At 36.6% G+C, this 72,089-nt stretch overlaps 1 long non-coding RNA gene and 1 pseudogene across 1 annotated transcript; one reads left to right on the forward strand and one right to left on the reverse strand.

Moving 5' to 3' along the window:
• Positions 1–1,257: 1,257 nt before the first annotated feature.
• Positions 1,258–21,410, reverse strand: LOC127094315 (uncharacterized; annotated as a pseudogene).
• Positions 21,411–31,813: 10,403 nt separating this feature from the next.
• LOC127096824 (uncharacterized) lies at positions 31,814–32,805 on the forward strand. The gene is made up of 2 exons (XR_007792840.1): positions 31,814–32,206; positions 32,563–32,805. It is a non-coding gene; the product is annotated as an uncharacterized LOC127096824 (long non-coding RNA).
• The last annotated feature ends 39,284 nt before the right edge of the window (positions 32,806–72,089 follow it).

A 72,089-nucleotide genomic window follows, 5' to 3' on the forward strand; every position in this document is an offset into this window, starting at 1 on the left:
AAGACTGGCCCAATCATGGAAACAAACAGAAGAGACCAACATGTAAACCCTAGCCGCATGGCTGTCGGGCACAGATGACGAGGGTCGGCCAATTATTAATGCTAGCTGATAGCATTTAATGAAAAGCTGCTGCAGAGGAAGGCCAACAAACACTTTGAAGTGGCACGGTAACCTTTACAATTGAGTTTAAAATGCATTAAAACTGGTTAAAGTGAAATATCTGAAGGAGAAATAAACGAACAAATCATATCCGTCTCTTTCCCTCAAAGAACCTATTCTCAGGGAACAATAAAAACTTTCTAGCTTGAGAATGAAAAACAGTAAACCCCAAAAGCACACGCAAAAAGAATGATGCCGACAGAGGTCGTACGAGAAAGGACTTACTTGTCACAACGAGATCAACGGCGATTGGAAATGTCACGCTTGGATCCTTCTCGCAAATGCTCCTTCGTCCGTCGACTCACCTCCGGTTGACTCTGGATCGTCTGCTTGGGTATCACTAGGATTCTTCAGAGCGGCGTCAAAATGAAGCCCTGGTATTCTCTACGAAAATGCAGTTTCTAAGGTTTTTACTCTGTTTCGCTTCAATTTTCTTTTAGGGTTTTTCGGCCGATGCTCTCTGATTCCTCTTTCCCTCTATTTATCTTCCACGCATTTTAGGGTTTTTGAGATCAAAAGAGGTCTCTGCCAAATCCCTTTTGATGTGCTCAGTCAGGATTGGCCTTACTTGATGCTAAATCAGAACCGGTAAACTGCACTCATGCCTTCTCTTCGTTTTTTGTCTGGATGCCAAATTGGGAACTCTTGAATTTTCAACTGACTTACAATTGCTTTTGTGTTTTTTTTTACTGCAGTAAAAACGACGAAGACATGAGGAGATTTGGTTTTCACCTTGTCCCATTCCAAAACCTGTTATTTCTTGAGCCAACTAAATTAGAGGCAGGAACAATGATCTTGTATTGCTGTTAATTTCTGATCAGTCAATTGGACTTGATTTTGGTGTGTTGTTGTATTACTGCAGGACTACTTTGATGCTTTTGAAGTGTGTTACGGTAGCAGGTTGTAAGCATGGTTGTTTGTTGGCTGATGATTGTAAGTTTTCAACTGTATGAACCATACTAGATTGTTGTGGATTGTTGAATAGGGTGTTGGTTTTGACATGGTTTTGGCATTGCTTGACACATTGCAGGTTAGGCTTATGAGTTGATGTTGTGAATGGTAAATTCATCTAACACGGCTAGAAGAGGAACACCATCACATATGAATGACATATCATGAGTCTTCCCATGCACGTGTTTTAGCAACCAATGTCTCAACCAAAGCAGGAATTTTATTTACCAATATCCGAGCTTTCTCTGCTCGTTTGAGGTTTAAGTGTGCACCTCTGCTCGCATTATACCTGTTCTCGTCCCGATTATAGTCCTCAAGCCAGCTCTCTTCTTCACATGCTGACATCCATTTCTCAACCTTGTCCAATATATCTTTTTGGCTTAAAGCTTCTTCGTTCGCTTTTGCTATTTGATTGTCCATGTCAGCCAGTAATTCAGTTGGTTCAATGTCTCCAGAATCAATCAATGCCAAGATCTTCTCTCTTGCAACATCTGAGTCTATTTCTATATGAGCATGGGCAAATATCTCTTCGAGTTCTGATTGTTTCTTGAAAGCAATTTCCTTCATCCTGCTTGCTTTAAGCTGGTCGAGTCTCTCAACTTCCACTTCAGCCTGCTCAATCAGATCCAGGGCAAGGGAACCAGGAATAGTAACTTCATCAACAGAAGCTGAGATATTACAGGTAACATGGTCAAACAGTTTCCTTTCCTCTTGAGGAGTATCCATTAGATTCCAAAGATCAATTAACTGAGAAGCTAATTCTTGGAGCTTGTGCAGCCTCTCCTTTTTATCTTCTTTCAGCGTTAAGACTGTGTTAGCGAGCCTAGCTAGAGTGTCATTGCTTATACTTTGGATTGAACGCCAGTCGAATCATTCAGGCTAGGATGAACCTTAGTTACAGTACTGAAGAAGTCCATACCAAGGACAGCACAAAGATCATGCACAGTACTCACCAATTCAAAAACCTTTTGCAATCTGTCACTCTTTTCCTTTTGCAGTTCATGAAGCTCAGATTGATATTCCTCAAACTTCTTCAAGGACAGGTCAGACTCATCAACTGCAGGTACGTCATTATGGTTCAGGCTCCCGGTTATCTCTCCACATATTCTTTGGATCTGTGATTGTACATCTGAGAAATCCTTTATTCTTTCTTCCTTTTGTTCCCATGGTTATAAATTAAACTGTGAAGTGGTTGCATGTGTTTTTGCAGGTTTGGGTTGGTTAATTTGTTTGGCATGTGGAGTTAAGCTAATGATGGTTGGTTCTTTTTTGAATACTTGTTTGTCTTGCAGGTCACAGGTTGTAACTTTGGTGAAATTCGTTGGATGGTTGGAAGTTTGGTTTCACGAGCAAGGCATTCAGTAGCATCCAATGCATTGTCGGTTTGAGTTGCAGAAAAGGGATGATAAGCCACTACTAACATACTGTCAAGATTGGAACTGAAGGTTAATTTAATGAGCTTCCATGCTATTGGTTCCAAATTGAAGTCAGCTTGTGAACATTGTGTCTGCTGCTAACTTTGTTGTTTGTTGCAGGTTCTACTTGTTTTCTTGATTTCTTCATCTTTTGTCACACTCTGAATCTTCGCCAAACTAGTATCGGCATTTTTTCTGAAACCTGGCAGTATCTGCGCCGAATTTCTTTCTGTCAAAACGAAAGTCGGCGAACAAAAAGTCGTTGGACATGGTGACGGTAGGGTTTATATCAGAGCTTGCAGTGTTGTATGTAGCAGCCCCACAACGGCAACAAAACCTGCAGAACTTGTATGCAACAAACCCTTTTGTCAACAGAGGCACATGCTCAAGATTTGACGAAACTTTCTCACATGCTTTCTCAACATTAACTCCTGCGCTACTACAAACTTCCGGTTGACCCTGTCATGGAAGTAGAAGAACTTATGATATTTGTGGCAACACTTTACTCAACTGAGTTGTAGCAGTACTCTTTACTGTTTTTGATCTTTCTTGACTGTAGAATCAAACAACTTTGAATTACTAACAGTTGAATTAGATGGCTTGATAATTGAATGTTGAATAAATTCTTGTTTGACAGCAACACCGTCCAATGAATCTAACAGGAACAGCATTAACTACTTTCCAATTCTTTTTTAGTTATCAACGATTGGCTCTGGCTTTACCAACCTAAAACTAGCAGTATTTGCATCATTATTTCCAAAATTTGTATCACTTAATCCTAGGTATCTAACAGATACAAGCAGACATCATTATCAATGTAGCGTACAGAAAATGACATGATTAAAGTACACACATACATATTGAACCTCAATGGATAGAGATTGACTTGTATTGTTTGACTGCATTTGTGATAGCCTGTTCCACTGGTAGTCTTTCCATGCTTGAAGCCCCATAAAAACCATGGACTCCTTTGGTTCTCGTCATTATAAATTCTGCCTCTTCTGGACCAGAAATTGGGCCCCCATGGCATAGCACAATAATATTAGGATTGCTCCTATGTGCAGCATCTGCAATAGCTTGTACAAGAACTACACTTTCATCAAGGGAAACAAGCAGTTTTCAGGAACCAACTCAAACAACTTTCTAGCCTTTTCAGGCTTCCCTTGGTGCATATAACAAGTACTTATCGAAGCCCACGAACAAATTGCCTTTTTAAAACATTAATTCAAACAACTTATTGGCTTGTTCAACCGTGTTGTTGTGAAGATGCCCACCAATCATGTTGTTCCATGAAATAATGTTTTTGTGAGACGTTCTATCAAACAACTGTTGTGCCTCAATGACTCTACCATTTTTGCAAACACGGTTATCATGGAAATATATGTGGCATGGTTTTTGTGAATGACATTTGAGAATACCCTTCTGGCTTCTTCAACTTTTTCCATGTTTTTTTCTAGATGAATGACTTCGTAGAAATCATTAAACGTGAAGTGGTCATGAAGAGAAAATGCAAATGACTCATTTGATGGGAAAAAATTTAGAGTCAAAATCGGGGTATGACAGTTGCCCCTATTTAAGCGTCTTCAACTAGAGAGTAATGAAGCAGGACGTTCTTCATATGATCATAGTGGGAGATGGTTAAATACTAAGAAGACCCGGATTTTGATCCTGAATCCCTAGGAAATAATTAACCATGCCTGTCAAAAACGGCGAAGAAGCAATCCTAAAAGAAGAGTCCGTCTGGTACGGTGAAAATCGGCCTGAGTACCGAAACAGAAAGTTGACCTGGATACCAAAATAAATGGTAACACAGGAATACCCATGGCCTGAAAGCCACACATTAGTCTGAACACTAAGCATCGGAATATGAGAGTATCAATGTTGGTCTGATCACCGGAAATCTGGTCTGAACACCACTTTGATCTGAATATCGGAAAAAACTGGCCTGAATGCCACTTCGGTCTGGATACCGGGAACTGGCCTGGACGCCACTTCGGTCTGGATACCGGGAACTGGCCTGGAATGCCACTTCGGTCTGGATACCGGGAACTGGCCTGGAATGCCACTTCGGTCTGGACACCGGGAACTGGCCTGGAATGCCACTTCGGTCTGGATACCGGGAAAACTGGCCTGGACGCCACAAGTTCTTCGTCCTGATTGTTGAGAACTTCTTCGATTTGGAAATCGGAAACTGGCCTGAATGCCACTTCGGTCTGGATACCGGGAAAACTGGCCTGAATGCCACTTCGGTCTGGATACCGGGAACTGGCCTGGACGCCACTTCGGTCTGGATACCGGGAAAGACTTCATGTCTATCATCATCGGCGAAGATAACAAAACAGTGATACGTGAGCCGGCACGCATGCCAAAGACCTATGTTGGGGATAACAATCGAAAGATTGACCAAAGAGTGCATGAGATATATTATCTATAGCCGTCAAAACGTAGATAATACACTCGCATGGAAGATTATCCATAACCGGGTTGCAGGTTGTTAAATGAATAATCGACCGAAAAGAAAGGCATCAGGGTACCAGGACTAGGCATGCAAAAGATGACCAATCAAAAGAGGATAACGTTGCTAACTCGGAGCAAATACCCAAAAGAAAGGGGAAGACCCACTGGGGACAATACCGCTTGATCAGGGCAAGTATCCAAAGGGGACAAGACTATCAATACCACAAAGAGGGGATTACATCTACCGGTTAGTAGGCAGAAAACCACGAAAAAGTAACCAGTCATCGATAGGATGAGCACACAGGATTAACTCCACCAAGGGGATGAAAGTGGGATTTTACAGCTACCAGTTAGTAGGTAGAAAACCACAAAGATAGGACTTACAACTACCGGTTTGTAGGTAGAAGCCACCAAACGAATCTACTGTGAGACAGAGTGAGAAAAAAGGATTTACAACTACCGGGTAGTGGGTAGAAGACCGCGAAATCCGCCAACAATCAGAATGAACCACAATGGTTACCTCTGCTAGGGGTTGAAAATGGGATTTTACAACTACCAGTTAGTAGGTAGAAAACCACAGAAATAGGACTTACAACTACCGGTTTGTAGGTAGAAGCCCAAAAATTCCGCTGAGGATAAGATGAATGAGTGCCGATTAGTGAGCGACTATTCATTTATGCCCCAGGGAAGCACGGGAGACAGCCAACAGGAAGCCAATTTAGGATCGATCCAAAAAGGCAGACTGAAACAGGACTCATCCTAATGAGGAAAGAACTCAATAGGGAAAACCCATCCCGTGTAGGGAGGGAACGGAAACAACCGTCATCCACGAGGATGTATCTCAGTGGGGAAATGGCAGTAAAGGATAGACACTTTCTGCTTAAGGGGTTGGATCTACATGGAGAGATCAGACACACCCACATCTGCTAGAGGAGGATCTACTGGAGAGATCTGTATCAACAAATAGCAGGAGACAACCATCAACAGATACACGGCAACAACTGCATCGTGAGTATCCGAATGCTATGATTATGCACGTATGCATTATATCTAAAAAAATGTATGATGAATGCTGACAAACAGACATGCTCAACACACAGGTCCGGGAATCAACCATCCGGCACCACTCTTTCAGAGGGAAAACCAAAGTCACCAGAGAGCCAAGAAAATCCACTGGAGACTGGGATATCAGGGAGCAACACCATCCTGCTGGGGAGGAAGGCCACCAGAGGTTTCCGGAGGGATTGTCAGTCATAACCGGAGAAAAGAGTTCAACATACTGGCGGACGCGCCACAACAACTCGTGCTGGAAATCAGAGATACTCAGAAGCAACCAGATCTCTGATGAAGATAGATAGGCCTTAATAAAGCTCCTCATGCTAACAACTCCGCTGGGGATCTATCTGAGGACATGATGGAGTACTGGATGTCAATCCACCAAATACTGAATCTTCCAAGAATAGCACCCATGCTGGGGGAGGGAGAAAGACTGCTCTGCTGGAGAGAGGAAAGTTGAAGTCTTCAATAAATGCTCTGCCTAGGACTGCCCCACAAAAAGCGTCCAAACAGCAAACTTGCTAGGGATGCCCCACAATAGGGCTCAAACAGCACTCTACTGGGGATGCCCCACTATAGGTGCTAATAGGGACTTGGAAGAAAAAAACTGCACTGCCGGGGACATGAAGATGAACAACTTCAACCAACACTACACTGGGCAATCTCGCTGAGGAGAAACCATGAGAGGTTCTACAGGGAAAAGATACAGTCATGCTCGAGATACGAACAATTGTCTTACCTGTTGGTAATCATACCGCCCTTGGGAGAGCACTGTGGGTCTCCTAAGTATCCTTCCATCATTGTGAATATTCACTTAGTTTGAGAACAATTTTGAAAAATTTATTTATTTTGAAAAACAATGATACTTTATCAATTAAAACATGCAAAATGTTTGTTGAGTTGAAACAAATAAGAGTGCAAATAATTGGATAAAAGCTCAAATTGATGTGATGGAATGGTAGTCTGCAAAGGGCGAGACTCCATAGATCTGTACAAGTTTGAAATCGGTGATATATATTGGAGAGGGCTACATTGAACATAATGACCCTTACTCTACCATTCTGAATTTCGATATATTCAGAGCTTCAGTCGACGACGCATCGAGGATTCCTGACGGATGACAGATATAGAACACAGTCTTGTCAAGATGCAGTTACTTGCCAAATCCCTAATTTTTGCCTAGATTGCCCCAGTGTGAGGTGCTCAATCTAGCGGGATGCGAATTCTTTTTTTTTTTTTAATGTCTCTAACTTTTGCCTGGATCGCCCTTTCGGGTTTTCAATCCACCGAGACGCTCCTTTTTTGCCTAAGTTGCCCTTTGAGGTGTTCGACTTAGCGAGCTTTTTGTTCTTTTTTTTTGTTTTTTGCGAAGTATTTCTTGACTGCATCGGGAATTCACAGGACGAGTGAACTTCTTCATCCATTGCTGTAAGTCTCAGAGCACCGCCTGAAAAGACTCTCTTGACAACCTATGGGCGTTCATAGCTTAGGGTTCACTTGCCCCTGGAATCGGGTACGAAAGACAAGACTTTCTTGAGCACAGGGTCCCTCGGAACACACGAGGCTTGACCTTCTTATAGCGTGCTTTCGTCACTCTCCGCTGATATAACTGACCCTGACACATGGCAGTTAATCTCTTCTTTTCGATCGAATTCAGCATCAGTCAACTTGGGACTTTGAGGGTGCTATTTTTCTTTTGTTTCTTTCTTTCTTTCTTTTGATTCTGATTTCTTTTGATTTTGCACCCTCTTCTTTCTTTGTATTTTCTTTTTTCTTTTTCTTTTATGCCCCAGTTGGCTGTTCTGCTGATTCTCGAGATACAGCTGAGTGATCTTCTTTTCTTGCTCAAGAAGTCGGGAAATCTCGTCAGGAATCCCTTCAACATCATCTTCTTCCGCTTCGAATACAGGGAATTCACAATTGGGAGATGACGTCAGATCATTGTGTTCAATGGGTTTAAGAAACAACCTGCATAATGATTTTGATATGAAAAGCTTTTTGGAAATCAAACAAAACAATCGTTATGCAGATGAAAAGATTGTTTTTATTCCTGTTTTTAGGGTTTTTTGTGATCACCAATTTCATGTAAAAAGCGAAAAAGGAAAACAATTGGAAAAAACAAATGTTTAACATGCATTTATTTGAATGAAAATATCATTGCACAAAATGTTGCCAACAATGTCATCCCTTCTCCTTTTGGCATGGGAGAAGGGTTTTTAAACAAAGTGATTATTACTCTGACTTCTGAACAACTGTAGGAACACCCACAGTGACCCATTTGTGATAGATCCCACCAGGGATAACAACTGTCAGTATCCTTTGCATCAACAACTTCTGCTTTTGAACAAACCTCTTCGTTGAAGACCTCAGAAGAACAACCATCGCCAACCCGGGACTTGCCGTCTTCAAGCTTGATTAACACGGGGACCTAAGTCTTCAAAGCTCGGAATCCCTGACCTCACAAGGTCTTGAACCTTCATCTTTAGCTGGAAACAACTATCCACATCATGACCAGGAGCACCCGAATGATACACACAATGTTGTTCAGACCTATACCACCACCGAGGGTTGACGGGTATAGCCGGCGGGTCTCTGGGAGTAATCAAGTTCCGCTCTATCAAAGAGGGATACAACTCTGCATAGGACATAGGGATCGGATCAAAAATGATCTTCTTCCTCTCATTACTCGTACTGGCTTGATTACCATTGGGAGGCTGGTAAGTCTGCTGCTGAGGACGATGTTGTTGATGCTGATATTGCTGAGTTGGTCTTCTCTGTTGTTGTTGAGTTTGAGTGGCTGGAATAGTCACAGCAGCAACTTGCCGATACTGTCCTTTGTTCACACTCCTCCGACGGTGCACAACGTTTGTTTCACCCTCTCCCCCTTCTGGGTGCCCCAGAGGATGACTTTTTAGAACTTGAAGGATTTGAAGAGCCAGGATGGCGAACCGGAGCAAGATTTGCTCTGACATTAACAGTCTCTGTAGCAAAGGGCTGTCCACTGATTATAATACCCCTCAAATCTTCACCCACGGCATAGTTGTTGATGGGAATAGTGACAGCAGTAATTTGATCATTGACAAGGACCCCCTCTGGTGAAGCACGACTGGGTGGCAGAGTCACAGCTTCCTGTCTCTGGGCTAAGGCACGCAGCTCCTCTTGCCCCTGAACAACTCCTTGCATCATGGTCATGAATTGGGCCATGTTTGCCCTCATCTCAGCCAACTCAGCTTGGACTTGATCCATACTCCTCTGATGATCAACAATCCAGTCTTAGTCAAAACCCAGAGTGAGAAGTCTCTCCCAAGCATGTCTGCAATGCAAGGATGATATGTGCATGATATGCATATGATGCGGATGCTATTTTATCATGAATGATCCTGAAAAGGATATGCACATGCGAGTTAACTTTTTTCATGCATTATTATTTTTTTGGAAAATAAACATGCTATGATGCAAATGATGGAGCCAAGACTGGCAGGTTGTGCATCTCGGCACACAGGATCCGAAGCTTCGGCTTGAACTCGGATCACAACCATCTGAAACCCAAAGTCAATCTGATCAACTGGCATCTGAACCCATGTCTGGAGAACTGAGTCACCATCTGAGTGAGCACCCACAGATTCAGCCCAGGGATCCGAAATAAACGGAACCCGCTGATAAACCACGGACAGAACTCCGGCGTCCTAGAAATAAACGTCCATAAATTTGGCTGAACCAAAGTCACCATCACAGCACCACTGGCAGAAACCGTATCTATAGAGATCAAACCCTCCCCTCACAGGTAGGTTCTAAGAACAGAAGTTTGTCAGCTTCAGCCCTTCAGTCGAGAATAATACGTTTACCACTGAAGGTTTGGCATTATTACAGGATAAAAGACCTCTGCTGACTCCCCTCAACAGGATATCCTAAAGCAAGTTCCCAGTCTCGGGGTCCTCGGATTGATCAGCGAGAATGCGCCCACCAGGGCTAACATAATCACGTCTCGGAGGAGAGGCCTCGACTGAGTTCTCGGAAAAAGGTCACCAGAGTCGACAATTTCTAGAGGAACATCATGTCGTTACGGAACATCCGTAGGACAAGATATATCCAACAGAAACCTCATCTGGAATGTGGGTCTCATGAACGACTTAACGTAGCAACATACCACGCAAGCCTCATGACTATCCACTCTAACACCTATGTGTACACTCAAGCCTGGGTAGTGGGCTTATCTCTCATAGAACAGTCCCAACCCAACAAACAAACAACCCACAGATACAGCAAGCATATGTACATGAACGCGATAAGGTAAAGCAGGTAAATGCTGAAAATAAATAATTGTACAAAAGAATAAACACCCAACAAACAAGAAACCTACAAAAGCTAGGAGGGACTCGCTTAGGGAAACCAGAGATTCTGGGTTCGTTCCCCAGCAGAGTCGCCAGCTGTCGCAGCCCGAAAAAAATACAGAGGTGCGAAAAAACAATCGGCGAGAAAGAAATGACAGAAGAGTCGCCACCGTGCGTTATTTATCCCAAAGGAGGGAAAGGAAACGCTCGAAGTAAACCTGAAGAGAGGAAAGGAAAAGACAAGGTCTCGCAACCAAATCTTGGGTTCGGGAGTCGATTATGCGAAGGGAAGGTATTAGCACCCCTACGCATCCGTAGTACTCTACGGGATCCACTCTTGTTGTTTCTTGTCTAAAGGGTGTGTGTTATATCTAATGTACTATTTACTAAAAGGGTCAAGAGAAAAATGACTCGCACAGATATCGCATCCATTGCATACGTATCTCATCTGAAATGAGAATCAGAGTCTTCGTAGCTCGGCTACCTAGGGGTGAAAGAGATGTGCGCTCGCTAAGACATCGCGTCTTATGCCTACATATCTCATCGGGAATGAGAATCAGAGCAAAACGTAGTTCAAACTAACTACGGGAATAAGGGTCTCGATTGCAACTAGGGCAAGAGAAAGGGAATGTCTCGATCGCAACGAGGGCGAGAGAAAGGATCGCAACGAGGGCGAAAGCAAACAAGGATTAGTTGTTAGTCGTTAGTCAAACTCGGCAAGACATCGCATCTTGTGCCTACGTATCTCATCTGAACATGAGAATCAGAGTTACCGTAGTTCGGCTCACGCACGCCGAAACAAAACACACGCACAAAAAGGCAAACATGGAACCCGAACGCCAATCGCTGGGCTTACATCAGCTTCCGAACCAAACAAACCCACACTGGAAACCAGATGCCACTTGATGGACTTATACCGGACTCCAAGCACTCAACAATAGGATACGGAATGCCAATCGCTGGGCTTACATCCATATCCTAACACACACAAGAAGAAACAAGCAATAAGTTACTAAGGAGTCGGGAACTCGAGCCTAGCAACTGTCAAGCAAACACACAAAAAAAAAGGAAAAGGGTGAAAAAGAAAAAAAGGTGCCCGGAGAGATCTCGCATGATCTCCTGCCTACGTACCTCATCTGGTATGAGAATCAGGGCGACGTAGTTCCCCTTCATAGGGGTTGCCATCTGAACATGGACTTACAAAAGAAGGACACCAGTTGTGTCAAAGGAGAGTGGGCAATGTGTTCACGTCCTAGCAGTAGGTGTCGCAGCTCGCTGAATCGAGTCTTAGGCAGTTACCTCTTTGCAATAGAATGGACTACATGCCACAAGATCGGAGACGCTCGGAAAGGTCTAAAAGAAATGGGGAAGCTCTGCCCTAGAGTTGTCATGCAATGTGTACTTAAGTGTTAGGATTTACAAATGGGAATATCTACCTAATGTTAGCATGCAAAGAATATGGGAATTCTACCTATGTTATCATACAAAAGGATATGGGAAACCTACCTATGTTAGCATGCAAAGAATATGGGAAACCTACCTATGTTATCATACAAAGGGTTCTATCTAATGGGTGCTACCTAATCGGAACAAGAATCGACGAATGGAGCGAGGAGAAGTGTTAGGTATAAGGGTAGATGGCGATGCATGAAGCAATCGACTTACAAGGTTGATGGCGATGCATAAAGCAATCGACTTACAAGGTTGATGGCGATGCATAAAGCAATCGACTTACAAAAGGGTGGATGAACACGTGCTGGTTCTGTTAGGTTTTGAAAAAAAATGATTACTCGACGTTGGATCGAGGTTTTGATCTTGTTTTGAAATGGTTATCGAATGTTCATTTTAATTCTTGTATTAACAGGTGAATAAAGAATGAAAGAGTAAATTTTATACATTTCATGGGAGAGGGGTACATTTGTTATGAATGGGGGTTGTTCATGGCAAACAAACAATAATAATACATGCCTCATACACCATACAAGTAGGCCACAGTTAATCAAACAATTAAGATATAAACAAGTATATAATCAAATCAAATGATCGAAGAATGAAATAATGAAGCATTAAACAATGTATGAGTGTAAGTGCAAGGGACATGTCTCATTGTAAGGAAGCCCAAGAGTAAGCTATGTGAAAATAACACAACAAGTTATATTTACAAGACACTTAAAAAGATAAATCGGGATTTGCACGGATGGAAATTGAGGGACACACAAAACCTAAATAATGTGCTCAAAGCCGGTTTGCACATATTGACAACAATTGAAATGTCATATGCGATTAATCGAAACGCGGCGAAATACTATTAATATATCGATAAAAATAATCATGGATAAATAACAAGAAAATTGTCAAATCCATAAATTAAAAAAAATCGATATTTAACATTAAAATAAATAATGAAATTAACAAATGTCGGAAAAATGAGGATAAAGTATAAAAGGAGATTTAAAGAAATAAAATAAAAATAGTAAATGAGTTACACTAGGGTCGAACCCAAGACCTAGTGATAAGCCAGCAAATAAAGAAATGAAAAATAAATTAAAACCAAACTTGCCACGTGCAGGTATCAAACCCGCAACAAGGGAAGGAGCAAACAGGCTTCACTTCCCATCTGGCCAAGAGCCACAAGCTGTTAAGCTACAGCCAAATAAAGTATAAAAAGGAAATGAAAATCAAACAATGAGAGAAAAAAAAAAGGCTTCATCATGGGCCGTTCGGGATCGGGTCAACGAACACCCACTTCCAAGACTGGCCCAATCATGGAAACAAACAGAAGAGACCAACATGTAAACCCTAGCCGCATGGCTGTCGGGCACAGATGACGAGGGTCGGCCAATTATTAATGCTAGCTGATAGCATTTAATGAAAAGCTGCTGCAGAGGAAGGCCAACAAACACTTTGAAGTGGCACGGTAACCTTTACAATTGAGTTTAAAATGCATTAAAACTGGTTAAAGTGAAATATCTGAAGGAGAAATAAACGAACAAATCATATCCGTCTCTTTCCCTCAAAGAACCTATTCTCAGGGAACAATAAAAACTTTCTAGCTTGAGAATGAAAAACAGTAAACCCCAAAAGCACACGCAAAAAGAATGATGCCGACAGAGGTCGTACGAGAAAGGACTTACTTGTCACAACGAGATCAACGGCGATTGGAAATGTCACGCTTGGATCCTTCTCGCAAATGCTCCTTCGTCCGTCGACTCACCTCCGGCGCACTCTGGATCGTCTGCTTGGGTATCACTAGGATTCTTCAGAGCGGCGTCAAAATGAAGCCCTGGTATTCTCTACGAAAATGCAGTTTCTAAGGTTTTTACTCTGTTTCGCTTCAATTTTCTTTTAGGGTTTTTCGGCCGATGCTCTCTGATTCCTCTTTCCCTCTATTTATCTTCCACGCATTTTAGGGTTTTTGAGACCAAAAGAGGTCTCTGCCAAATCCCTTTTGATGTGCTCAGTCAGGATTGGCCTTAGTTGATGCTAAATCAGAACCGGTAAACTGCACTCATGCCTTCTCTTCGTTTTTTGTCTGGATGCCAAATTGGGAACTCTTGAATTTTCAACTGACTTGCAATTGCTTTTGTGTTTTTTTTTTACTGCAGTAAAAACGACGAAGACATGAGGAGATTTGGTTTTCACCTTGTCCCATTCCAAAACCTGTTATTTCTTGAGCCAACTAAATTAGAGGCAGGAACAATGATCTTGTATTGCTGTTAATTTCTGATCAGTCAATTGGACTTGATTTTGGTGTGTTGTTGTATTACTGCAGGACTACTTTGATGCTTTTGAAGTGTGTTACGGTAGCAGGTTGTAAGCATGGTTGTTTGTTGGCTGATGATTGTAAGTTTTCAACTGTATGAACCATACTAGATTGTTGTGGATTGTTGAATAGGGTGTTGGTTTTGACATGGTTTTGGCATTGCTTGACACATTGCAGGTTAGGCTTATGAGTTGATGTTGTGAATGGTAAATTCATCTAACACGGCTAGAAGAGGAACACCATCACATATGAATGACATATCATGAGTCTTCCCATGCACGTGTTTTAGCAACCAATGTCTCAACCAAAGCAGGAATTTTATTTACCAATATCCGAGCTTTCTCTGCTCGTTTGAGGTTTAAGTGTGCACCTCTGCTCGCATTATACCTGTTCTCGTCCCGATTATAGTCCTCAAGCCAGCTCTCTTCTTCACATGCTGACATCCATTTCTCAACCTTGTCCAATATATCTTTTTGGCTTAAAGCTTCTTCTTTCGCTTTTGCTATTTGATTGTCCATGTCAGCCAGTAATTCAGTTGGTTCAATGTCTCCAGAATCAATCAATGCCAAGATCTTCTCTCTTGCAACATCTGAGTCTATTTCTATATGAGCATGGGCAAATATCTCTTCGAGTTCTGATTGTTTCTTGAAAGCAATTTCCTTCATCCTGCTTGCTTTAAGCTGGTCGAGTCTCTCAACTTCCACTTCAGCCTGCTCAATCAGATCCAGGGCAAGGGAACCAGGAATAGTAACTTCATCAACAGAAGCTGAGATATTACAGGTAACATGGTCAAACAGTTTCCTTTCCTCTTGAGGAGTATCCATTAGATTCCAAAGATCAATTAACTGAGAAGCTAATTCTTGGAGCTTGTGCAGCCCCTCCTTTTTATCTTCTTTCAGCGTTAAGACTGTGTTAGCGAGCCTAGCTAGAGTGTCATTGCTTATACTTTGGATTGAACGCCAGTCGAATCATTCAGGCTAGGATGAACCTCAGTTACAGTACTGAAGAAGTCCATACCAAGGACAGCACAAAGATCATGCACAGTACTCACCAATTCAAAAACCTTTTGCAATCTGTCACTCTTTTCCTTTTGCAGTTCATGAAGCTCAGATTGATATTCCTCAAACTTCTTCAAGGACAGGTCAGACTCATCAACTGCAGGTACGTCATTATGGTTCAGGCTCCCGGTTATCTCTCCACATATTCTTTGGATCTGTGATTGTACATCTGAGAAATCCTTTATTCTTTCTTCCTTTTGTTCCCATGGTTATAAATTAAACTGTGAAGTGGTTGCATGTGTTTTTGCAGGTTTGGGTTGGTTAATTTGTTTGGCATGTGGAGTTAAGCTAATGATGGTTGGTTCTTTTTTGAATACTTGTTTGTCTTGCAGGTCACAGGTTGTAACTTTGGTGAAATTCGTTGGATGGTTGGAAGTTTGGTTTCACGAGCAAGGCATTCAGTAGCATCCAATGCATTGTCGGTTTGAGTTGCAGAAAAGGGATGATAAGCCACTACTAACATACTGTCAAGATTGGAACTGAAGGTTAATTTAATGAGCTTCCATGCTATTGGTTCCAAATTGAAGTCAGCTTGTGAACATTGTGTCTGCTGCTAACTTTGTTGTTTGTTGCAGGTTCTACTTGTTTTCTTGATTTCTTCATCTTTTGTCACACTCTGAATCTTCGCCAAACTAGTATCGGCATTTTTTCTGAAACCTGGCAGTATCTACGCCGAATTTCTTTCTGTCAAAACGAAAGCCGGCGAACAAAAAGTCGTTGGACATGGTGACGGTAGGGTTTATATCAGAGCTTGCAGTGTTGTATGTAGCAGCCCCACAACGGCAACAAAACCTGCAGAACTTGTATGCAACAAACCCTTTTGTCAACAGAGGCACATGCTCAAGATTTGACGAAACTTTCTCACATGCTTTCTCAACATTAACTCCTGTGCTACTACAAACTTCCGGTTGACCCTGTCATGGAAGTAGAAGAACTTATGATATTTGTGGCAACACTTTACTCAACTGAGTTGTAGCAGTACTCTTTACTGTTTTTGATCTTTCTTGACTGTAGAATCAAACAACTTTGAATTACTAACAGTTGAATTAGATGGCTTGATAATTGAATGTTGAATAAATTCTTGTTTGACAGCAACACCGTCCAATGAATCTAACAGGAACAGCATTAACTACTTTCCAATTCTTTTTTAGTTATCAACGATTGGCTCTAGCTTTACCAACCTAAAACTAGCAGTATTTGCATCATTATTTCCAAAATTTGTATCACTTAATCCTAGGTATCTAACAGATACAAGCAGACATCATTATCAATGTAGCGTACAGAAAATGACATGATTAAAGTACACACATACATATTGAACCTCAATGGATAGAGATTGACTTGTATTGTTTGACTGCATTTGTGATAGCCTGTTCCACTGGTAGTCTTTCCATGCTTGAAGCCCCATAAAAACCATGGACTCCTTTGGTTCTCTTCATTATAAATTCTGCCTCTTCTGGACCAGAAATTGGGCCCCCATGGCATAGCACAATAGTATTAGGATTGCTCCTATGTGCAGCATCTGCAATAGCTTGTACAAGAACTACACTTTCATCAAGGGAAACAAGCAGTTTTCAGGAACCAACTCAAACAACTTTCTAGCCTTTTCAGGCTTCCCTTGGTGCATATAACAAGTACTTATCGAAGCCCACGAACAAATTGCCTTTTTAAAACATTAATTCAAACAACTTATTGGCTTGTTCAACCGTGTTGTTGTGAAGATGCCCACCAATCATGTTGTTCCATGAAATAATGTTTTTGTGAGACGTTCTATCAAACAACTGTTGTGCCTCAATGACTCTACCATTTTTGCAAACACGGTTATCATGGAAATATATGTGGCATGGTTTTTGTGAATGACATTTGAGAATACCCTTCTGGCTTCTTCAACTTTTTCCATGTTTTTTTCTAGATGAATGACTTCGTAGAAATCATTAAACGTGAAGTGGTCATGAAGAGAAAATGCAAATGACTCATTTGATGGGAAAAAATTTAGAGTCAAAATCGGGGTATGACACCTAGTCCAGGATGTTTTCAGGAGAGTTAATCCTGATACTCTTTTGTCCTCGGATAGTAGGCAAACGGTCTATACGAAGATCTATTCCCTAGTCCAGGATATTTTCAGAAGATTTAATCCTGATATTCTTTTGTTCTTGGATAGTAGGCAAACGGTCTATACGAAGATCTATTCCCTAATCCAGGATATTTCCAGAAGAGATAATCATCACGAAGATTTATTTCTACTGGTCTATTCAACAATTCACAACAGTTCAGAGACGATCTATACGAAGGTCTAGTGCTGATACTTAATTCAGAAAGAAATCGCCACGAAGATTTGGTTCTGACACTTAAATTAAAAGTATGTTCTCAGATACGATTCAGAGACGGCCTATACGAAGACCTAGTACTGATATCCAGTATCAACATCAAGATATTATCACCTCCTGATATTATGGATGACATCTATAAGCCCATCTCCAGTTCTTCCAAGTGGCATCTTCAAGCCCACTTAAGCATATACAACTAGTCATTAGTGTTACTTTACGCACCGGCGAGTGCAAATTTTTGGGCTTTTGTGTTCAATCCCCTTCGACCTTCCAAGTCACGAATGGCACACAGGCCAATCTAACTCCTCAGGTTTCAGAAAACTGAACAGGGGCAGCTGTTGCACCCCAAAATTTGCCCTCTATTTTTAACTCTAACCAATTTTTTGTTTCACATTCATTTGCATCATCTTCATAGCATAACATTTTTTTTTGTCTTAATATTAGCCGGAATAATTTCTCGGAATTTTCAAACAGACTGGTCAAAGTAACTTTTTAACTGTGCCTAAAATTAGTCAACGAAAAAATGTCAAGTTTAAGTTTGCAAATGTCGGTAACATTAATCTGCGGTTCACGTGGTTTAATTTGACATGCTAAAAATATTTTTACGACTATTTTTGGTCATATGTTGATCAGTCTGAGCAGTTTAAACGGTCATAATTTTTATTTCAAAATCCGACCAAACGCTGTATTTTTCCGAGTCATTTATTTCGCACTGATTATTTTGACGTGTTCATTTTATTTTTTTGAGCATTTTGGTGCCCGACTTTTTTTTTTTGAGTCTATTTATTTTTATATTGGGTCTAGAATAAATAAATAGGTTAATTAGTTTTTATTTTAATTTTAACTATTTTAATTATTTAACTTTATTCAGTTTTTAATTTAATATTGGGTCTAGAATAAATAAATAGGTTAATTAGTTTTTATTTTAATTTTAACTATTTTAATTATTTAACTTTATTCAAGTTTTAATTTAATATTGGGTTTCAAAATAAACTTAGGCCCATTATCATTAACCTAATTTGTTCCTATATATATTTACTAGCATGACTGATAGAGGGAGGCCAAAAGACAGAACAAAAAAAGAGAAACTGAGAGTGGCTGATCTATACTATCGTACACTGGTAATAGTTTATATATGATATATACTTTATCTATTTTGTTGATATATTTGTTACTGTGTTTCAAATACATGTTCATATGTGTGACTGTGTTATGTATTCCAGATACATGCGGTTTGGTTAAATATATATATATTTCTATTTTATGTTATAATTTGATTATGTTTTCGGATCGGATCGTGTCAATACGCCGTTTTCACATATACGTGTATGAAGCGTGACATTTGTGTTATCCGATCCGGTTGCGATGATCGCAATTTTGCGCTAGCAACGCTGTTTTTTTTTTTAGTTCATATTTTTTTCTTTTTTATATACATATATTTAGATCTGCACATTTTTTTCATAACTAACTACCCTGATTTTTCCTAAACCCTGACAATTTCGCCACAAACTCTAAATTTCAAACCTAAAACTTTAACCGTGTTGTTTCCTCTAAACCATAAACTTTTTCTTAAACCTTAACAAACCTTATTATTATTTCCTATTTTCACTCTTATTTATGTTATTCATACACTGTATGTAACTGCTTCGCCCTTGTAATATTTTAAGTTTTAACTTGTAATATTTTCAGTTTTACTTTTCGCCATCTTTATTATGTAACTGCACCAAAGCGTTGTAATAATTAGGATTTTATTTTCTGCCATTTATTTTCTGCCATTTTATTTTTCTGCCATTCATTTTTCTGCCATTTAAATTCCTGCCATTGATCCTATATTAACTGCGTGGTTTAGTAATGTAGGGCGTGAAAACCTACTAAATTAATTATTCAATATTTTTCTATAACCTTTATATTTTTGTAAATAAATAATAAATACTAACTATTTTAATAACTTTTTTTATTACTTACTTATAATAATAAATCCTTATATATTTTGTAAATAAAATCTAATTGACCATCTTTCTAATTGAATAATAATAATAAACCTATTAATCTAATAATTTGATATTTTCTATAATCTTTATTTATTTTGTAAATGACTAACTTAATATTTTCCATATAACTCTTTTATTTTATAATTTGTACATTAATTTATTTTAAATTCTTTTATTATTACTAATTTATTTTAAACTCATATTTTTCTAATAACTTCTAAAAAAATCTAACTTGTTTAACCTAAAATAATTTCTTTTAAAATTCTAACCTTTTTATTATCACTTTATTATTATTGTTATTTTATTATTGCTTTATTACCATTGTTTATTTATTATTTTATTATTATTTGCTTTTTATCTATTCTATTTTTGCTTCATTATTTTCCTTATTTTAATTTTGTTTTATTTATAATATTAGGAACAAATGTATAGGTTGTAAATTTATTCTTTCTCGCCTGATTATTATGTATCTGTCTCATAGCCATGTAATAGTTTAGGAATTTATTTTTCTTGCTTTTATTTTGTAAATATTTATTGCGTGGTTAGTAATTTAGGGAGTGCAAAAAACTAACTGTAAATAATTGAACTTAGAAAATTAAATTCAAGACAAATATCTGAAAAATAACACTCACACACGTAAGTCGATCTTTGATCGCCATCTGTACTTCCTAGGGTATTCCTCTTGGTTGCCTTCTTTAAATGGTCAAGTCCCTCGAAAATAGGGGTGTCTTAAGCAAAGTTCCTTCAAACAGAAAAATTATCAAGTCCCTATAAACTTAAAAGATCAAGTCCCTACGAGGTTGCCTACGATATAATGATCTTGTCCCTTCGGTAAATATGATGATAGTCCCTACGAGTTGCTAAAGACACCCCTTATGTTGTCTTCATTGACCATACGATGACCCTACGCCCGTTCCTTAAACACATCCAAGGTAATGACTACCTATTCCTTAATAATAGGGACAGTCTTACCATTGAAAGAATATACGAGAACACAAAAGACTTAATCTAGGGTAGGTATCTCATAGTTACTTGCTCACACTTTTCAAAATTACTTTTACACCTCACAATTTCTAAACTAGGCTTTGGTATACACTCATACGAGGGTCATTACAAAGTACTTAAAGAAATTTTTCTAATCACACACTACACTCTTGCAAACAAACAAAGTGAGCTAAGTAACTAAGAGCCCATGGATAACCATGGATATAAAGGGTGCTAATACCTTCCCTTTGTATAACCTATCCCCCGAACTCAAAATCTTTTTAAGGTCTTTCCTGTTCTTTTATGTCCTTTCCTTTTGGATAAAATAAAAGTCGGTGGCGACTCTTGCTATCCGCAACATTTAACTAAAGTCAGTTCTCCCACCGTGTTACAGTAACATTACTCAAACATCTACACAACATTTTTTATTAGATAACATTTTGGATCTTCCTTTGATGCAAGATGCATATGATTTAACATTTGACAAAGGATTACATAACTTAGACACACGATTACATAACTTAAGAAAACGATAATAAATAAGAAAACTTAAACACTACCAGATGATTTTGGACATTTCATCATCTTAATTATGTTATCAAAAAATCTTGAAATCTTCGCATCTAACTTGATAGGCCCCTTTGTTAGCATACGACGAAATGATCTCCACATAACCGTCACATATTCATCGGTCTTCAACTTAATAAGGTTGTATTTCACCCTTCCATTAGTAGTAATCCAATCTTCACGAAACTCGATCTTTCTCACCATTCTGTTCTCGGTATCATGCAACAATTTATTCAACTTGGATGTCAAAGTAGCGAGAGATGTGGTACCATACGAATGTCGAAACTCTACGGGAGGTGCAGCTCCGTTGAAGTACTTTTCCGCCTTAATCAAAAATTGAGGAAGAGACATTTTGAGATGTTTTTCTCAAACAACGTGTGACCCTTATTTATATAACTTTGAATCCAGTGTGCACCACATAAAATAGTCGGTGCAATCACAACTGTCCAAAATTGTCAGCAAAATCCTAACCGTTTAAAATATCATAAAATTAAACTACCAGAAGTTTCACTTTGGTTGAAATTTCTGGTAAAACATAGTACTTTTTAAAGTTACTGGTAAAATTGCAAACTCTCGAAGTTTTTAGAAATTCTGAATACACTACCGGAAATTTGGGTGGTACCAGAATTTTTTAATTGCCTATTGAAAAATTTGTACGCAAATTTGATTCAAATTTTTAGCAGGGGCACTTTTAGAATTATAAAATTATATGGGGATGTCAGGTACAGCTGGGGGTGATAGGTTAGATGTTCAAAGTTTACTCAAGGAAGAAGGGAAAATGAGTAAATAATAATGACATGACTATTTGGTGCATGGAAGGAATGTATATGTAAGTAGTATCAAAGAGAGAGTATAACTTAGCTAAGAATTATGGTAAAATTTTGAGGCCATTTTTGGTGATTTGGGAGCACTCTGTGCTTTGGGGAATTGATAGTTCCACTATTAGTTTGTTATTGTATTAATTTCTTCATTATCATAATTGTTCTTCCTTTCCAATACAATTACAATTATTATTCAATATTCTGCACATATTTTCATCTTTTATTCACACACACACACACACACACACACACACACACACACACATATAATATATATAATATATATATATATATATATATATATATATATATATATATATATATATATATATATATATATATAAGAACCCATCAATTTGTCTGACCTGCCTGATCAATAACCACCACTCTATGACGAAAAGTGATGTGGCGGAGTTCTCAAATGGGAGACCGAATCGATACTTTGGAAGTTTAGATGGGTGACGTGAAATTTAAGTTGCAATCGTTAGCTAAACAAATGAAACAACCGAGTTTGGTTCTGAGTGAATTTAGAAAACAAATCGGTCAGATGGAAGTGACTCAGGTGAGTGAGCACTCTGTTGGGGAATCGTTGCAAGATGAATCTCATCTTTCTGGGATGAAGTTGAAGTTGATACTGTTTGAATGTGATGATCATGTGGCTTGGATCACACAAGTTGTGATTTATTTTGATGTGAAAAACACAACAGATGCAATGTGTGTGAAGTTATCTCGACTAAGCATGAAAGGTTCAACCATACACTGGTTCAACCTTTTGATGGAGACGGAGGAAAACTTGTCATGGGAGAAGTTGAAGAACGTGTTGATCGCACATTACGGAGGACGATGACTAGAGAAATCATTTGAAGAATTATCAACTCTGTGTTAAAAAGGGAGTGTATAGGAGTTATGGAGGCATTTAAATTGATATCTTCACAAGTGGGTAGGCTTCTAAAGAAGCAATATCTTGGATACTTCATGAGTGGTTTAAAACCTCGTATACCACAGAGGGTTCACACTCTAAATCCTCAAAAGAGAATGCAAATTATGTGAATCTCGAGGATGTGGAAGGGGAATTGAAAGAAAAAGATGCAAATGGATAGAGAATCAGTAGTAAAAAAATGGGTGCAGGATCGTATGGGTCGAGATGATTGTGCCGAGAGATCTAATTCTTTCACCTAACTCGAGTTGGTCTAACCCCACATAGAAAATGGGTTCTAATGGATCTAATACGATTTCAACGACATCCTTAGCCTCAACGAGAAGGAAAGGAGAGAACAACACTCGAACTGGGTTTCCAGAGAAGTGAAAGGGAGTTCGAAGTATCCATAATGATCAAATGGTATAGAGGAGAGCCAAGGTGTTATGTTTCAAATGTGGGGGAATGTATCACCCTACTCTCAATAAGTTCTCTGAACAAGCTTTAAGAGTGTTTATTTTGGGAGAAGGAGAGACTCTTAATTATGAAGGAGAGATAATGACGATGGAAGTTGTGCATTCTGATAGTAAAAAGGAGATTGAAGTACAATTCCAATCTATGAGAGTATTGGGGAGTATGGGAGAACACAGTACTATGAAGATTGAAGGGAAATTAAAAAATGTTGACGTGTTGGTGTTAATTGACAGTGGAGCAAGCCACAATTTCATTTCTCCCCAAGTCACTGTTGCTTTAGGCTTACCGTAGTTCCAAGGAACATTAAATTAGGACACAGTCACATGTGAAGCATAGGTACTCCATTTTAGATAAAGTACCAGTACAGGGTACTAGTACTCGTACGGTACGCACCGAAGTCGTACCAAATTTTTTTTATTTTTTTTTAAGTTGGTAAACCGGTACACATTTGGTACCACGTACCCAAAAAAATTTAATTTTTTTTATGGTATAATTTGGATTTTTTTCCTAAGTAAATATTAAGTTAATTATTCTATTTATAAACAAATAAATTTTTCTCAACCAATTAGATTTATTCACTTATTGAAAAGGAATTGGCTCAATTCAAAGAGAACTGAGGATTTAGTTTTTGTTCATACAAATCTCCGTCTTCTCATATTAAGATTTATAATTTTGGAGCAACAAAAGTGCGGGATATTGGTGGAGATGAATGAGATCTATTTGATGTAGTTGATATTTTTGAAGTTGTTAGTCTTTCTCTCGATAAACCTAAACTAGAAATAAACCTAAACTAGAAATCGTTTTTATTCATACAAATATTGATATTCAACCATAATTTCTAATTTATTAATATTTTTTAAGTGTGATTTATTTATGTTATTGCGCAGATATTAACTTTTTTTAAGTAAATTGTTTTGTAATTTTTATGTTTTGTTGTTTATTTAAACAATATAACTCCTTTGTTATTTTCATAATTGTATTTAAAAAAATTGTACTAACTAACACATATCTTAGTTTTTTTAAAAATACCGTACTCCATACCAATACCCGTATCGAGTACTGGGTACGTACTCGTACCTATTCAACGGTCACAAAGGCATATCTAAGGGAGTTTGCAAAAGGGTCAACATCCTATTGGGACCAATTGTGGTGAAGGTGGATATTGTGGAGTTGAGAAGTTTGGATATGGTGTTAGGAGTGTCATGGTTGAGTATCTTAGAGAAGGTTGTGATGGATTGTAAAATTTTGTCTATGCAATTCATATATGAGGGTCAAGTGGTGAAGATGAAAGGTTAAGGTGGTATATAAGAGAAATAGAGCTACTTGAACACATTCCTTGAAGACAATCAAAGTAGGTTGGGAATAGATTGGTGGTGGTCTCAATAAGAGGAAAGTAAAACATAGTATACCATCTTGAATGATATATTAGAGCAGTTTCATGAGGTGTTCAAAGATCATATTTAATTACATCCAAAAAGAACCCAAGTGCATTAAACTAAATTATTTCCTGATCATGGGACCATCAATGTGAGGCCCTACAGATACCCTCATCGACCGAAGGAGGAGATTGAAAAACAAATGAGTGAACTATTGAAGGCAGGTGTTAGCATACCAAGCATGAGCGCTTATTCAAACCATGTGATTTTGGTCAAAAATACAGACAAGAGCTGAAGGATGTGCATGGACTATAGAGCTTTAAACAAGGTTACAATTCCAGATAAGCATCTGATTTCCATAGTAGATAAATGATTATATGAGCTTTATGGAGCAACTATTTTTTCAAAATTTAACCTTAAGTCTGGTTATCACCAAATTAGGGTGCATGAGGATGAAATTCAAAAAATAGCTTTTAGAACTCATAATAGCCAATATGAGTATCTTTTTATTCCATTTGGGTTGATGAATTCCCCCAGCTACTTTCCAAGCCATTATGAATGATATTTTTAGACCATTTATGAGAAAGTTTGTCTTAGTATTTTTTGACGAGATCTTAATTTTCAGTAAAGATATCCAGGAACATCAGGACCATTTGAAGCAGTTTCTATCTATGTTGTAAGAATTTTTTTTTCTTGTTAATCAATCTAAATGTAAGTTTGGTTGCACACGTATTGATTACCTAGGCCATATCATTTCAGAAGAAGGAGTTGCAGTAGATATAGATAAAGTCAGGTGTATATTAGATTGGCCTGAAGTCCTGAACCAAAAAATGTGAAGGGGGTTCATGGATTTTTAGGTCTCACAGGATATTATAGAAAGTTCATTAGAGACCATGGAAAAATGGCAGAACCTCGCATTGAACTCACAAACAAAGACAATTTTGTATGGGGTGCAGAAGCTATTACAACTTTTAAGCAGATGAATAAAATCATGACCTCACCACAAGTCATGGTCCTTCCTAATTTTTCCCAACCATTTGAAGTGGATTTTGATGCAGCTAGTACAGGAATTGGGGCAGTTCTTATGCAATACAGAGAACCAATATCTTTCTTCAGTAAAGCTTTATCTGATGGAAACCTTATTAAGTCAATATATGAAAAAAAAATAATGGCTTTGGTTTTATGTATTCATCACTGAGGCACTAAATGGGTAACCAATTCAGAGTATATACTAATCACAAAAATCTAAAACATTTTTTGCAGCAGAGGGTGACATCTCTAGATCAAAAATATTGGTTAGCCAAATTACTTGGCTACCACTTTGAAGTTAAATACAAACCCGACCTGGAAAATAAAGCAACAGATGCTCTTCCCAGATGTTATGATGAAGTTGAAATGACTATCATGGTTTTGTATCCTTTGTAGGTGGATAGTAAGAAACTTTTAGATGAGGTAACCAATGACTATCAAATTTGGAAACTGGTTCAGGAATTACAAATGCACCCTGATGCTAAATTGAGGTTTTGTATCAGACAAGATATTTTACAAAGTTATAGATGAGTTCTGAATATCATCATGCTGAAATAGATGGGCTGATAGAAGTGATTAATAAGTGCTTGGAGAGCTATTTACGAAGCTTTGCTTCTGAACAACCAAAAACTTGGTCAAATTGGATCTCGTGGGCTAAATTCTGGTATAACACCACATACCACATGTCTATTGGTAAGACTCATTTTGATGTGTTTTATGGTAGACAGCTTTCTAGTCTATTTAGGTTCTTGAACAATGAGACTAAAGTTTTTGTTATGGCTCTAGAGTTGAGGCTCTCAAAAAACTCAAATTACATCTTGAACAAACTCAAGAACAAATGCAAGTTATGCTAACAACAAGAGAAGAGACTTGAGTTTTGCGGTAGGTGAATGGATTTTCTTAAAACTTCGTCCTCACAAACAACATTCAGTTGAGAATAACACCAACCAAAATCTAGTTGCTCACTTTTAGGGACCTTTTAAGGTGTTGTCCAAAGTGGGAGAGGTGGCTTATAGGCCGCAATTTCCCAAGCAATTAGGGATTCACCTGATGTTTCACGTTTCCTTGCTTAAGAAGGCCATTTGGGAGTATCAAGTTCAAGGTGAGCTTCCTAAAGAGATAGAGATAACAAATGTTGTTGATGTGTATCCAGATAAGGTGATGGGGTCTAGAGTGACTATGCAGGGGGTGTGGATGTGCGTCAGAGTTTGATCAAATGGAATAATAGGCCTCTGAATATTGTAACTTGGAAAGATGATGGTTTTCTGCATGGTCACTGAATATTGTAACTTGGAAAGATGATGGTTTTCCGCGTGGTCAGTTTCCAGAGTTTAGGACAAGGTTATTTCTAAGGAGGAAGGTATTGATAAAAATATGGATCACGGAGTGGGCCTTGACCTTGGGCCTAAACCGAGAATATGGAGAATTTACTCTAGGAAGATGGGGAAATGAGTAAAGAATAATGACGTGGCTATTTAATGCATGGAGTGCGTGAAACGAATGCCTATATAGAGAGGGAGGGAGAGAGAGAGAAACTTAACTAAGAATTCTGTTAGAATTGTGGGGTCACTTTTGGTGATTAGGGAGCACTGCGTGCATTGAGGAATTGGTAGTTCCACTATCAATTTGTTACTGCATTTATTTATTAATTATTTTAATTGTACATTCTTATCTATACAATTACATTTATTTTTCATTGTTATACTTATATTTTCATCTTTTATTCATATATTCATACAATAACCCATTAATTGGTCTGACTTGTCGTATCAGTAACCATCACTCTTTGACGATGGTAGATACGATGTCATTCTCAAATGGGAGACCAAATTGATGCTTTGTAAATTCATATGGGTTACTTGAAAGATAAGTTGTGATCATTAGCTCAACAAATGCAACAACAAGGTTAAGTTCTAAGTGAATTGAGCAAGTGAACCATTCATATGAGAGTGACTTAGTTTAGTGAGCACTTTGTTGGGGAATCATCGTAAGAAGAATCTCATCTTTCTGGAAAGAAGGTGAAGTTTCCATTGTTTGAAGGTGTTAATCTTCTGGCTTGGATCACACGAGCTAAGATTTATTATGATATTCAAAACACAACGATTGTAATGCGTGCGAAGTTAATGTTAGACGAGGGCAACGATCTAGAAGGGGGGGGTGAATAGATCGCCTAATGAAAATTTCTTATTAAAATTCTATTTTGAAAGATAATTTTCTATGGCAAGCGGAAACGAATTTGGATCGAATCTCGTCTATCCGAACCGTTATTGGCAGGATCAGATATGTGTAAGAATCGTAATATAAAGTATGCTAAAGATGAGAAAATTCAATCAACAAGTTAAATATAGTTTGTTTGAATATAAAACACACTTAAGATAAACAATTTCTAATGAGAAGTAAAAATAAACTAGACAAAGAAATTTTGTCAAACACTTGGTGTGCAATAATTTTATCAAACACTTGGTGTGCAATACACCAAGCTTGATTCTCTTTGTGTTGAAGTTACAACAAATCATTTGCAATGGTTTTACTCAAACAGTTTTAAACACTTCAACACAAACAAAATTTTAAAAATTTCAAATTAGACACTAAGTGTGATCAAAATCTAAAAAGAAATTTAAGATAAAGAGAGAAAGAGAGAATACCGAGATTTATTTAGGCAAATCCTCAATTGTCCTCACTATGGGTACGTCTACCCTCAATTCAAAATCGAATTAAGATATTGTAATTAACCTATGCAATATCAATTTACAAGAGAAGTAGTAGAAATCCAAACCCCAAACCCTATGTTTGGTGTTGCTCCTAGCTCCTTCTCTACCCTTGATCTTAGCAAGATCAAGTCACACAAGATCTCCAACATGATCCTCCGGCTACCGCTACTTCTTTGACTGCACCTTCAATTTTTCAAAACTTTCACTCGGATGAATACAAATTGCAAAATCTTGTCTCAAGCCTTTCAATTAATCCTCCGACTACCACTACTCCTTTGCAAGAACCCCCGTTCTTCAAAGCTTCGCTCGGCTGAATCCAAGTTGACAAGACTTATGAAAAAACCTATAAATCAACCCTTGATCTTGGAGTCAAAACCCTAAAGGTTTTATCCTTGAAACCCCCAAAGAAAACCTCAACCCAATTTGATTACACAAACCTAAATTGGACCTTATGAATCTATTATTGCAAACAAATAATAAAAAATGACTATGCGTAGTTGATGAATGCATCAAGAAAGGTTGAAGATGATGAGAATTCTTTGTATCTTTCTGATTGCGCTTGTAAAGTATATGTTAACTCCAATTGAATCCACTTGGATAGGACCACACACATTAGGGTATATGAATTCAAGGATTTCCTTCGACTTGCTTCTTGCGTCCTTGCTAAAGTTGTTCTTGTGTTGCTTCGCCTGCACACATTCTTCACACACTTCATTTGGAACGTCAATTTCTTGTAACCCTGAAACCATATTTCTTTTTTTCAGATCTCTGATGTCTTTGAAATTGAGATAACCAAGTCTATAGTGCCATATCCATTCATCTTTGATAGCTGCAGTTGCAAGGCATTTGTGCCCCATCATATTAATTTCAATCCTAAAGGTTCTATTCCGAGACATAAGTGCCTTCAAGACTAACCTTCCACCTGATTCGAGAACTCTCATCATCTTGTCTTCGGTCGATATTTAGTAGTTTTTTTCGACCAACTGCCATATGCTGAGAAAATTACTTTTCATGTCTGGTATGTACAGTACATTGGAAATTACTGACCTTTTGCCATCTTTTCTCATAATCACAACATCACCAATACCTTCAACTGCTAGAGTATTGTCATTTGCAAATTTTACCATGTTCTTCATTAAGGGTTTCATGTTGACAAACCAATCTTTCCTCTCAGTTATGTGTGATGAGCATCTTGAGTCCAAGTAACATTGCTCCTGGATTCTTTCTTCATCTCTTGTTGTGACCATCAACAACATCTCTTATTCTTCATGCTTTGCAAACTTTGCATCATTATCTTGATTCTTTTGTTTTTCAGGAGAAAATCACTTGAGTAGTGACCATACTTCTGACAATTGAAACACTGAATGTGACTTTTGTTAGGTTTTCGACCACCACCTTTTCCTCTACCTGCACCATCACCTCTTTGGTTGCTTTGGTATGAGGTTCTTCTCTGGTTCGACCAACCTCCTTATTGATAATTTCGACTATTCAAATCATTGTAGCCCCTTTTACCTTTGTTGTCGACCCATTTTCCTTTGCCTTTCTTTTCTCTTGCTGGTTGAGCCACATCACTTTTCAACTTGCTTGTAGCTCTTTCAGTCATTCTTTGTTCATGAGGTTCAAGCGTCCCTTGAAGTTATTCCTTTACCAATGCTGATAAATCTTTTGAATCTTCTATGGCTACTACCACGTGATGGAACTTTGGAGCCAATGAACTCAAGATCTTTGAAACAATTGATCTTGATGTCAATACTTCATCACATACCTTGAAGTATTAAGATCGCACGGCGGCGAAAAAATAGTTTGATTGGTTGGATATTTTTTATAGGTGAATGACGAACATTTGATGAGAACGAGACATAAGCCTCGGGATCAATCATTCGGGGTTCCACCAGAATGCTAGATTACAATAGTCCTTTTTCATTCGAATTAATTGAGAAAATTGTTTGATGGACAACGAACGCTTGATAAGAATCATTTGTTTAAAGAGTTGCACCAAGATGCTTGATCCCAACAATCTTATTTTGTCCAAGTTAATTAAAGTGTTTTAGGGACAAAAGAAAAGAATGAACGGTTAACCCAAAATGCGAGGCCTGGGACCGATCATTCGAGGGTTCTCACCGGAATGCTAGATTTCAACAGTCCTCTTCTTTCGTGTTTGTTTTGAATTTTTTTAGTTTGACTTAAATGATAAGATGTTTGAATCAGTATAAGAAACAACTTAATCGGATTTAGAAAATACTTGGTATTGGACCAAGATTTATTTTTCTATTTATTAGATCAATATCATCATATAGTCATTTATTTAATTTGCAACCAATATATAAATAAATAAAAAATTTAATTTAATACTAAAATGAATAAAAAAAATATTTATAAATTAACTAATTATATTATCCAATTTAATACTAGCAAGAAATAATTTATTAATGATGACCAAATAAATAAATTATTTAAAATAATTAAATAAAATAAATATTAATACTAAACAAAAAGGTACAAAAAAATGTAATGAAATTTTTATGATTTTATTATTATGATTTTTATGATTTTTTTAATTTTATTTTAAAAGAAATAATAAAAGAAAACTTCTAAACATACACTAAAAATTAAAATACATATGAAGAAAAAGTCCAAGTTTCTACTAGAAAATAGATAAAAATAGATATAAAGGTTTAAATAAATAAAAACTAATAAAATAAAAGTAAAATTATTTTATTTTTTATAGACATTATTGCACTTGATTTTTATTTTTTTATATGTTTTTTTATAAGGGAATTATAAATGTAAGCATTAATCACATAAATATATATAAACTTTTTAAAATGAAATAATAATTAAAAAAAACAACTCCACTCTTTTTTCCAAGTTATCATTTTTGTTATATTTTATTACCATTTTTTAAATTATTCCTCCTTTTTTAGAACTAAAATAAAATAATAGACAAAAATCAAAATAAAACATAAAATATCTTCATACAAAATTTATTTCTTTTCTTCCTATTTATTTATTTATTAATTTTTAAAATAATTAAAATAAAATGATGATTATAATATCCACACTTATTGTTTATTTATTTTTTAGATTTTTTTATTTTCAATTAATTTTTAAATTGATAAAAAAAAATCTATTTATCTAAATAAATATTTTAACATAAAGTTAAGAATAAATAATCAAAATAAATATGTATATATATATTTTTTGTTAAAAGTTAAATTTTCCTAAAAAAAGAAGTCATATTTTTTTATTATCATCAATCAATACATTTATTGATAGTAAATAAATAGAAACATTAAAAAAGATAGAAACCAACCGTCCACCGTGAGCTCTTCTTCCCATAAAAAAAAGCATTGATGAATTCAAATTTTAAATAGCATCAAATTAGTACACAATTATGACAAATGAATATTTAAAGAATGTTAAAAGAAGGAAAATAAAATAATAAAACAAAGTAATGAAACCACACGATTATGAAATATCAAAGATTTCCTTGTTTAATCTCCTTCTCTCTTCTCTCTGCCTCTCTAAATCTCTCTCATCTCAAGTAGATCACATAATCATACAAAAATTAGAAATATTATTAGCCGATTCAAAATCGACACCTAAACTCGTTCCTCACACAAGCAAAAATATGATATGGACAATATTATCTGAAATGATATCAAACAACAACAGTATCGAAGCAAAAGACAGGAAGAAATGAAAACCACCTTAAATTGACGACGATAGCTCCGACGGGATATCGATCACGGATATTCCCCTCCCTCATTTTGTTCGTTTTGTTTTTGAACTTCTTCTGCTATCGCTGTGTTGAATTGAGGTGATTTTATTTCAAGTTTCTTTGATATCTTAGATTGTTTGGATATTGATGTTCATGCTAATTTTTCTGAAAAAATATGTCTTAGGTCCCCCCTCAGTTTTTCTTGAACTCTCTATTTATAGTAGACACATCTCAGTTCAGATTAGGGTTTTTGTAGTGATATCGATATAACATGCCTTTTTAATTGATTCACTTTTTAAGTTCAAAAGTTTCTTATGATTTTCTGATGAAAAAAACTGTCATCCCTCTCAAATTGTGATGGTAAAAAAAACTTTACTTTGTCTGATTTCTTAGTTTATAGATTGTTTCTAAAAAAATATGTTAATTCTGCTATTCCTGTTTTCCTGCTGCATCAGGACACAATTTTGTCCCTAAAAGAGACAAAGTGGCAGCTGTAATGCTTAAGATAAAGTGCATAAAAAAAACTGCAATGCTCGGAGGGGTCCTAACAATGATACTATTTTTTTTTGTTACTGAAACATATTGAACTTCTATGTAACATAGAAAATTACTTATATGATTTTTTCTAAATCCCATTTTTGCTTTGTTTTGTCTTATGATGTAGAAGTGAAATAAAATGAAATGAAACTTTTATATATTATTATATATATATATATATATTATATATATATATATATATATATATATTATATATATATATATATATATATATATATATATATATATATAATATATATTTGGATTTTAATATAAAACAAAGTTCAATTTTTATAAAATGTGATCAAAAAAGTATTACTTAAATAAAAACATGACTACCATTATATCTTAACTCTTGACTTAATTAATAGCAAATTAAATATTATTATTACTACTTCTAATCACATAATAAAAAACAAAAACAAAAACTTAGACTTGTAAATCAATTAGTCTTTCTTGCTGAAACTTAGTAAATAAGAATCAACACAAGACAAAACCAAATGGCACTCATTTTGAAATGCAATATAAAGACATAGTTTTAATTAAATAAAGCTAAACTTTTTAAATGAAAGTCATAAAACAAAACCTCTAAACAAAATACCAACCATAGACATGCAATGGCACAATGTATGAAAAATAAATTGTATGAATGACACGGTGTATGGTAGGTAGGTATATATGCATGAAAGCGGTGATGTGGTTCCGATTGATAAAAAATAAATTAGAAAACATAATGAAAGATCATCATCAAAATCTCAAGTTCTTAGTCTGATTACATACATGCAATGAGTAGAGAAATCTCAGGGACTGGTTAGAACAAACAAATCAAACAAGGCTACCCAGAGTTCTCAAATTTTAACTCTGATTTAGACTTATATGACCAACTGAAATGATCATAAGAAGTTAAATCAAATGATGGGATTCATATGAATGAAATGACTACACAAAGATGTATGAGAATGAATGACTTAGCTTCAGATGAATGAATGTCAATGGATAAATGCAGGTAAATTAATTAGGGCAAAATTTGGGGTATGACAACAACGTTTTCTTCATATGTCGCATTTGTTGCAAGCAGTGACACTCCCTCCTTTACAAGATCCCAAAAGATCTTGATAGAAAAAGACAATATTTATCTGCTTGCACCAATTTTCGTAATTTTGATTCTTCAGAATTGGGAGACTCGTCGGGAAATGCCTGTTCGGATGATTCATCACCATCGTGTTTTGCTTCCCACAAATCGCTCAGACGGTGCTCTAGATCCCAGATGTTGGAATTAAACCTAAAACTTTGAGTAATTCTGAGTCAATCTTGATGAACAAGATTCAATCAATCAATCAAATTCTCACTTGTTCTTCACTCATCACTCGAGTGAATCAACCAACCTTGGTTACAAGATTGTATTGCTGCACAATGATGATGAAAATAAGAAAATTAAATTGAATAAGAAAGAAGATTAGGGTTTGACGGAAATTGGGAAACAAGATGATTTATGCAGAGTCTCTCTCTGTCCACAGCCTGTGGAAAATCTCGTTAATTTTGCAACTACAAGGATTACAAGATTGTTGTGAAAATAAGGGTTACTCCCTCTATTTATAGTTGAGCTAGCTTGCTCCTTAAGCTAAAGCCCAAAAATTACAAAGGCCTAAAACACCTATTTTGATCTACGTCGAAATTATGTGTCAAGCAACCTGCTTCGACACTTCGACATCTAATACAACTCGACATACACTACATATTTCGACACATCTTTGTTTCTGTCGAGCACTATCTGCTTCGACACAAGGAATTACAATTCAACATTTACTCCAAAGGTCCACGAAGATTACACAATCCTCGCCACTACTCTCTCGCTCCCAGACGTAGCTTAAGTTTCTCGAATTGGAATCCACACGCCCCTAAATCACCGGTTTAATAATGTCGATTAGAGAACACACCAAAATCAAAGTATCGTTTAAATAATTGAAAAAGTTATTTCCATTCCAAAAGTCTAAGTTACATGACCAAACTCTAACTCACACAAAGACTCAAGATTACACTTCCACTTGTATCTAATACAAAATTCACATAATCACAATAGAATAATTTATTGAAAATTCCATTTTAAACACTGGAAAAAAAAAAGAATAATTACCTTTAAAGAAACAACAAATATCTCCAACGTATAAAACACCAGTTGAAATTTCTGTTAAGAACGCATTTTTAACTAAAATTTTCAAAATATAAAACATACTTGGATCATCTTAAAAGAATTAATAACTCAATGCATGATTCCCTTGAATAAATCATTTTAAGGCTTCTTTAAAAATATACTAGTTGGTTTGGTAAATGAAATATCAAAGTTTTCTTTTTCTAACTTTTAGATTTTCGCTAAAACATAAAACGAAATCAGAATTTAACAAATGCATACACCAATTAAATCTTCAAATATCTAGTGCTTTGAGATAAGTTAACACGAAACCTTTTCAGGTTCCTGAAGCCAAGAAATACCACGCTTTACCAATTTGTAAATCATTTTAGAATATATTAAACAAGGTTAAAACCCTTTAACATAAAAAATAGAGGATCTGGGTCAGTATGAACTTGAGAAATAATTATTCAAAAAAAAAATTGATACATTTTATTTGATGATTAAAATACTAGCCCTGTAGTGACATGTTAACAAGAAAGTTCTCAACCATATGCAATTTACACTTGGTGACATGTTAACAAGAAAGTTCTCAACCATATAATTTAGTAAAATAAGTCCAATAGAATATGCTTTTAGACTAAACAGATTATAAAAGTTTATCTAATAATTCCCAACTCAAGCCCAATATTTTCTTCAAGAAACCTTATTTTCAAATCTCAAATAAAAAACAGATACACATTCTATAGAAAACCGATTTGATTTAAAAACACCATAGTTAATGAAGAAAATATGATTCTTGATTCTTCTGTAACAACATTACATTTTTTTTCAATAAAGTAAAACCCGTAATATTAGTTTACTAACAAATTCAACATCAAACAAAAATCACTCAAACATCTTTTAGTTCTCCACTATAAACATCATAGAGACTCACCCTTACAGAAAAGAGTTCACGATAACCTCAGTTGATTCCGGCACGATGGTTTTAGTCATGATTTTTATTTGTCGATTTGGTAGATATTAAGAGGAAGTAAAAGAATTTTTCTCACCATAAAAGCTAGATTTAAAGCTCCACCATAACTCACGAATCAATTTTGATTCACCACTTTTCTTGAGATTCTTGCTTGAATCTTTCTATAATTGAAGGTTTATGATTCAGTTTCAATTCTTACCAACACTCAGATTTTCGTTTTCATTATCTCTTAATACATAAAAAAAAATTGAAAGAAAGAAGTAAATGTTAGTGTGCGAGACACTTTTAGTTAGGAGAGAAAAGAGAGAATGAAGAATAAAAATTGTTATTATTGAATTATATTATATTAAAACTGAATTACATATACATATATAAAAATTATATTACTTGAATATTAAGTAATTAAATAACAAACTCTAACCCTAATCAATTTGGGTTTGGGATTGGATTCCACAACTTGGATTATACTCTCAACATACCATTTTATAATCCAAATTACTAAACACTAGCTAATCATAATCGATATGAACTATTCATAATTTCTTTTTCAAATTTAGGAATCTACCGATCTTCAATCCTTTGGTGAAAATATCGGTCAACTATACTTCACTCGAGCAATGTCTCACTTTAAGTTCACCCTGGTTTACCTTCTTCTTAGGAAATGAAACGCAGTCTTAATGTGCTTACTTCTCCCATGCAGAACTGGATTATTTGCAAGATTAATGGTTGACTTATTGTCGATCTACAGCAATAGAGGTTTCTTCACTTCGACCTCCATCTCTTCCATCATATATATGATCCAAATTTCTTGACAGGCAACATATGATCCTACTATATATTCATCCTCACATGATGATAATGTCACACATGGTGCTTTCTCGAGCACCGTGAGATTGGGGCAACAAATACTTGAAAGAAGTAATCAGTTGTGCTTCTTCGATCTTCCTAGTCTCCACACTAATCAACATCTGAATAGCAATTAATCATAGCTTATTTTCTTTCAAAATCTCGTCGAAACAGAATTCCATAGTTTGTTGATCCATTTAAGTATCTCAATGTTCGTCTTGCATCCTTCATGTGCGACACCCTTAGTTCACTCATGTATCTACTCACTAATTTGATTGAGAAACTTATATTAGGTCGACTGTTGCACACATATCTCAGAGATTCGACAATTTGTTTGAACAAAGTGACATCGACTTTGTATTCCTCTCCATGCTTCTCCAGGTTCAAATTTGGTTCGATAGGTGATGATGCAGGATTCAAGTCTTCCGTTCTGAACCTTTTGAGTATCTCTTTGACATACTTTCTTTGATGTAACACCATACCTTGCTTCGAAAATTGAAATTCCATGCCTAGGAAGTACTACAATTTTCCCAGATCCGACATTTTAAATTCCTTCTTCATCAGCTATTTAAACTTCGACAAGTTCTCCAAGATATTTCTAGTTACTAACAAGTCATCGACATATAAGCAGATGATTGTTATATCTTATGCCACAACCTAAACATAGACACCATACTCAGGTTTTCATTTGATGAATCCTAATTCGACCAAGTATGAGTCGATCTGCTTCTTCCATGCCCTAGGCGCCTGCTTGTGACCATATAGTGTTTTGTGCAACCTATATACTTTCCTTGCTTCCTTCTATATCACAAACCTAGAAGGTTGTGTGATATATACCTCTTCATCTAGAGGACCATTCAAATTTTTTGATTTCATATCTAAGTAAAATGTTGACCAGTCTTGCTTACAAGCCAAGGATACCACCAATCGAACAATATCAAATCTTACTACTGGTGCATATACTTCATGGTGATTGAGTCCTTCTCTCTGAATAAATCCTCGAGCTATTAATCTTTCCTTATATCTTGTTATCGACCCATCAACATTATGCTTCAACTTGAACATCCACTTCACTCTGATAGCTTTTGTATGTGTTGCCTATTCGACTAACTCCCATGTGTTGTTTATTTCGACCGCTTGTAACTTTTCAACCATAGATGACTTCCATTGTTTATTCTTTAAAGCCTCACTACAGTTGATTGGTTCAACACCTAAATGTAAAGTAAAATGAACTAATTTTCAATCTATTATGACTTCAACATCATCAACCATTTGATAGTCTTGAATGTTAGAACAAGATTTTAATTCTGCAATATATCTCTATGTCTTGATGATAACATAGGACGAAACAATTTGGTACCCTAATAATTTTCTCTATGTGTGCAGGTTTATAAGGTAAAACGAATCTGAGGAAACCAATATCTGGCATCTGACGTAGTCCAGAAAAGTCGTTCCAGCACGAAGAAATCAGATCTGACTCTGAACAAGAACATATCTAAGAAGCAATCACATAGAGAATCTGAAGTTGTAGTTTAACTACGACATCTGAAAACTATTCAAGATAACATCTTAAGACTATTCAAGAAAACATCTAAAGACTAAAAAAGAATATCTGAAGACTACAAGACTCTAATTAAAGACACTGACTCTGCTCACTCTGATTCACGCTCAACACTCTATCTGATATCACCGTGTAAGACCCTAATTTTGACCATAAGATCTCTCATGTTATCTCATCATTTGCATTTGGCTTTGGGATCACACATTGGCATCCTCCTTACCCCTCATGCATTGGGTTTGCATTGGGAGAGATCACCAAATACTTTTGATTGTATCATACTTTGTTTTTATTTATTTACTAACCAAAATACCAAAATTATGTCTATGTATAGCTTTACTTCTTTTGTAGGTTGTGTGTGCATCCACCAATGCCTCATCAAGCTATTAATTAGGGTTTGAGACCCTCAGTGCAAGGAGATTAATCAAGAGATGTTTCACATTGGTTATATACATCATATGGGTCCCCATGATCTTCATTTATTATTTTGATCAAGAAATCACAAAGAGTTTGAAGCTTGTTTGCCTTGGAAGCCCTAATTCATCTGGGTATCTTGTGTGACTTCCTCAACAAGTTTCTTCAACATTTGATCAAATATTTTAAGGGATACTTCATTATACATCATCTTATACATATATGATCCTCCACGAGTCCCAAAGATCAAGAGAACTTCAAGTTTGCAGGTTGGTTCATGGTGGTTGATTAGAGAAAGTCATTTTTTATGGTGAAAGATTATAGGTCATTTTGTCTGTGCCCTAGTTAGGAGGTCAACTTCCAAGGACCATAGCTTGCTCAATTTTTATGATATGAAGGCCATCCAAGTTTCATGATCAATTTCAAGATGTCATCTCCAACTTTTATTCTTTTAGAAACTTCAAATTAAACTTGCAAGGGCGTGTTCCAAGAGGAAACATTATAGGTCATTTTGGGTCATTACCATTGAACAAGAGATTTTCCTCAACTTCTAAAATGCATAACTCCTTCATCCCAAATCTAAATGAGGTTAAATATGTGAAAAAATTGAATAAGTTTAAAATAGCTACAACTTTAATGAAGGAACTTTTTCCATTTGAAGCTCATATCAAAAGTTATTCAAGGTGGAAGAAGTGAACATTTAGCTCGGTACTTAGAAAAATTTCATTTATGTTTGATTTCCCAAACTTCCACCTCAAATATCATCATGATCCAAGCTTCAAATGGAAAGGTTCTCAACATGAAAGTTGTTCCCCTTGATATCACCTTTCCAAAAAGTCCAAGATCACCTCATTTGGGAAAAGATTGGATGACTTGCGTATGGCTTTTCTTCAAGTTTCCATTTGGATGAATCTCATGATCACATTCCAATTTCCATTGCATGATTACATGACACACTTTTAGCATTGCACATGATGAAATTTGGACCTGATTACATCATTTCATGGGCCTATCACACGCCCATGCAACCATGCAATGAAGATTGCTATTTTTGGCATTTTGATGGAAGGGTGTGAAAACCAATTGCATTGCCTATAAATACAACCCCTTTTGCTCTGAATTGGGGACACCCTGCCCAAGCTTTGAACCTGTAATCCTAACCATCACCATTAGAGGATAAACTTGAAGGTTTTCAATTGAAAATTGAGTTTCAATTTCACTTCAGTTTTGGAGTTGAAACTCCAAGAATCCAAGCCCTTCCTTGATCCAATTCACTTCCTACAAGCATTTGAAGTCAAACCAAGGCCAATTGGAAGCAAGATCAAGCAAGATTCAAGCTCCCTCGAAAGTGATTTTTCAGAAACTTCATCTCTCTGATTCTCTCTTAATTCTTCACCATTCTCTTTGATTTTTGGTTGGCTGAAGTCCTACCAATGTAGGCAACAAGATTGATTTGCTTTTAGGTCAAATCGAAGAAACTCAGTTCATGATCCTCAAAATTCAAATCCCTGTATATTTTGATATACTTGGAATTAGAGAAAATTGAGGCCAGGTTCGAGATCTTGAGCATTTTCTCTTTAAAATAGTGTCCATGTTTTTCATTTTTCAATGAGATGAAGTTGGACCAGTCCAGTGAGGTTCACCGGAGAAGATGACCGGAGCCCTAGCTTCGGTGGTATGTTGGCACGCCTGCTGGCCATCTGATCATGTTTGAACGTTTTAATCTGAGGCATTACTTTTGCATACCATCCCTATGACGCGTTGACTGAGGTGTATGGTGTGAAACGTACGCGTGGCCATCAGATCTGCCACCTCAATTAATGAGGGAGATCTGATGGCCCTTATTTTTTCTATTTTCTTTTTTATTTCTGATTTTTCATTTAATCCATTTATTTTATTTAATTCATAGAAATTTCACTTTTAATCCAAAAAATACGGGACTTTCACCAAAAATCTTTAAATATTTTTCTCTTTCATACTCTAAATTAAAATCATCTTTTGGATCAATTTTGATATTTTTCATAAATTAAATGTTTTTCTACATATTTTTAATTGTTTAAAAATACTTCTGACTTTTCAAAAATAGTGAAATTTTTTATCTAAGGTCCTTTGACCTTGGTTGACCTAGGATAACTCCCTTGGCCATTTATTTGGTTTTAAAGGTATTTTAGGTTTTGACCAAATTAAAATGTATTTTAGTTCACTTTTAATTGGATTTTTAATTGTTTAATTGTTTAAAATTTATGTTGGTCCATTTTTATGCTCTTGTGATGTTTGACTTTCTGTTTGGGCCTTGGTCAAGGTTGATTTGACTTTTGTTAGATCAAACCATTGGATTTAGGGGATTGATGAAATGTACATTTCATCTCCCAAAATGAATGGATGGTTTTGATTTAATGAAAATCTTCCCTTGGTTGTGTTTCTATCTTCCCCTCCCTCTTCATCTTCATCCCTATTCTTTCCCATTCCCTCATTTGACCAGTGAAATCTCTAATGTCTAAAGGCTAATTGGTTCATCAATGACCTTGTGTCAGATGAACCAATATAAGTATGACAGAGATAGGTCCCTCCCTTTTGATATTTTCTTTTAGTGTGTGGTATGTTTTAGGAGTTTGGTTCTTCATACCAAATCTCTAACATGCATTAATACCTAAATTTTTATTGTCCGACCTCAGATAGTTGTGACTTCTATATAAGTCCAATTACAATTGCTTAACATAGAGATAAATTTGACCCTCGAGGCATATCATTCTAGTAAGTGGGATTGTAAGTCTCCCCTTCTTCATGGCATTGTGTGGGGACTTGACCTTTTTTCCTTTCATGGGAGCTAGTGGCATACTTGTTGAATTATTCAAGTTGGAGCCCTTCTCATGGAAGATGTCTTGGTTCAAAGATCTATACTTATGAATGAAGGGTTGAGTGTTCTCCAAAGAATGACTTAAACAATTAAAAATCACCATTGCACTTGAGTAACCTTTGACTAACATTTGACTAATTCTTGTTAATATTGCTTTACTTTCAAGTCATTTACTTTATCCAATTTAAATTTCAGTCATTTATCATTCATTTACCATTTACATTTCATATAACTTGTTTATGTTTATGTCATTTTCACCTTGCTCATTTGAGTCATATCTTGTGATTGTATATATATTATTTGTTTATTTTGGTTTTGTTTGTGGTCTTTAGGACCTTAAAATACCTAATAACAACAAAAACCCTAAAAAACATTTGGTGGACTGTTGAACTTGGTCTGAACTTTTGTATTTAGGATTAGGCAACATTCCCTATGCAAAAGGACTTGGCCAATGCCAACATTATGAGACTAAGCTATTGTGAACTGAGCCTTCATCTGATGCAAACCTTGGGATTTGTTTGGATTCATCTGCCACTCTTTCTTTGTGTTTAACTTTTATTTTGATCTTATGTCTGATGCTTTGCTCTGAGTTTATTAAGGAATAATTCATCTGATACATGAGAAGACAAAGAAGACTGCTAGCTGTGGGATTTGCTTGCTTGGATGGGGCTATCTTTATTTGATGCCTTAATCTTCATGATGTCTGGATATTGCTAATTGCTTATTGGTTATTGTCTGATTCAAAGTCCAAAGGGAAAGTGAGGGTTATATATGACATTCTTGTCTGTTGGATTGCATTCCATTGGTCAGATCTTTTCAACTCTTAACTTTTAAATTTGTGCTTAGGATAGCCTCTTCATCTCCTCCCACTTTATTGAATTTCAAAATCTCTCCCCCCTTTTTCAAAAACCTTTTTTGCTTGTGATTTCAAACTTAGACATTGTTTAATGATTAGAAACTTTGGCCCTATGCCACTGAATTTTCAAACTCTTTCTTAAAATCAAATTTGTAAATAAACTCAACTATATTGACTTAAATTTCAAAACACAAAAATAACTAACAACCCCATTCAAATTTTTGTCCCTTGGTTCCCTTTTCATTTAAAACTTTTGTTAAAATCAATTCACCAACTTTGAAATTTTTACCACGAACTACAAGGTTTTGATCCCTCCTTTTTATGTTGGTACGTAGGCACAAGTCCAAAGGTCTTATTAAACATAAAAGTATAATTAATAAGTTCTTTTATCATCCTCACACTCTATTTTTTTCTCAAATATCTTTTATACCAAACACATATGCACATATAAAAAAGGGCTCCCTGGGAGTACCTAGGACACTTTGGGTGCTAACACCTTCCCTCTATGTAACCAACCCTCTTACTTGTAAGCTCTGGAATTTTATTAGTTTTAATTTGAAAACTTTTCATCTTTGGGTTTTGTTTGTAATTTTCCCTTTCCTTTTGGTAACAATAAAAGCGCGGTGGCGACTCTGGTTTTGTTGACGTCAAGTTTATCCATAACTTGATGGTCATGAATTTACCGCTACAGAAATCAAGTGCTAACTCTTCTGAGGAGTAGTCCTCAGTGAGTTTAGCCTACTTTTTTATGTGTATGTATATTTGTATACTTGATGTTTGTATATTATTTGTGTGATATAATCTTTCTGTTGTGCTTGGTGATCTCTGAGTGGTGAGATAAGTTATAACCCGAACTTGAGTGAAATTAAGATAGGAGGATGGTATAGTCATGCTCAACTTGTGTGGAGTAATCCTTAACAAGTTGGCTTGAGACTCATCTACTCAGTGGAGACCCTTTTGGAGTTACTGATGTTACACGAGTTATTTGTGGATAGGCATTACTTTTTCTGATTTGGGGTCCGAGAATCTGAGAACCGTAGAACGTTTAATCCAACTTGGCCTATTTAGGACGTAGTGCGAAGACTGTTCATGTGTATACCTGATAACTGTTATTACACGATACTACACTCAGACGAGTTTATCTTGAGAATATTATGGGTTGATGAGTTAGTCATCCTAACCTATAATATCCGATAGATAAGATTAAGACTCTGGGCACTTTTTAGAACATGATCTACAGGTTTTTACTCTTAGTACACTCCATTGGGATGGTTCTTAACCTGACTCCATGCTCGTGACTCATAACGAACCCTTTGATTCTTGGTTGATCTGATCAAGTCTTGTGAATATCAATGGAACTTGGGTGTTGATAAGGTGAAAACCATAATCCACCAAAATAGATGATTGATCTTGACAATGACTTGATCTATCCCTTGACCTTTTTTTGTGTTTGCCTTGTGTGTGATTGTTGCATTCATGCATACATGCGCATCATGACATTCATCACAGAAAATAAATTTCAAGGAAACTAAGGTCTTATTTGCAAATATTTTCAGACCATGGATTATGGACGAAGGAACACTAAGAAGTACAGTTTCAGATGTCCTGATTTGAAAGAGCTAAGGAAGTTGTCATCCTTTGTATTAGATCCCTTGGACTTCAAACAACGCCATGAGAAGCTTTTGTATGTATTATTTGCTGATGTGGTTGAAGGACTTCTGAGTGTCTTGGTTTAGTTCTATGATCCTCTCTATCGGTGCTTCACTTTTCCAGATTATCAGCTTGTACCTACGTTAGAGGAGTATGCCCATCTCTTGGGTATACCCGTATCTGATAAGGTACCTGTTAGTGGATTGGAGGAGATTCCCATATCTCATATCATAGTTGAAGCTTTTCATCTGAAGAAATATGAGATTGATGCTCATTTGGTGAAGAAAGGAGGTATTCTTGGGTTGACTTCTGAGTTCCTCATAGGTAAAGCTACTGTCTTTGCTCAAGCCGGTAGCATGGACGCTTTTGAATCCATCTTTGTATTGCTCATCTACGGTTTAGCCTTGTTCCCTAACATTGACGGTTTTGTTGATGTTAACACCATCAGAATCTTCTTGATTGGGAATCATGTTCCCACTCTGTTGGGTGACATGTCTTTCTCTTTGCATTTGAGGAATTATAAAAATGGTGGAACTATTGTGTGTTGCGTTCCTCTTCTATACAAGTGGTTTATTTTGCACTTGCCTCAGACGTATGCTTTCATGAAAAACAAGCAATATCTACGGTGGTCCCAAAGACTTATGTCTCTCACTAATGATGATATTGTTTCGTCTGATTCTGCATTGAGTAGTGTGGAAATTATTGATAGTTGTGGTGAGTTCTCTAATGTGCCTCTCATTGGTACACAAGGAGGAATCAACTACAACCCTGCTTTGGCTCGTCGTCAACTTGGATTCCCCTTGAGAGATAAACCTAATAACACTTAGTTAGAAGGTCTTTTCTATCAAGAGGGTAAAGATCCCCAACATTTGAAGCAGAGGATGATACATGCTTGGCATAATATGCATAGGAAAGGAAGATTTGAGCTTGGTTCGTGCAATTGTGTAGCTTTGGAAGCTTACACTATTTGGGTGAAGAAAAGAGCTTTGGAGATGAAGATGTCATACGCCTGTTAAAGACCTATGTCTTTGGTTATGGATGAGCCGTCAACTCTCCCTAACCAATATGTAAAGGAGTTGGAAGATGCACTTTCCAAGATGAAGCAAGAGAAGGATATGTGGGAAGATCGGTTCCATGCTTTGAGCCAAAAGCATGAAGAGTTGCAGCTTGAGTCGAAAGACAAGGATGCGCTTATCGAGATTCTTGAAGACCGAGCAGTGAAGAGACAGAGAGAGACAGAGGGTCTACCTTCCTCTAGTATGCCTCAGCCTTCCGGTGCTTGGAAGAAGATTATTGATCAGTTAGTTCTTGAGAAGGCTCAGATGAAGACATCCTTTGAGCCTGATATTTGACGCATCCGAAGGAAGTATGCACCCATAGCCCGATCCTCTGGTGCAGTTGCTAGGGATCCTTAGGATGATAGTTTCCTTTTCTCTTGTATTTGTATTTTGGTTTCTGAAATTGTACTCAGTGTAATCCTTCCAAATTTTATGAATAAAAATAGATTTTATGGTCAATTGAATTATTGTTATTGTTATTATTATTATATTTTCAAATAGGACTTCACGTGTTCCTTGAAATTAAAAACAGTAAAAAAAACATTGCATTTCATGCATCATTTGCATAACAGGTTTTTATTCCGCCATATGTCTTATCAGTTCTTCTTCTGTGCATCAGCCAAGCTGACTCACCGATACAATACTCGCAATAATTAACCAAGAATCATGGAGCATCTAGAGCAAGAGAACCGAGAGCTGAAGGACGAGATCTCCAGATTAACAATGCTGATGGAATCTATCATTGCTGCATAGAATTAGTCTTCACCAACTCCTGCAACTCCTCCTCCTCAAAGAACTGTCATTTTTGAGGTTGCTACCTCAATGGTTCCAATTGCTGCTGCCAGTCAATCCATGCCTGCTGAATTCCCTTGGGGAATGCCACCCAATTTTGTGCCAAAAGGGTATGCGCCCACATTTGTTTCTATACCGACATCTAGCCCAGTCATGTCAGTGCCTCCTCTAGTTGTTCACACTCTCCCTCATGTTGAGGATACTATTTACCACTCTAAGTCGTCTGAGGGCCCAAATGTATATGAGAAGATGGATGAAGTGAAAGATCAGTTCCTTGAGTTGCACAAAGAGTTGAAGACTCTGAGAGGGAAGGACATGTTTGGGAAGAGTGCTGTTGAACTCTGATTGGTCCCCAATGTTAAGATCCCGATGAAGTTCAAGGTCCCAGACTTTGAAAAGTATAAAGGGAACACTTGCCCGCTAAGTCTTGTTATGTATGCCAAAAAAATGTATACTCAGAATGATAATGATCAGTTACTGATCCACTATTTCCAAGACAGTTTGACTGGAGTTGCCTTAAGGTGGTATATGGGTTTAGACAGTGCAAGCATTCGTACTTTCAATGACTTAGGTGAGGCCTTTGTCAAGAAATATAAGTAAAATATGGATATGGAGCCTGATAGAGACCTGTTGAGGTTAATGTCTCAAAAGGATAAGGAGACATTCAAAGAGTATGCTCAAAGATGGAGAGAGTTTGATGCCCAGATAAGTCCACCTCTTAAGATGAAGGAAATGACAAAAATCTTATTGAAGACACTGAGTTCATTTTATTACGAACGTATGATTGCGAGTGCCCCCAATGACTTTACCGAAATGGTAAATATGGGGATGAGGCTAGAAGAAGGAGTCCGTGAAGGACGTTTGTCCAAGGAAGAAGCATCATCCAGCAAGAAGTACGGTGGGAGTTTCTCCAAGAGGAAGGAAGGAGAAACCAACTCAGTGTCAGTAGGGAGGTAGAGGAAGCCTCATGTCAGAAAGAATTCTTAACCTCGTCAACATCAACATCAAGTTTCTTCAGTAATTTCGGTTTTTTACAACAATTTTAATCAATCAGTTCCAATTCAACAACAACAACATCAACAACTGCAACAAAGAACCAACAACAACAACAACAATAATCATTATCAATAAAACTTTGAGAGGAAGAAGGTCTCTTTTGACCCTATTCCTATGACATATGCAGAATTGTACCCATCATTGGTTCTCAAGAACCTCATTCAACCAAGAAATCCTCCGCAAATCCCTGAGCCACTACCATAGTGGTTTAAGCCTGATCTTCATTGTGCTTTTCACCAGGGAGCCCCTGGCCATGACATAGAAAACTGCTATCCATTGAAATATGAAGTTCAAAAGCTTATGAAGAATGGTATGGTGTCCTTTGAGGACAAAGTGCCACATGTGAAAGCTAATATGTTGCCTGCTCATGGTAATGCTACTGTCAACATGGTGGACGGTTGTCCAAGGAACTTCCGAGTTTTTGATGTAAGACGCATCCGGAGATCTCTGGTAGAGATGCATAAGACTTTCTGTTTAATTAGTGACTGCGAACATGACCATGATGGTTGTGCAATCTGTAGCGTGAACCCCCGTGGGTGTATGATTGTCAAGAGGGATATCTAGAAGTTGATGGATGAGAATGTAATCCAGATTCAACAGTGAGGGATATAGATGATGTGAATGTGATTGTGCCTGTATTCAAGACCCATGAGCGGGTAGTTATTTAATTCGATAGTAGCAGCAACAACAATGTTAATAGATTGGCGTGCCGTTGGTTATACGGTTAGCGGGCCCTGTCCCCTACTCGTCCGATAAAGTTGTACCGTATCAATACAATGCCACAATGATTGAAGATGGTCAAAAGGTTGTTCTACCAGTCGCAAATTTGATGGTGAATATTGCAGATATTTCAAAGGTGACCCGTAGCAGTCGAGTATTCAGTCCAGTTTTCCCAAAAGTAGTAGAAAATGTGACAACATGTAAGAAAGCAGAGACTCCAGTGGTGAATCCGGTTAGTACTCCAACGTGTCAGCCTGGTGAGTCCGGCAAGTTGAATACTAGCGATGATGATGAGGTGATAAAGTTGATAAAGAGAAGTGAATTCAATGTTGTGGAGTAGCTGCTCCAGACTCCTTCAAAGATTTTTGTACCATCATTGCTGATGAATTACGAAGCACATAGGGAGGCATTGCAAAAAATGTTGGAGCATGCTTATGTTGAGCATGATGTGACTGTGGATCAGTTTGACTACATAGTTGCCAATATTACTTCTTGTAATAATTTGAGTTCTTGTGATGAAGAGCTTCCCGAGGAAGGCAGAAATTCCAATCCGACACTTCATATTTCTATGAATTGCAAGGAGGACACTATGTCCAATGTGTTGGTTGATACAGGGTCATCTTTGAATGTGCTTCCGTAATCAAAATTTTCAAGACTCTCTTATCAAGGCGCCCCGATGAGGCATATTGTTGTGGTTGTCAAAGCGTTCGACAGTTCTCGTAAAACTAGCATTGGTGAAGTGGACCTTCTAGTTAAGATAGGTCTGAGTGATTTCCAGATTAATTTCCAGGTAATGGATAGCCATCTGGCCTACAGCTGCTTGTTGGGAAGGCCATGGATTCATGAAGCTGGAGTTGTGACGTCTACTCTACACTAAAAGCTGAAATTTGTGAAAAAAAGGCAAGCTTGTCGTTGTTGGTGGAGAGAAGATATTATTGCTGAGCTATTTGTCATCTTTCACGTATGTTGAAGTTGAGGAGAAGGTTGGAACGACGTTCCAAGCCTTATCTATTGTTGATAAGTTGAAGAAAACTAGGGCACCCATGTCTTCTTTGAAAGATGCACAAGAGGCTATTTAGGTTGGCAGCATTGACAAGTGGGGTCGTGTTGTGGAGGTCGCCGAAAACAAGAACAGAGCTGGATTGGGATTTCAACCAGGGTCGTTCAACGCAAAAGTCAAAGTTATGCGACCAATTTTCCGCAATGGAGGGTTCATTCATGGGAATGATCAACACTTAGCTACCATTATTGAAGACAATGGTGATGAAGACGAAGCTTGCACCAACTTTGTGACGCATGGCTAGACATGCAACAATTGGGTTGTTGTTGATGTCCCTGTTGTCATTTATCGTTCTAAGTAATTTGTTTTTTATTGCTTTAAGAAAAATACTTCTCCTATGCCTAAGGGAGAAGTGAACATTGTTGAGAATTTTTATTATTATCATCAATAAAATACAATTCATCCACATCTATGATGTTTTATTTTTTCTTCTTGCTTTTTCTAAAAATTGTAATCACAAAGAACATAAATAAATAATAATATTCCATTTGTATAATATTTGATCGCACTCACTTCTCTAAAATCAAAATATCAAATCATTATGCAGATTGGTTCTCAAACCCATTGAATACAATGATCCTACTCCCTCTTCAAACTTTGATTCTCCTGTGTTTGAAGCTGAGGTAGATATTGATAATGAAGAAGCATCTAAGGAGTTATCATGTTTGCTTGAGCACGAGGAAAAAACCATTCATCCGTTTGAAGAGCAGATTGAACTGGTCAACTTGGGTTCCGATGATAATGTGAAGGAAGTCAAGATTGGGTCTCAACTGTGTCCAGAAGCTAAGAAGGGGTTGATTGATCTTCTTTGAGATTATTCTGATGTGTTTGTTTGGTTCTATCAAGACATTCCTGGGTTGGATTCTGAGATTATGGAGCATAGATTGTCGTTGAAGCCAGAATGCCCGCCGGTCAAGCAGAAGTTGAGAAGAACTCATCCTGATATGGCAGTAAAGATCAAAGAGGAAGTGCAGAAGCAAATTGATTCTGGTTTTCTTGCAACCTTCGAGTATCCGCAATTGGTGGCCAATATTGTGCATGTTCCGAAAAAGGATGGAAAAGTCCGTATATGTGTTGAATATAGAGATTTGAACAAAGCTAGTCTGAAAGATGATTTTTCTTTGCCACATATTGATATGTTAGTAGACAATACAGCTAAATTCAAAGTCTTTTCATTTATGGATGGATTTTTCGGTTATAATCAAATCAAGATGGTACTTGAAGATATGGAGAAGACCACATTCATTATACCTTGGGGAACATTCTGTTATAGAGTGATGCCTTTCGGTCTAAAGAAAGCTGGTGCAACGTACCAGAGAGCTATGACCACTCTTTTTCATGATATGATGCATAAAGAGATTGAAGTCTATGTTGATGATATGATCGCTAAATCAAGAAATGAAGAAGAACATGTTGAGCATTTGTTGAAGTTATTCCAGCGTTTGAGGAAGTATAAACTCCACTTGAATCCCAATAAGTGTACTTTTGGTGTTCGTTCTGGTAAGTTGTTGGGATTCATTGTCAGTGAGAAGGGTATTGAAGTTGATCCTGCCAAGGTCAAAGCAATACAAGAGATACATGCGCCCAAAACTGAGAACCAAGTAAGAGGTTTTCTCGGTCGCTTGAATTATATCTCAAGATTTATATCGCATATGACTGCCATATGTGCGCCTATTTTCAAGACTCTTTGGAAAGATCAGTCTTGTGATTGGACTGAAGATTGCCAGAAAGCTTTTGATAGCATCAAAGAGTATCTTCTTGAGCCTCCAATTCTATCTCCACCTGTTGAAGGAAGACCGTTAATCATGTATTTGACTGTGCTTGAAGAGAGTGTGGGTTATGTTCTTGGTCAGCAAGATGAATATGGAAAGAAAGAGTATGTAATTTATTACCTCAGTAAAAAGTTCATCGACTGTGAGACTCGATATTCGATTCTTGAGAAGACATGCTGCACATTAGTTTGAGATGCTAAGTGTCTGCGCCAGTATATGTTGAATCATACTACTTGGTTGATATCTAAAATGGATCCAATCAAGTATATCTTCAAGAAGCGTGTTTTAACTAGAAGAATTGCTCATTGGCAGATGTTGTTATCAGAGTACGATATTGAATACCGATATCAAAAAGCAATCAAAGGTAGTGTCTTGGCTGACCATTTAGCTCACCAATCGATTGAAGATTATTAGGCAGTGCAATATGATTTTCCTGACGAAGAGATTTTGTACTTGAAGATGAAAGATTGTGATGAACCATTGCTTGAAGAATGGTCAGAACCTGGTTCTCGTTGGGGCATGGTATTTGATGGAGCTGTTAATTCATATGGTAATGGCATTGGGTAGTGATTATTACTCCTCAAGGCACTCATTTTCCGTTTACAGCTAGATTGACCTTCAAATGTACAAACAAGATGGCTGAGTATGAAGCTTGCATTATGGGGCTTGAAGAGGTCATTGATCTCAGAGTAAAATACCTTGGTGTTTATGGAGATTCAACTTTGGTCATGAATCAGATCAAAGGTGAATGGGAGACGAATCAACCCGGCTTGATACCATATAGAGACTACGCGAGGAGGATTTCAACTTTCTTTACAAAGGTTGAGTTTCATCATATCCCTCGAGATGAAAATCGGATGGCAGATGCTCTTGCCACATTGGCTTCAATGATTATGGTGGAATTTTGGAATGAAGTTCCCAATTTGACTGTGATGCATCTTGATAGGCCAGCTCATGTGTTTGTTGTTGAAGAGATCAAAGATGAAAGCCTTGGTATTTTGATATCAAGTGTTTCCTCCAAAGTCAGATTTACCCACCTAGGGCATCTTTGAAAGATAAGAAGACTTTGAGAAGATTAGCTGGCAATTTCTACCTGAATGGTGATGTGCTTTACAAGAGAAACTTCGATATGGTTTTGCTCAGATGCGTGGATAGACACAAAGAAGACTTGTTGATTACAAAAGTCCATGAAGGTTCCTTTGGTACCCATTCCAATGGACATGCTATGGCAAATAAGATGTTGAGAGCAAGTTACTATTGGTTGACAATGGAATCTGACTGTTGCAAGTTTGTGAAGAAATTCCACATGTGTCAAATCTATGCAGATAAGATTCATGTTCCTATGACACTATTAAATGTCATTTCCTCTCCATGGCCCTTCTCCATATGGAGAATTGATATGATTTTCATGATTAAGCCCAAATCTTCGACCGTACATCGTTTCATTCTGGTGGCTATTTACTACTTCATAAAGTGGGTTGAAGCGACAACGTATGCGAATGTAATCAAGAAAGTTGTTGTAAGGTTTATCAAGAATCAAGTTATATGTTGTTATGGTGTGCCAAGTAAGATCATTACTGATAATGGATCGAACTTGAACAATAACATGGTGGAAGCTCTTTGCAAAGACTTTAAGGTTGCGCATCATAATTCTTCTCCCTATAGACCAAAGATGAATGGGGTTGTTGAAGCTGCAAACAAGAACATCAAGAAGATCATTCAGAAGATGGTTGTGACATACAAAGATTGGCATGAAATGCTCCCATTTGCTTTGCATGGGTACTGTACATCCATCCGCACTTCAACACGGGCAACCCCTTTCTCCCTTGTTTATGGCATCAAAGTTGTGCTCCCCGTAGAGGTTGAGATCCCGTTGTTGTGTGTCTTGATGGAAGCCAAGTTGACTGAAGTTGAATGGTGCCAGACTAGATATGACCAGCTGAATTTAATTGAAGAAAAGAGGTTAACTTCCATGTGTCATGGATAGTTATATCAGTAGAGAATGAAGAAATATTTTGATAAGAAGGTCTGACACCGTGCGTTTAGAGAAGGTGACCTCGTGCTCAAGAATATTTTATCTTTCAAACCTAATGCTAGGGGCAAATGGACTCCTAATTATGAAGGCCCATATGTTGTGAAGAAAGCCTTTTCAGGTGATGCTTTGATTCTTACAAATATGGATGGTGAAGAGTTCACTCGCCCTGTGAACGCCGATGCAGTCAAGAAATATTTCGCCTAAAAAGAAAAGAACAGTTAGCTAAGTTGAAAACCCGAAAGGGCAGCTTAGGCAAAAATGAGCATCTCGGTGGATTGAAAACCCGAAAGGGCGATCCAAGAAATAATTAGATACATGAAACAAAAAATTTATCCCGGTAGATTGGGTACCCCACCTTGGGGCAATCTAGGCAAAAATTAGGGATTATGGAAAGTAACTACATTCGGTTGATCTTAATCCTGGGAAGCAGTTTTGAGCAAGTCATTTGTTTCTGATTCATCATTCTCAAATGAGGACAAGCACATTGGATATTGAAGTTGTTAGGGAGAGTAGTGATCATTATATTCAATGTAGCCCTTTTCCATGTAAATTACCATCTTTCAAACTTTGTAAAGAACTATGGAGTCTCGTCATTTATGGACTACCATTCTATCAAATAAAGTTAAGCTTTTATCCAATTGATTTTATTCTTATTTACTTTTGCTAAATAAAATTGAATTTTTATGATGATAATTTTGAAATAAATTAATGATTAATAATTATTTTTCTTAAAACAATAAAAAACAATCACTTTAAGAATAATCGATTTCAGTAAGGAATATCGACAACAATCTGAGAACAGATAAGTCTTGAAGTGTGAAGCATTGTTGGTCTTCCCCAAGCATTTGGTTGGTAATCACTGTTCCTCCCAACAGGTGAGCTGATGATTGGTCCCCTTTGCAGATCCATATTCCCTAGTCTTGTGATTGGGCCCTGGAGATCCGGAACCTTTATTTGGTTTTTACTAGCATAATTGTGTTGCATAACTTCGGTAGTTTCTCCTTTGTGTGAATCAGATCCGGTTATCTTTACCTTGGAACTGGTTTATTTCGCGATTTCCAAGAAGAATTCAATGATCATTGAATGTGATGATTTTGGTCATAACATCCCCAACATTTTACTTAAATCCTCATGTAGGGTTTTATCTCTTGTATTCCCTGGTGGAATTCATCTTCTGATATGAAGATCTCTTGTTCCCAGAAGTGTTGGATTCTGAGTAGTGTTTGATTTTAGTCTCCCACGGGGTTGTCTCCCATTCGATATGGTGTTGACCTAAAATTCCCCACAGTATTGACAACTTGATCCTCAGTAGATATTTTTCTCTATCTTCGGCATGAGTGGTTGATCTTCCTTCGACAATATTCTCTTCTCCCCACGGAGTTTACTGTAACAGATTGGAAGCATATTCTTTATGTATTTCCCCAACCAGAGTAGATTAACTTAAAGCTAGATGATTTATTTTCATCCTTAGTGTATTCTCCAGTTGGTGTTTCCATCTTGTTAAGATTAGTCGAGTGTTATAGTGATGATTCAAATCTTCGTTATTTATATCCTTTGTGTTGTTTTTTCCATCATAGTCATAATCACATACATACATATTCATGTATATAACACATCATCAGATATTTCATTGTGCGTTTTATCACATTGATTTTTCTTCTGATCTCGTGCCTTGGTGATCCTATATCCCCATGCAAATTTGATGTGTCTGTCCTCCTTCAATTGTAGAGTGTCAGCCCATTAAGCAGAAAGAGTTTAACCTTTCTCATTCCCCACAGATTTATTTCCTCGTGGATGATTATTATTTTAGTTTCCTCCCCAACCAATTATCTGGATGAAACCACTCCCATTGAGTTATATCCTCATTGGATTGTGTCCTTGTTTGACTATTTCTTTCTAGTTATTACCTAGATTGATCTTTTGGTCCCCAAAAGTTTATTACCCAGTAACTTGTAATATCCTTATCGATTGTTGAATACATTACTTTTGCCCAATACCCGGTAAAAGGTAATCTACTTCCTTTGCTTTTCCCAGTGGATTCGTTACCACGTTTCCCCAGGTGGTTTATCCTTGATATATTCATCCTAACCGATGAAGGATATTCTTCCTTTTTGGTTTTCTACCTAGTAAAAAGGTAGTTGTAATCCCTATTTCATTTCCTAGAGATTCTATCCTTGATATTTTCATTCTAACCAGTGACAGATTCTCTCTCCCTTGTTGGTATTCTACCCAGTAACCGGTAGTTATAATTCCTATTTTATCTTTCCCTCTGAGTCTATCCTTGATATGTTCACTTTGACCGGTGACGGATATTCTCTCTTTGGTATTCTATCCAGTGATTGATAGATATAATTCCTATTTCTCCCTGGTAGTTTATCCTTGATATGTTTACCCTAACCGATAACGGATATTCTTCCTCTTTCCCCTGGTGGTATATCCTTAATATGTTCATCCTAACCGATGACAAATATTCTTCCTTTGAGTTTATTCTTGATATGTTCATTTTAACCAGTGATGGATACTCTCCCTTGTTGGTATTCTACCCAGTAACCGGTAGTTGTAAACTCTTTTTGAGTTTTCTCCCTAGTAGGTTATTCTTACCCAGTAATAGGTAATGGATACACCTCTTTTCCCTCAACTAGTCATTCTTGATATGTTTACCCTAACCGGTAACGGATGCCCCTCTGTCATAATGTATCATCTTCTTACCCAGCAATCGACATTAGATAGTATATCTCTGGTACTCCTGTGTTTAATTTCATTCTTCCCCAGTTAAGCTTGAGTGTGTATTTCCTTATTGAAATCGCCAACCCTCTGTTTAGTTTGAATACTTGAGTTTCATTATGATTTATTCCTATCCCCTGCAGATTTCCCTTATCCCCGGACCGAGTCCTTCCACTGATTTATTTTCATGGAAATCCCCTCGTGTCTCCAGCTGTTTTTAAGTTGTAGCCTGACCTACGCGTAGCTTTTTATTCCCCCCCAGAGTCTTTGTCTCCCCAGTGAGCTTTCCTTATGGAATGCATTATGCTCCTGTGGACCTTCATTCTCTCCAAATTATTTTCCTTTATGGAAATATATTCCATGCAAAGATTATTTTAACATTCATATCATATGCATCATGAGGCATCTTAGGGACCAAAATTTGTTTCTATATGTTGTTATTTAAGCTCATTCTAATGAGTTGATACGAAGATTTAAACCTTCACATCCTCAGTTAGAATATCCTTAAATAGGGGCAACTGTAAGACCCTAATTCTGACCCTAAGATCCCTCATGATATCTCATCATTTGCATTTGGCTTTGGGATCACACCTTAGCATCCTCCTTACCCCTCATGCATTAGGTTTACATTGGGAAAGATCACCAACCACTTTTGATTGTATCATACTTTGTTTTTATTTACTTACTAACCAAAATACCAAAAATATGTCTATGTATGACTTTACTTCTTTTGTAGGTAGTGTGTGCATTCACCAATGCCTCATCAAGCTCACAATTAGGGTTTGAGACCCTCAGTGCAAGGAGATTAATCAAGAGATGGTTCTCATTTGTTCTATACATCATATATGGGTCCCCATGATCTTCATTTATTATTTTGATCAAGAAATCACCAAGAGTTTGAAGCTTGTTTGCCTTGGAAGCCCTAATTCATCTGGGTGTCTTATGTGACTTCCTCAACAATTTTATTCAACATTTGATCAAATATTTCATGGTATACTTCATTATACATAATCTTATACATATATTATCATCCATGAGTCCCAAATATCAAGAAAACTTCAAGTTTGCAGGTTGGTTCATGGTGGTTGACTAGAGAAACTCAACTGGTCAAAACTGGGGTTCCCTAGACCCTATATCCTACAATTTTTGTCATATGAAAATTATTCCAATATCAAAGTTACTTCTTATGAAATTCTAAACAACTTTCATGTTGAGGTCAAGATCTAATTTTTCTTGGAAAGTCATTTTTTATGGTAAAAGATTATAGGTCATTTTGTTTGTGCCCTAGTTAGGAGGTCAACTTCCAAGGACAATAACTTGCTCAGATATGAAGGCCATCTAAGTTTCATGATCCATTTCAATATGTCCTCTCCAACTTTGATTGTTAGAGAAACTTCAAATTCAACTTAAAAGGGCATGCCGCAAGAGGAAACATTCTAGGTCATTTTGGGCCATTACCATTGAACAAGAGATTTTCCTCAACTTATAAAATGCATAACTCCTTAATCCCAAATCCAAATGAGGTCAAACTTTTGACCAAATTGAAAAGGTGTTAAATATCTACAACTTTTATGAAGGAACGTTTTCCATTTGAAGCCCATAGAAAAAGTTATTCAAGGTGGAAGAAGTGAACATTTGGCTTGGTACTTAGAAAATTTTCATTTATGTTTGATTTCCCAAACTTCCACCTCAAAATTCATCATGATCCAAGCTTCAAATGGAAAAGTTCTAAACATGAAAGTTGTTCCCATTGACCTTACATTTCCAAAAAGTTCAAGATCACCTCATTTTGACCAAGATTGGATGACTTGCGCATGGCTTTTCTTCACGGTTCCATTTGGATGAATCTCATGACCACATTCCAATTTCCATTGCATGATTACATGACACACTTTCAGCATTTCACGTGATGAAATTTGGACTTGATTACATCATTTCATGGGCCTATCACACGCCCATGCAACCATACAAGTGAAGATTTCTATTTTTGGCATTTTGATGGAAGGGTGTGAAAACCAATTGCATTGCCTATAAATACAATCCCTTCTACTCAGAATTGGGGACACCTTGCCCAAGCTTTGAACCTGAAATCCTAGCCCTCACCATTATAGCATAAACTTGAAGGTTTTCAATTGAAAATCGAGTTTCAATTTCACTTCAGTTTTGAAGTTGAAACTCCAAGAATCCAAGCCCTTCCTTGATCCAATTCACTTCCTGCAAGCATCTGAAGTCAAGCCAAGGCCAATTGGAAGCAAGGTCAAGCAAGATTCAATCTCCCTCGAAGGTGATTTTTCAAAAACTTTACCTCTTTGATCCTCTCTCAATTCTTCACCATTCTCTTTGATTTTTGGTTGGATGAAGTCCTACCAATGTAGGCAATAAGATTGAGTTGCTTTGAAGTCAAATCGAAGCAACTTAGTTCATGATCCTCAAAATTCAAATCCCTGCATCTTTTGATATACTTGGAATTGGAGAAAATTGAGGCCAAATTCGAGATCATGAGCATTTTCTCTTTGAAATAGTGTCATTTTTTTTCATTTTTCATTGAGATGAAATTGGACCAGTCCGGTGAGGTTGTAAGACCCCAATTTTGACCCTAAGATCCCTCATGTTATTCTCATCATATGCACTAGCATTGGGATCACACCTTGGCATCCTCCTTACCCCTTATTCATTGGGTTTGCAGTGGGAGAGATCACTAAGCACCATTTGATTGTATCATACTTCATTTTTCTTGATTTACTAACCAAAATACCAAAAATATGTCATTGTATAGCTTAACTCTTTTGTAGGTAGTACACATGCTTATCTATGCTCTATCAAGCTCACATTTAGGGTTTAAGACCCTCATTGCAAGGAGCTCAATAAAGAATTTGTTTACTATGGCTCTAAGTATCATATATGAATCCCCATGATCTCCACATGTTATTTTGATCAAGAAATCATCAAGAGTTTGGAATTGGTTTGCCTTGGAAACCCTAATTCATCTGGGTATCTTATGTAACTTCTTCAACAAGTTTCTTCAATAATTGATCAAATATTTCAATGGATACTTCACATTAAATCATCTCATGCATATATGATCCTCCATGGTTCCCAAAAGTCAAGAGAATATCAAGCTAGCAAGTTGGTTCATGGTGGTTAACCAGAGGAATTCAACTGGTCAAAACTGAGGTTCCCTAGACCTTATCTCCTACAATGTTTGTCATAAGGAAATTATTCCAAGAACAAAGTTACTCTAAATGACATTACAAACAACTTTCATGTTAAGGTCAAGATCTAGTTTTGCTTGGAAAGTCATTTTTTATGGTGAAAGATTATATGTCATTTTGTCTAAACCCTAATTTGGAGATCAACTTCCCAAGAGCATAACTTTCTCAATTTTTATGAGATGAAAGCTATTCAAGTTGCATGATCAAATTCAAGATGTCTAATTTAACTTTTATGTTTGGAGGAAGTTAAAATTAAACTTTTAAATGCATGTGATATGAGGAAACATTATAGGTCATTTTGGACCAATACCATTAAACAAGTGATTTTCCTCAACTTCTAAAATGCATAACTCATTCATGTTAAATCCAAATGAGGTCAAATTTATGACCAATTTGAAGGACTTTAAGAGAGATACAACTTTGGTTAAGGAACATTTCTCATTTAAAGTCCATAAAAAAAGTTACTTAAGGTGGAAGAAGTGAACATATGGCTTGGTACTTAGAATTTTTTTGATATGTTTGATTTTCCAAACTTCCACCTCAAAAATCATCATGATCCAAGCTTCAAATGAAAAAGTTTTCAACATGAAAGTTGTTCCTTTTTATCTAACCTTTCCAAAAATCCTAAATTCATCCCATTTGGACAAAGAATGAACGAGTTGCGCATGGCTTAAAGTTGAAGGACCATTTGGAAGATTTGAAGTTCCACTTTCCATACACGAATGCATGGCCTTTCCACATGACTTCAACATTGCTTACACTCATTTTTGGACCTAAATGCATCATTACATGGGCCTATAACACGCCCATGCATCCATGCAAAGGATATTGCTATTTTGGAATATTGAAAGAAGTGTGCAATTATCAATCACTTGGCCTATAAATAGAGCCCCTCTTGCTCAGAATTATGGACTCTGGCGCCCAAGCTTTGAATCAGTAACCCTAAACCCTCACATACAAAGGATAAGCTTGGTGATTTTCATTGAAAATCAAGTTTGAATCTCTCAACTGTTTTGATATTGAAACTCCAAGAGTCCATCACTTTTCTTGACCCATTTCCACTCCATCAAGCATTTGAAGCAAGGCCAGCACAATTGAGAGCAAGATCGTGTCCATCTGAACCTACACTGAAGATGATTTTTAGAATTTTTCATCTCTTCAATTCTCACTTAATTTTCCATTATTCTTGTTGATTTTTGGTTGTCTGAAGTCCTACCAATGTAGGCAACAAGATTGAGTTACTTAGAGGTCAAATCGAAGCAACTTAGATCATGATCCTTAAAATTCAACTCCCTATATCTTTCTATATACTTGGAGTTAGGTGAAATTGAGGCCAAATTCGAGCTCCTGAGCATATTTACTTTAAATTCATGTCCTTCTTTTTTATTTTGGTGATGGTTGAGGGTGGACCAGTCCGGTGAGGTCCACCGGAGAAGAAGACCGGAGCTCTGGCTCTGGCGGTGTGTTGGCGCGCTTCTGAACCACATGATCCTTCTAATTTGTTTTAATCTGGACGTCCAAAGTGATTACCACACGTGTGGGATATTTGACTTAGTGTACGGTGGAACGCGCACTCAGATCCACTTGATCTGCCACCTCAATTATTGAGGGAGATCAAGTGCTCCACGTTTTTTTGTAATTTCTGATTTTCATTTTAATTAACTTATTTTCATTAATTCATATTAATTTTAATATTGATCAAAAAAATATGGGACTTTCACCAAAAAAAATTCAAAAAAAATTCTCTTTCATTTTCTGAATTAAAATTATTTTTTGGGATCAATATTAATATTTTTATGACTTAATTATTTTTGTGCATATTTTTAATTATTTAAAAATATTTTTAAGTTTCCAAAGACTGTGATTTTTTTTCTCCAAGTTCCTTTGACCTTGTTTGACCTATGATAAATATCTTGGCCATTTATTTGGTGTTTTGAAGAGGTTTTAGGTTTTTGATCAACCATATTTTAATTTAATGCATTTTTAATGGATTTTTAATTGTTTAATTGTAAATAAATTGTGTTGAGCTATTTTTGTGGACTTGTTGAGTTTGACTATTGTTGTTGGGCCTTGGTCAAGGTTGATTTGACTTTGTTGGATTAAAATCATTGGATTTAGGGGATTGATGAAATGTACATTTCATCTCCCAAAATGAATGAATGATTTTAATTTGATAAAAGTCCTCCCATGACCAATTTGAGTTTATTTCATTTCCCCTCTCTCTTCATCTTCAATCCCTTTCTATCCCATCCATTCCATTGACCTATGATATCTCTATATCCTAAGGCTAATTGGTTCATAAACCAATATAAGTATGGATGAGATTAGATCAACCCTTTCGCCATTGTCTTTTAAGTGTGGTATGTTTTAGGAGTATGGTTCATAATATCATATCTCTAACATGCATTAACACTAAAATTTCTATTGCCCGACCTCAAATAGTTGTGACTTCTACATAAGTCCAATTATGATTGCTTAACATAGTGCTAAATTTTGACGCAAAAGCATAACATTCTAGTAAGTGAGATTGTAAGTCTCCCCCCTTTCATGGTATTATGTGGAAACTTGGCATTTTTTCCTTCCTTTGGAAGATGTCTTGGTTCAAGGATCCATGCTTGTGAATACAGGGTTCAGTGTTCTCCAAAGAATGACTAAAACAATTGGAAAGCAAAAGAAAATACTAACTTCTAATCAACTAACATTTGACTAACTTTAATTTCAAGTCATTTACTTTGTGCACTTTAAATTCAAGTCTTTATCATTTGCCATTATTCATACCATTTAACTTGTTTACTTTAATGCCATTTTCACTTTTCTCCCTTGAGCCATATCTTGTGACTATATTGTGATTGTATATACTTGTTTGTGTATTTTTCTTGTGTTTGAGGTCTTTTGACCTTAATGTACATAATAACAAGAAACACCCTAAAAAAGATTCGTGTGGATTGTTGGATTTGATCTGAGACATTGGACTTAGAATTAGGCAACATTCCCTATGCAAAAAGGACTTGGCCAATGCCAACTTTTTATGAAGCCAGTCATTGTGAATTGAACTTTCATCTGAAGCAAGTATTAAAATCCCCCTGACTGCATCTACTACATGGTCTTGGTGTAAATGTTACTTTAAACCTGTTTCTAATGCTTATTTCTGAGCCATTTTAAGAAGTATGTCATCTGATGCATGAAAGTTTATGAAGAAGACTATGAAGTTGCTAGCTTAGATGTGGCTATCTTTATTTGATGCCTTGCTCTTCACCTTGCTATTTGTGTATTAATATTGCTTGATTCTAAAGTCCAAGGGAAATTTGGGTTTCTATATGACATTCTTGTCTGTTGGATTGCATCCCATTGGTCAGATCTTTTCAACTCTTAAATTTTAAATTCTTGCTTAGGATAGCCTTTTCATCTTCTCCCACTTCTTAAATTTCAAAATCTCTCCACCTTTTTTAAAAACTTTCTTTGCTTGTGGTTTCAAACTTAGACATTATTACAAATTAGAAACTTTGGCCTTATGCCATTGCATTTTCAAACTTCTTTTTCTTAATCAAACTTGTAAACAAACTTAACTATACTTGACTTATATTTTCAAAAGACAAAAAAGGAACTAACACTCGTTCAAACTCTTTTGGGCCTTTTGTGCCTCTCTCAACCTTAAAATTTTGTTAAAAGCAACTCATTCACTTTGAAATTGTTACCACGAACTACGAGGTTTTGATCCCTCATTTTTATATTGGAATGTAGGCACAAGTCCAAAGCTCTTGTCAAACACAAAAATATAATTAATGAATTATTTTCTCATCCCCACACTCTATTTACTGCAAACATCATTTTATACCAGAACACATGTGTAGCGGGGTTTTCGTTAGCTTTAGGTTTACTGACTAAACCAAAAGTAAACATACAATTTGAGTCGCCACCGCACTTTTATTTGTCCAAAGGAAAGGCTAAAAAGCGAACAAAAGCCAAGTAAGAAGTTTTATCAAATCAAAAACTAATAAAAATGTCAGAGATCTAGGTAAGGGGGTTGGTTATGAAATGGGAAGGTTTTACGCACCCAAAACATCCTTAGTACTCTAAGGGAACCTCTTTTTGCAAATGTGTGTTGTAGGTTGGTATTTGTGAACATATGTGAAAAAGATTGGAGGGATGAGAAGAGAATATATTATATTTACAAGTTTTGTTGTTTTAATGGATGAACCCATTGCCTACGTACCGTCACAAAGGTAGGATCAAAACCTCGTAGTTCGGGGTAAAAATCTCAAAAGATTGGTGAATTGATTTGATCAAAAACCTTAAGGTCTTTTGTTATCAAAGGGAGAAAACTCAACCTAAACCAACAATCCACCATGTGAGGAGAGCTTCAACATACTAGTGAGGGGTTAACCCTATAATAAGTATGGAAGACTTATAATCCAATCACTAAGGATGAGGTGAGATTTATATCAACTACTATGATAACTCAAACCTATGACTAATGTTTTTGGAAAGTTTTAACAAGGTGGCCATTGGAACCACAAAATCAACTTGAAGTGAGTTATATTTATAAGTTAGAGTTATTTACAAAATGAATTCAAAGTTGGATTAAGATTTATTCACAATGAGCATTAATGAAAAGATTTTGAAAAGACAAAGGCATAAGGCCTAGGTTTCTAATTTGAAAACAATGTCAAAGTTTGAAAGGAAAGATTTTTGGCTTGGGTTAGAGTGAGGAGAAGAAGAGAAGGGTTAGTCCTAAAGCATACAAAGATAAGAGAGAAGATAAAACCCTTGGAGTTCCCTTTCTTGAAATCATAGAGATGAATCAAGATGCTCCTTTCTTTTGGACTTAGCAAACAATCAAGCAATCAAACAAATTAGATTCAAGCTCCTAGGATCTCCATTTGGCTTGTCTCTCTTAACTTGGCTACTTATGATAATGGTCCTCTTTACTATCTCAAGATGGAATCCCTATCACACAAGATCAAACATCAAAAAGTTCACAACACAATAAGAGGAATGGACAAAGAATGAGTTTTAAAAGAGAAGTCCTTTGAAGTCAACTTTGAAATTTAGCATTCTAAAGGCATGAGGCCTAGTTTCTCTTCAACAAGTTTAGCATTCTAAAGGCATGAGGCCTAGTTGCTCTTGAACTCCTTTAAGCATAGGTAAGTCCTAATTCTAAGTCTTTTTCTCCTTTTTGCATTAGGTTCACGCAAGACAAAAGCAAAGCCAACACAAGACAACAATATATTTATATACAATAATGAGCTCAAATGAGCAAAAGGAAAATGGCATAAACATAAAATATATGCTCAAGTGAGCAAAATGAAAAGCAATATGAATAAATGAGCAAGAAATAAATGGCATTAATTTAAAGGGCAAGAATTTAAATGCTCAAATTAAAGTTAGTAATTAGTGTGGTTATGTTAGTTTGTCATAAGACAATTTAGCGCTATGTTAAGCAATCGTAAGTGGACTAATGTAGTACTCACACCTATCTGAGGCCGGTCAATAAAACTATAGGTAAATAAACACAAGTTAGAGATCATGACTAGTAAGCCAAACTCCTAAAACTTGCCATGCCAAAACAAAAGGGGAAAGGCCTTGTGTGGACTTTAGGTTTTTTGCTTGACCAAGAAGCAACCTATCTTGGACACAAAACAACTCACTTGATCTTGGATCAAGTTGAGTTTGGTTTGGATCAAAGAAGGTTAAACCTCTCATTTGTCAAGACCAACCATAAGACATTAACTCATTGGCCAAATTAAAAAAAAAGGATGAAGATGAAATGGATGGAAGGAGAATTCAAGTGTCAAACTCAATTGGTCAAAAGTGAACCAAATCATCATCAATCAATGCCAAACACAAAAGAAATGAAGATTACAAGTCAACAAGTCAAACATATTTTTTTGGTATTTTTTTGAATTAAAATTAAAGGCAAAATAAAATAAACAAAATATGGTCAAACCTCAAATTTAATTCAAATCAACTTCAACAAGTCCAATTAAATTCTCATAGTTCTAACATGGTCAAACAAACTTTGAAAAAATTTCTCAACAATTTTTGAAATCAGAAACTATTTAAAAACAATTTAAAACAATGAAAAATAACACAATATGAACTAAAATCTCAAATAAATCTCAAATCAAATAATAAGTTTATGAGACTATTTTTCATTGACTTATCATGATCCATAGGTGTTAGGAAAATATTTTTGGATTTTTTAAATATCAGGAAGTATTTTAAAATGAATTAAAACTATTAAAAACCATATAATTCATAAAAAATATTAAATGAAGTCACAAAAATAATTAAAAATCAAAATATGAAACTAGATTTTTCAAGAAATTTTTTGGCATTGGTCTCATATTTTTGTGACTTCAAATAAAATATTTATGAATTTTTGAAAATAAAAGGAATTAACTAAAATTAAAACAAAATAAGAAAAATAGAAAAACCAGCGCCCTCAGATGGTTTCATTAATTGACGTGGCAAGGCATCAAGGGCTCAGAGGCGCGGTCACATGATGATCTCAAGTCAAGCGCGCAACACTTAGTATTTAAATGAGTCAACATAAAGAATGGCCACGATTAAAACGTTTCAGTATGATCCAAGGGCTCTGAAGCTACCACGTGGGGATGGTGGTGGAAACCACCATCTTCTCCGGCGATCTAACCAGATCCGGCCACCATGCGCAGGAAATTAAATGTTAATGAAAATGAAAAATGAAGGAATCAAAATGAAGTTGAGGTGATGTACATCACCCCTGTAACCATGGATCATCCTAACGATTCCTATTTAGAGAGAAACATGAGCTTGAAGATCATGGTTCATGAACTGAAATGACACGATTTGCAAAATCAAGACCACCACTGGCCTGCCTCATGCATGAGGGCTTCAGAAAACCACACAAATCAAATAGATTCACATTATATTGCAAGATCTAGATCAAGAAAGTTTGGTGTTCTACCTCTGAATTGAAGCTTCAAACAGCACGAATTCTCCAAGCTCTTGATCTACTTTTGATCTGGAAGTGTGATGGTGATGCTAGGTTAAGGAATTGAGCTTTGAAGATCAACTAATGATGTTGAAATTCAAGCTTGAAAAAGAGAATGAAAACTGAAAATTCCTTTAGTGAGGGTTTGGTTTTCAATTCAGTAGCAATTTAGAGATCCAATTGGTTGCCATTTGAATGAGAATGCACTCTTATTTATAGCTGGAATGTGATGCAAGGCAATGCTTCCCTCATGTGCATGAAGTTTGAATCCTCCTTGCATGGGCCTGTACAGGCGCATGTGAGGCCTAAGAATGAATGCAAATCCATGCTGAGATCAAATGTAAGTGAATTGGACATGTAATTGGAGTGGCATTTGCTTGCACATGAAGTTACAAAGTGAAATGCAAAAATGAATATAAACATAAAGCTCTTTGAAACTCACACACGGAAAGTCCAAAAAATTAATGTGAGTAATGGATGGAAAGCCCTTGAAATAAGGAACAAAAGTCATGTTGGGCAAAAATTCATTTGGAGTTTGGAACTTAACGAAAACTGGTTGTGAAAGTTTAGGTACAAAACATGTCTAGGTCCCCTTTGAAAATTTTCATCCAAAGCAAGCCTCTTCAAGCCCTTATGTTTCAATGATGCAAGCCTCAAATGGAAAAACCTCCAACGTCAAAGTTATATATCTTTTCAAGATGATCAATTTAGACTCAACTTTTGCATCATTTGGATTTTCCATGAGAAAGTTATGGGCACTTGAAGTTGAACATTTTTCAAATTCAATGACTTAGGTCCAAAGTGACCTATAATGTTTTGTATTATCACATGTGTTTCTTTTAGGATTATGAAATTTTATCCAACATAACATTTTAATTAGACCTACTAAGATTTCCAATGAATTTGTTCTCACCTAAAAATCATAAAAATTAAGGAAGTTAGATCCTTGGGAAGTTGACCCAAAATTAGGGTTTCAATCAAAATCACCTATAATGTATTGAAATGAATGATGACCTTCCAAGTTTAAAATAGATTTTTTATGAACATGAAAGTTGTTCATATGTTTCTTAAGAACACGTTTTCTCTTGGGGTCATATTCATTTGACAAACACATCACAAGTTGTGTCTCAGTGGACTTCAGTTTAGTCAGATGACTTGACTGGTCAACTTTTCAAGGCCAAACTTCCAGTCTTAATGAATGAATGATTGAGGATCCTCAAATAAGCTCATATATGTATAAAATAATGAATTAAAGAACTTACCTTTATTAAATTTGATCATAGGTTGAGGTTGCTTCATGAGCAAGGCACGGTCAATGCACAGTTGAATTAGGGTTTCCTTGGGAAACAATCATCAAGCCCTTTGGGTTATCTTGATCAAATTGGAAAATTGAGATACTTGGGAGACATATATGATGATTATGAATGTTATGGACCATTGCCATGCTTTTTCTCATTTTCATCTAGCCACTTCATTGAGCTTAGGAGCCTCCTAGGAGCATGGGATCACATGATCACTTGAGCTTCAAAACAAAAAGAGTTAGTGACATATTTTTGTGCTTTTGGTTAGTAATCAAAATAAGAAAAGCAATAATATACCATACAAGCATGCTTGGTGGTCTCAAACCACTCACACATGTCCCAACCCTAGGGTTAAGGAGCCAAACATGCCATAATCCTTGAGGCAATGCAATGAGTAATGATATGATGCCATGAGGGATCTTAGGATCAAAATTAGGGTCTTACAGAAGCCCCTATTTAAGGTCATTCTAACCGGAGATATGAAGGTTAAAATCTTCGTCTCAATGAGGTAGAATGGGCTTAAATAATAACAAAGAGACAGATTTTGGTCCCTAAGAGACCTCATGATGCAAATGTATGCATGCAAAAATAAAATCTTCATGGTGAATAATTGCCACAAAGGAAAAGAAATCGGGAGAAACTGAAGGTCCATAGGAGTAACACACTCACTAGGGAGACAGAGACTCTGGGGGAAAATAAGGAAAAAATGCGTGAGCAGGTCACGACTTGAAACTTGCTGGAAGACACGAGAGGATCCCATGAAAATAAATCGATGGAAAGACTCGAGCTAACGCAAAGATGCATGTATTGGGGAATACGCCAACACAGCAAAACTATCCACAAAGGATACATCGGATAAAAATCCGGACCCAGACGGGGATGTCCACAAAGGACTCAGCTGAGGAAGGAACAATGAGATACTACCGGTTACTGGGTAATAAACTCAAAGCGAGACACGTTATCAAAACATCGGTTACTGGGTGAGAGAACAACATGCTCAGGGAGAAAGAATATCTAAGACCGGTATAAGGGTGAGATATATCAATCATCCGAAACATCTGAGAAGGACCCGAAAGGCACATCTCAACTCAGGAAAATCTGACTCCACAGGGGACAAAAGTCATAATAGGGAGCAGAAGAAAGGAACACCAGGGATACCGATTACTGGGCATATAATAGGTGACCAACCAGGCGTGAATTGGGAACATATCCAAAACACTCATCATCCGAAAGGAGGGCTGAAAAAGCAAACTCGACTTACAAGATGGGCATTCGATTCCACAAGGAAATACGAATCTTACTCAACTGGGGAAGAAAAGACTTCGACTGAAGAGCGCATGAGACATATTATCTATTATCGTCATAATGTAGATAACATACTCGCATGGAAGATTATCCACAACCAGTTACTGGGTTAATAAAGGATAAGTCGACTAAAAAGAAAGAACATCGCGATACCGGGTACTGGGTATAAAATGATGACCATTCAAAAGGAGAAACAAACATTACCAAACAAGGGTAAATGAAAGATGACTCGCTGGGGATGCATTGACAAGAGAAATTATCCAAGGGATATATCACTGGTTACTAGGTGGTATACTCAAAAACGAAGGAATATCAATACTGGCTACTAGGTAAAGATAACCAACAAAGAGGGGATTACATCTACCGGCTATTGGGTAGAAAACCACAGAAATCCACTGGGGAAGAGAGTGAACAAATACTGGTTACTGAGCATTTGAACAACCGAACCACAGGGAATTGTAGGGGGATAACAAGAAAGGAGTCAATCTAGGAACAAACTAGAAAGACACAACCAAAAAAGACTCAACCCAATGAGGATATAGCTCAGGGGAGTAATTCCATCTCGATACACAACCGGGGAGGAAACTGAAACAATAATCATCCACGAGGACATAACTCAGTGGGGAAGAAAGAAGGAAAGCTAGACACTTTCTGCCTATGGGGGCTGACTCTATATAAAGAGATCAGACACAAACATCTGCTTAGGGAAGAATATTTCACCAATAGCAGGAGATAACAAGCAAATATATATGGAAAAGAAGGCATCATGAATATTTGAACGTTATGATTATGCATGTATATGTGTGATTTATGTATGGTTAATGTTGACAGACAGACATATCTAACACAAACAGGCTCAAGAGCCACGAACGGACATCCGACGCAATATCTTTGAAAAGAAAGACAAGGCCCACAGGAGAAATCAGTTCTGGTGGGGATGATTGATCGCGACTTTATGAGTCTATTGGGGTATTAACTGCAAGTGCACAGTCTAATCGCGTAGTAATAAAAGATATCGATCCCACAGGGACTTATGAATCGATATACCGTTTTCTAAGGTTACTTCGTAAAGCTAAGGCGGATGATACTTTGTTGATTAGGGGGAAAAATAAAACTAAAATAAGATCTAGATTAAATATCAAATAAGCGGATATCGGTATGTAGTTCGTCGTAATTAGGGAATCAAATCTTCATTGGTTTCGTAGTTTTAAAATAAATCTTTTCAGTAGACACTATTAATTTAAAAGCCTTTTCTCAAACTCTCGCTCTGTTGAATAGACTATGACTTTATATTAACGTGCGCTGTCACTAATTAGTTAAGTCCAAAATCACTTTTTGAAAACAATAGAATCTATAGAAACTCTTTTTAAGAAAATACTAACCATTTAAACACCTTTGTCTCAAACTCTCGCTCTGTTGACTTAGATTATATAATTAAACTTAAATGCTTAACTCTCGTCCTCACATTTAACCTTTAAAAATACTTTTTGAAAATGATTAGAATTTAATTATTTCTAAAAATTGCTTTCGCCCTGATTTAAAATTAATGTCCAATTTACACTGTCCAATTAAAAGCTCAAACTTTCGTTCTATTGATTTTAACTTCTTTATGTCTTTTACTCTCGTACAAAAACTTTGGTGTTAATTCTGTAAATTGAGACCATAAAAAGAGTGATTGTATTTTTAAATAAATTTAAACCAACTTAGTTTTGATTCCTTCATTCCGCTTACTTTACATACGAATATCTAAGTTTATTTAGCCAGACATGCTAAATAAGCCTAAACAATAATTATGCTTACATACAGCCATATCAGACAGACAGTATAAATAAATAACAGTGCAGAGCATATATAAATTAAAACAATAAATTAAAGAACCTGTAAAATTAATAGAAATCTTGATTGTTCTCTAACTTCGATGTTTGAACACTCCACCAGAAACCGGTTGGATTTGTTCTTGCAATCTTCAATCGGACAGGAAAATAAAGGCGAAGGAATAAAATACTATGATCTAACGTAAGGTTAGACCCAGTAAAAATTACACAATAGTTTCCGGTGTAGAAACTATTGTGAGAAAATTAATTGAATGCTTGAAAGATTGACTGGAAAAGAAAAGAAATAAAAATTGCTAGGAAAGTAAAGTGCTGAAAGAATTAAAAAGGCAGTAAAATAAATGCAGTGCCGAAAACTGGAGAATTTGAGAGAGACCGAGAGAGCTGCAGGGTTGGATCCTTGGCTCTATTTATATTACTCCCATTTGTAACCGTTTCCCACAAATTCCTTCAGTAAGTAACCTTCACGCTTCAACGAGTCAAACGGAAGAATAGGCTCAACGTGCCTCTGTTGCGCGTCAAAAGCCAAAAGTATAGGAGTGGAGTGTGACGTTCGTCACACCATGTGTTACGCTCGTAACACAAGGTAGCAGGGCGTGACGCTCGTCACACCATGCGTGGCGCTCGTCACAGCTTCAGCGCTTAGGCAATTTTGGGCTAGGCCTTAGTGGAATTGTTTCTCATACTTTTTGCACCTCCTTTTCTTTGTTTTTCACGTATGCTTCAAATAATGTTGCCTGAAATAAATAGAAGGAAAATACCAAGTAATATCGAATAAAATGAAATAAATCGAATCAAATAATAATATAATTTAATTAAATCGAGTCCAAAAATGTGATATTATTTCATGTTATCAAACTCCCCCATACTTAGATCTTTGCTTGTCCTCAAGCAATATACAGTATAGAAATCAGTTTAAAGTATTAGCCAGATGAAATTTCCAAACGCACATCAAGTCGTAATAGGTTGCAAGTAAATCTCGTTTAGAAATAACCTGAGCTTAATCTTAACATCAACAACTACCGTTACAACCTCAGACAACCTCACCTTATGCAAACCAGATCAAGTCACGCTATTATAGCCAGCCTAGTTCTTTTACTCTTATTTCACCCGTTTTCATTTTAGCGAAATCACATTAAGCCCTTTATCTTTTCGCGCACATAGTGGAGTAACCGGTTAGCGATTCTGATTCCCTTTTTAGCTTGAAGTTCTGGTACATAAGTTGGATAACTTCATTGTTTAGTCCATTGCAAATTGCGGGGGATCGGACCGTAGTCTGCCCTACCAAGTTCAGCACCAGAAACCGCTGAACCAACCCACAATGGATCGTTCATACAATGTTTTTGTAGGATTCACAACCTTTGGATTAAATGATCGGGTAAGGATCACCTAACTTAATTAGTGCATTTCCTGATTTTCTTTTCTTTTTCTAATATATTGTCTTGGGAATCATTCACTTATATTCATCGGCTCTCCACGTAGTTTGCTAATAGGATGGTGCCGACTTCTCGTATAAACTACTCGGGGTTACTATAAAACTAAAAGTTCAAGGGATTTGTATAATAGGTACTTAGCCTGATCTAACATGTTGAGGTTTTTAGAGTGTTGGGGCGGTAATGGTTTTTGTATAAATTTTCTCAAGTTTGATAAAATAAGCAACCTTTATACTTATTGAGTGTGTTGAATTTTTGTTATGGCTCAAGAAAGTTGAGGGGAATAGATAATAGAAATTTTTCACACTAGGGATTCAACTTATAATATATATTATAATTTTTTTTATATATATATTGATAACAGAAAGGGAAATAACAATGAAAAGGGAAATACATACTTGAAAAAGAAATGTTGAAAGAGAGATAACTGAAACAATGTTTTTCCCCCCCACACTTAAATGAAACATTGTCCCCAATGTTTTTAGAGAAAAGCGAAAAGAAAGGAAATAAAAAGATAAATATGCTTAATTTTGCTGACGTCCTCTTGTTCTCGGCCCCGGTGATCGTTGACGAACCTCTAAGTCATCAAACCTGCTGAGCAAATCGGTGAACCGCTGGTCGGTTATTGCATTCCTCGCTTCCTGTTGCTGTTGCATCTGGCGCATCAGTTGCATCACTTTGGTATTCTATGCATACATGGCATCAATAGCATCCATGATGTCATCATTAGTTGTTGGCCTTCTTCTTCGACGACGTCGGGAGGATGGACCAGTTGCATTATCAGAAGGGTTAAGCGGGGCTGACTGTTGTTCAAGACCTTGATCACCTTGCTCCATTTCTTCAAACTCGTTCAGGGCCGGGTTTTCTTGTGTAGGCTCGGTAGC

This window comes from Lathyrus oleraceus, chromosome 6 (assembly GCF_024323335.1).
Source record: "Lathyrus oleraceus cultivar Zhongwan6 chromosome 6, CAAS_Psat_ZW6_1.0, whole genome shotgun sequence".
Taxonomy (NCBI): domain Eukaryota; kingdom Viridiplantae; phylum Streptophyta; class Magnoliopsida; order Fabales; family Fabaceae; genus Lathyrus; species Lathyrus oleraceus.